The 71,587-nt window shown below is 44.0% G+C and overlaps 3 protein-coding genes and 2 pseudogenes across 6 annotated transcripts; all 5 read right to left on the bottom strand.

Annotated features, from left to right (window-relative positions):
* Nucleotides 1-2,276, bottom strand: part of LOC123167731 (disease resistance protein RGA2-like) — a 6,337-nt pseudogene extending 4,061 nt beyond the window's left edge.
* Nucleotides 2,277-14,307: 12,031 nt separating this feature from the next.
* Nucleotides 14,308-18,740, bottom strand: LOC123166366 (putative disease resistance protein RGA3; annotated as a pseudogene).
* Nucleotides 18,741-22,640: 3,900 nt separating this feature from the next.
* On the bottom strand, nt 22,641-26,192 carry LOC123168209 (putative disease resistance protein RGA3). Its single transcript, XM_044586083.1, has 3 exons — nt 26,028-26,192; nt 23,534-25,928; nt 22,641-23,420 (listed from the first exon to the last, which is right to left on the bottom strand). Exon 2 carries the CDS (start codon nt 25,896-25,898, stop codon nt 24,636-24,638), a length of 1,263 nt encoding a protein of 420 aa, XP_044442018.1. The 5' UTR covers nt 25,899-25,928; nt 26,028-26,192; the 3' UTR covers nt 22,641-23,420; nt 23,534-24,635.
* Nucleotides 26,193-38,504: 12,312 nt separating this feature from the next.
* On the bottom strand, nt 38,505-44,906 carry LOC123164954 (disease resistance protein RGA2). 3 transcript variants are annotated; one of them, XM_044582571.1, is made up of 8 exons: nt 44,600-44,906; nt 44,270-44,511; nt 43,559-43,768; nt 43,209-43,389; nt 39,819-43,069; nt 39,516-39,684; nt 39,107-39,175; nt 38,505-39,018 (listed from the first exon to the last, which is right to left on the bottom strand). In XM_044582571.1, exons 3-5 carry the CDS (start codon nt 43,596-43,598, stop codon nt 39,820-39,822), a joined length of 3,471 nt encoding a protein of 1,156 aa, XP_044438506.1. In that variant the 5' UTR covers nt 43,599-43,768; nt 44,270-44,511; nt 44,600-44,906; the 3' UTR covers nt 38,505-39,018; nt 39,107-39,175; nt 39,516-39,684; nt 39,819. The 3 variants fall into 3 exon arrangements, with proteins under 3 accessions (XP_044438506.1, XP_044438507.1, XP_044438508.1); XM_044582572.1 differs by having other exon boundaries at nt 39,819-43,103; nt 44,600-44,904; XM_044582573.1 differs by lacking the exons at nt 43,559-43,768; nt 44,270-44,511; nt 44,600-44,906 and having other exon boundaries at nt 39,819-43,103; nt 43,209-43,514.
* A 4,147-nt stretch (nt 44,907-49,053) lies between these two features.
* LOC123170066 (disease resistance protein RGA2) lies at nt 49,054-54,088 on the bottom strand. Of its 2 annotated transcripts, XM_044587909.1 has the most exons (5): nt 53,748-54,088; nt 50,441-53,651; nt 50,139-50,306; nt 49,734-49,812; nt 49,054-49,645 (listed from the first exon to the last, which is right to left on the bottom strand). In XM_044587909.1, the coding sequence occupies exon 2, from the start codon at nt 53,625-53,627 to the stop codon at nt 50,442-50,444; it is 3,186 nt and encodes a 1,061-aa protein (XP_044443844.1). In that variant the 5' UTR covers nt 53,628-53,651; nt 53,748-54,088; the 3' UTR covers nt 49,054-49,645; nt 49,734-49,812; nt 50,139-50,306; nt 50,441. The 2 variants fall into 2 exon arrangements, with proteins under 2 accessions (XP_044443844.1, XP_044443843.1); XM_044587908.1 differs by having other exon boundaries at nt 49,734-50,306.
* Between the last annotated feature and the right edge of the window lie 17,499 nt (nt 54,089-71,587).

The raw sequence follows: 71,587 nt of genomic DNA, 5'->3' as shown, positions 1-71,587 counted from the left end.
TGCAAAAAGCACTAATCGGGTGATTTGGCCCATTTGATCATTTTCTGACAAGTGGGGCCAGATTGTAAGGAGGTGTCTTAGCAAAAATATTACGTACACACCCCTGGATCTTAAAATAGCAAGCAATCAACCCCTCCTCCCGATATCCTGCTCCCGATCCAATCGGGAGGAGGCAACCGCCGGGCGCCCTCGCAGCCGACCATGCCGCCCCCGCCGCCGCCGGAAGCCCGCCCACCGCCCTCTGTCCATGGCGCGGACGCCCTGAGCCGCCATGCCCTGGTCCTGAGCCGCCGTGCGCAATCCAGTCCCTCCCCATCTGGGCCAGCAACTTTTGCGGCGGCGATGGACTGCATATCCAGCCCGCGGGGCTGTAGCTCGCCTCCAATGCTCCGGCGGCTTCGGCGAAGAGGCGTCGGGCGGTGAGGCAGGCCTCGCTGGCGCGGACGGCTACGAAGCGAAGGAGGCTGCCCGCGAAGAGCACGTCGACGGTGGCGGCCAGGTAGGCGATGTGGAGCGTCGAGGCGTCCGCCATGGATGGATCTTGGAGGTCCACCGGCATGGTCTCTCCGACGAGAACCAACAGGAATGGTGGCTGCCGCAGGGAGCCCGTCCCTGAGCCCACACTGCCGCCGGGAGCCCGCCCCTGCAACCCTTCGTCCCTTCTGTTTCCTTCCCGACGAATGCTGCCGCCCCATAACACAGGCGTCCATGGGAGGAGAGGAGGAGCGTGACGCAATAGACATCTCCGACGCTGACGAGGGCGTCACCGCGCGTACCGGATGGCAGGGCCAGTGCGCCGCGGTTGTGCACACCGGGGGTCTGATTGCGTTTCTTTGTAAATATCTAGGGGTGTGTGTGCTAATTTTTTGCCAATTAAGCTCCTTACAAGTTGGCCCCACTTGTCAGAAAGTGATCAAACGGGCCAAATCATCCGATCAGTGCTTTCTACAAGGAGTTTAGTGAAATCACAGTGTTTTTTGCAACGAATTACCGACTTGGTAGTTTTCTGCAAACCTTGCCGCAAATGTGGTAGTTTTCTGCAATTGACTCCTTCCTGGTCCACCAACAGAACACAATAGTGGCTTCAATTCATCATCCCACGTCCTTTTTTCTTCATTCCATACATCATCGAGAACAAGTAAAAATCTTTTCCGGCCAATGACTTCCTCAAGTTTCTTCTGCAATAATTCAATGTTGCCAGACATGCACCAACCTCCCTTTCTAGCCAATGCCTTTTCGTTTTCTGGCAAATCATCTATAGCCAATTCAATGATGGATTTCAGAATAGCAATAACATCAAAATTATCTGCCACGCAGTGCCAGATCTTCAACTGGAAATGATGCTGGACCTCTCGGTCGTTGTACACCATCTTAGCACGTGTCGTCTTGCCAAGACCGCCCATACCAAAGATGGGCAGCACCTGCACCCTCCGCTGATTTTGCTGGTCTAGCAGCAATTTCACCACTCCCTTCTTGTCATCATCTCTTCCAAACAGCTCGGTGGACTCATCCAATTTGGAGTGCGTCTGCCGCCAAGTATGTTGCTGCTCCATCCGATTCACGGAATTCTCGAGGCCAAACGTGTTCATCTCCTCCACTAACTCCTTGATCTTATTGAGAACTCCCTTGAGCTTCCTGCTCATGGCAAAACGGAAGAGCAGTGGGCTGTGGTGCGTGACGTAGCCGAGTACCTTGCGGGAGGTGGAGTCGCCGATCTGGGCTTTGCGCCGCAGCGCTTCGTACTGGAACGTCCTCGTAGGCGACGGCCTTGAGCTTCTCCATCCAGCTCTTGATGTAGCCATTCGTCTGACTCATTTCCTCCGCGTTGACTAGCTTGCACTCCACGGCTAGCAGATGGTGTTTCAGTGTTTCACGGTCGTCATCGAGGCCACACATGCGGGTCACGGTCTGGACGAGAGCGTCTGCAGCCTTGCTGGTCACACCGCGCACCAAAGGGAGAAGCAGAGATTCTGCCATGATCTTGCAGATCGATGGAAGAAGAACTGCAGCATGTGAAGAAGGGGAAAGGGATTAAGCACCGACGGACGAGGAACAACCGGAGAAGTGCAAATCACACCCAAGATTCGAGGGGAGCATGTACCTTAGCAACACCCAAAATGGAGCAGATCCAAATTGGTGAAAGGGCAGAGATATCTCCCCGTGGAGCTCTGTCGCCAAGGCTCCTATGGGGTGCTGCGGTTGGTGAAATGAGAAGGAAAGCAAGTGGTGATAAACTTAAGCAAGAGTTGGGTCAATTGCTTTGCTTTCACATGTCATATGCATACACCATACGCATACGCGGGTTCAACATATAATAACATGGCGATGCGAGTTTTCCGTGGTTCGGCATACAGTGTCCGTGAGTGCATAGCTCGGTGCTTTCGCATCTGCTCAGCCCGCATGCTATACTCTCTTTCCTGGCAACGCTGCTAAATGGGTTTCAACCTGCCAATTATTAATTAAACCCATTAAGCGTCGCGTGAAGGGTGGCCAACCAGCTATGCCATGTGGCGCAAGCTGGTTGACTGTGGTGAAAAAGCTTTTGGGATATTATTTTTAGATGGATGTGAGGAATTTTTTTAAATTTTTTAAATTTTTAGATGGAGGTGATGACCCCATAAGTTTTTAAATGAAGGGGATCACTGAAGGAAAGGTTGGTCATAAATTTGGAGAGTTTGCTTTTATGTTGATGATTTTTTTTCTTTTTTTTACTTCTTTTTCTAAATGGAGGTGAGGATTTTTTTTTAAATGTTTTTCTAGATGGAAGCGAGGACTCCGTCTATTTTTTTAAATGAAAACGTGTGCACAACTTCCTCTCAAGCGGTGCCACAGGGTGATGCCCCAACCACTAGTATCATATACTCCCTCCGTTCCATAATATAAGAACGTTTTTGACACTAGTGTAGTGTCAAAGACGTTCTTATATTATGGGACGGAGTGAGTAAGTAGTAGTGGGTGGAAGAGAAAGACACAACAGCTACCAAACAAAGTGTACACAATCTTCTAAAAGGAAATATCTTTCTCCTTGCAAATATCATACTGCACTTGCGTGTGGATCTAGAGAAGCCAAACATAATAGCTACTCGCATACTCCCAAATAAAGCGTTGAAGGAAGTTTCCACTTGCTGTAGTATCGTGCAGTACTTCGGTGTAGCCCATATCATGCAGTATTAAACAAAGTGTTGGACGGATTTTGAACATTTTGAAGGGTTCCACGTATATTGCGATTGAAGAGACGACATTAAATGGCATGTTAAGCAAGTTCATGAAAAGTTGAACTTCTAGCCATTTTTCATAATGCAACAGAGGATATTATGGCATGATTGTGAATGGCAACTGGATATTAATGCTCATAAACATGCTTAGTCAATTTTTGGACTGTACAAACCAATCTTCTAAAAGGAAATCTCTTTCTCCAGATTACTGGGATGGAAAAAGAAGTTGGCATCGTAAAGCAGAGCAGGGGAGCACTAGGTGGGAGGGGTACAGAACTGATGAACATGGCTGGTATATGGTAAGTGGGAATGCCTGGTACAGAACTGAGAGCTACCCTTTTTTTTTGAAGGCAACTGAGAGCTACCTTGACTGCTGCGGCCACCGGGAAAATGCCTGGTAAATTGGGATGCAAAAGCAAGAAGGTTAGTTTTCAGGTGAAAAGAAATAATAGGAGGCGCTCCTATCCTATATGTAGCAAATCATGTGTCAGGACTTTCTACACATTTAAAGAACATGTGGTGGAATTTAAAGATTGAACAACTGCAACAGAACCTGTTTCGTAATTCTTTCATGCAAAAATGCCTTCACTTCCCACATGTAACGCTTTACACATGGCACCTAATTTCTTGGTCTGGTCAATTGTTTTCTTTATCTGTAATGCTTTGGGTACGGTTCATGTGAACACTATTTCAAGTTTAAAAAACAAAGAATAAGTACACATTAGCACGAAAGTGTCCTTCTGCTCCCAGGTGCAAATGAACCTGGGATGAACAGTAAACTATGAAAAATTAGTAATAAAAAAATCAAAACATTCTTTTTTGGCGATTAACATCATGCCAAAACCATGAGTTGTTTTCGAGATCTTATGGTTTCAGCTCCAGCCTACTCCAACTTGTTTGAAACTAAAGGCTTTGTTGTTGTTTGTTTGTTAAACATTGTTGAATGTTTCGCCTTGGTGCAAAGTTTCATGACATTGATAGAAGTCTGGGCAACAACAAAAAAATCAGTGCTCCAAAATGCTTTCAAAAATAGCATATTTAGAGCATTGGTTTTTTTCGCAGAGCACTTTTTTCATCACAAAAATTTGCACGCAGCTGAAACATTCGACAATGTGTGTCACAAAAAAAAATTCAGAATTTGCGTTCTAATTTTTTACATTTTACTGTTCATCCATTCACCCGGGAGCAGAAATACCACGTCTCACATTAGCACGTTTGTCTTCAATTAATAAAGAATCTAAAAATGGCAATTGCATCATCTTTAACAATTTATAAAAATGCTAACAGCCGAATAAATATTGCGGATCTCTTACACATACTGACTGATTGGTAAGGACCTTTGTCACCGGTAGTACAACTCAAATTATAGAAAACATTTCTAGCCAAAATGAATATTATTCACAGAAATATTATCTGACTTACTACAAATCCTTATGTTAAGTGTGTTGCTTATTGGTAAGGACCTTTTGTTTGTGACAGCAGTAGACCGTGACATGACATTAAGGTTCGTGGTTAGACATGGAAAATATATATCTCTCTTGTACTAATTTTACCTGAGTGTCTATTTCATACTCCATCCGTTCCAGAATGTAGTGCACCCGCGCTTCCCGAGATCTAACTTTGACCATAAATTTAACCAACGAGACCGACTGTGGCGGGAGCAAAAACTATACCACTGAATTCGTATCGAAAGAGTGAATTCAGTGGTATAATTTTTGCTCCCGCCGCAGTCGGTCTCATCGGTTAAATTTACGGTCAAAGTTAGATCTCTGGAAACGCAGGCACACTATATTATGGAACGGAGGGAGTACTGAACATCAACGAATCGAGTTAATTACGTTGTGTTGTTAGTGGAATTCCTTCTAATTCTAAATTAGAGAAAGAGGGGTTTTATACCTTAGGGGAACGGACTCGTGAAGGAAATGATCTTTATATGGAAATGAAGGAATCCGGGTGAATCAACTTACTAATTAAAAAAATTAGTAGAACTTCCTCTTTGGAATAGAAATTGGCTATTTCTACATAGGGAAAGTCGTGTGCAATGAAAAGAGTTTTTCTTATTGAAGGCTGGATTATTATCCATTTTTAGTGATAAAAAATCACGACATATTAGTTATGTCACTCTCACTATACCCACATATAATATAATATGTGGGTATGTAGTATATGATTCGTCCCGAAAAGGAGTCTATTGATTCTCTCCCAATTGGTTGGAGGGTTTGTTTTGACGGTAGTGGCCAAAATGGTTATCAATAGGGGTGAGGTAGTGTTTTATGTTATCAACTATTTCGTGTTTTCAAAGTTATTAATTGTCTCATACCCTATTTTTGATTCGTGTGCAACCTTTGTGTTCTCCTCCATCATGCACTTATTTTTTTTAAACATGAGGCAAAAACTTTACCTATTTCATTGATTAAGAAGAAGATTGTTGCCCAGTTGATCATGGAAAACCGGGCAAAAACCGAAACAACAAGGACCAAAAGCCCACTCCAGAACATCAAGAACACACATGACCAAGCCCACCTCGCATATGACGTGCCGAACATCGCAACAAACGCAACCACACAAACACACACCACGTGGTGGAACCGCATCACCAAACAAACCAGCCTTCCACCGTGGCCGGAAACAAGAAGTCGTGACTGCTATGGGAGAAGCAGACACGAGACTTTCCCACGATGATGAAGAATCAAGCACTCCACAAGTCATGTGTCAATTGCAACACTCAACATGTCGATGACCAGCATCAACGACAACCACGTCGCCCACACGCCATGTGGTCCCATGTCATCAGCAAAGCTCCCACGGCCGCCACCCCTATTTCCACTGCTCACCCGCCCTACGCACTCAACCACTACTCATCCTCGAACTGCAATGCCGCACTACCCAACTCTATCCACAGTCCACATTGCTCAGGGCAATCACCTGCAAACCACGACCGTCACACCACATCCGAGGCCACCGCCCCGACATACTGTCCAACCACCCCCATTTGCTTCGACCAGACCGATAACCTTGTCACCGCCGCAGCTCATAGTCATCACCTATGTCATGCCGATCTGCAGCCCTGCCAGCACACAGCTACCAGAGGCCCACCACCTTGACGCTCAACGAAGAACCAAGACCCACTGCCCACTGCCCCGGCGTACATCTCCCTTGATGACGAAAGCACCCCACACAGCATCCATAGGCCGACCCTCGAAAGCGGCGCCTCCAAGGAGGTTACGACGTAAATGCCGCTGCTGCCCACTACGAAAAGCCGAAGTTTGGGTTTTAAACCGGAGAGCCCAAGCACCACAACAAGCGAAAGGAAGAGGAGCTTCGGGACACGCCTCCAAGGAGGTGGTGGCACCTGCAGGCGCCGCCATTGTCGAAGGCTTTCGCCAAGTCCCTCCTCTGCATCATTGTAGTGAGCTTGCAAAGTGAGCTTGCAGATCTGGAGCACCAATGGTACCAAGACCACCAGAGTCATGCATGTTGTGCAGAACACCCAATCGTCAGCCACCAGATCTTCATGTGACATAAGACCGCGTCTCCTCTTGCCACGGATAAATGACACATGACACACCTGTTGGGGCCAGATCAGAGCGCACCACTCTGAATCCACTGCCCCAGCTGCTGTAGAAACCCATGTCATCGCAGCCATCAACATAGAGCCGCCTCCCCGGCATCCTTGCCCCCTTCCCGTAGCCACCACACGAGATGCCTTACCCAGGAGCAGTCCCCCACGGCGAATTCAGGCACAAGACCACAGATCTATAGGCCGAAGATGGCACAAAATGGCGTAGCCTTGGCGAATCCCACGGAGCCGCTCCTCCAAACTGCTGCCCTCGCTTACATGCCTCCGTCGCTATCCCGGGGGGAAGCTAGCATTTGGGTATAGGGAGGCCAAAGTCAAGTTGATATAAAAAATTCTCTAGGATGTAATATGGTTAAAGTGTAATATTAGTTTAACTATGAATGCCAAAAAGATGAAAAGGTATATGAATTTGATCCGGAGAGAACTTGGCTGCTAATTCCTTTCAGTGTGTATTATCATGGGATTAGGAAGCAAATTGTCCCTCATTTTGCAAGTTTAAAAAATTAACTAATCTATAGAGTGTTTGGGGCAATTTTCCATTCACAACTGTAGAACTGCAAGTTCTAGAAATAGCATCACAAGACAACCAAAAGGACTGAAGTTGAATAATTTCAAACACGTGAAATAACTAAAATCTGATGTATAATTTCACGTGAAATAACTTAAACTGAAATTAGCTATAGCGATTCACGTAATCAATGAAATGAATGTGATCGTCTTGAAATAGACCGATCTTTTTCCGCTAAGTATTATCAGTTATTTCATGTGAATCGATAGAGCTAGATTTAGCATCACAACACAAGTATCTGATGTATAAGAACTAAAATCTCTTTCAAAATTAGCATCACAACACAAGAATTAAGAGAAATTGATACAAATCGCCAGAGCTACTGCTAACCTTCCTTGGCTGGACCAAGAAAACCTATCGCGACACAGATGATCTCGATTGCGAGGAAGGACTAGAGGCGGCAGCTGGGGCGAAGGGTTTGAGCGGCATAACGCAAATCACAAGTGCCAATGATGCGGGCAGTTAGGTTGTCTCGTACATGTCTGATGGGTTGTGTCATGGGCCTTTCCTTTTATTTTTGTTTTACGCTTCAGATAGGAGGGGCCGAATACGTGTAATTACATGGATTACCGCTAGTGACTATATACCTTCTACACATTCCTTCGACGATTGGGAGAGGGCAAGCCCCTGCTCACCCACCTTGTTTCCGTCACTGTCGCTATCCTGCCGACCCTCGTAAACCCACTATCATCACCGAGCGCACATGCAGCCTGACCCTCACGCACCCACTGTCGTCGCCGAGCACACGCGCAGCCCGATCTCATGCACCCATTGCCGCCGCCGAGCATAAGCGCAGCCCCCGCATAGCTCACGACACCGGCACCATCCAGACAGTCGTTACGCGCCGCACTAGCTCGTGCTGCCGCCCCGGCATCTAGGCTCCACCGTCAGTGGCGGAGACAAGGGGGGCGAGCAGGACCTGAGCCCCCAACCATCGAAGGAATGTGTAGTAGGTACATTGTCATTAGCAGTAATCCGTGTAATTACACGTACCCGGCCCTCCCATCTGAAGCGTAAGACAACAACAAAAGGAAAGGCCCATGACACAACCCATGAAACACGTACGAGACAACCTAACTGCTCGCGTCATTGGCGTTTCTGATTTGCGCTGCGCCGGGGAGCTCCTATTGAGCGCTTTAAGCGCCCCAGAAGAAAACCAGCACCTACAGAAAACGCGAAGTGGGCCGGCCAACCAATGCACCAGCGCAGAAACTGTTGCGCGGAAAAAGACAGGCAAAAACTTGCGAGTAGGAGGAGTCAAACTTGCATCACTACTTCGAAAGATGGCTTAGCTAACCACTACAGCCACTTGATCAATGTGACAAACAGCAACACGGACACTTAAAGAACTACTGCAGCCGCGTTATTTATTATCCACAACTTACATTATTATATTTTTATAAAACAAAGTTTATCAAATTTTTAAAAAAGATCACGAATTGGAAAAGTTCATCGTTACTGAAATTTTTCCATCAAATTTGATAAGAAAAGTTCATCTATCAGAAAAAAAATCACCAATTTTGAAAAAAAAGTTCACAAGATGTGAAAGAAGTTCATCAATTTTGGAATAAAAAGATAATGGAATTTGAAAAAAAATCATCAAATGCGAAACAAGTTCACCGATTTGAGAAAAAGTTCATCGAATTTTGGAAAAAGTTCATTGAATTAAAAAAAAGGTTCATTGAATTTAAAAAAAATCATCGGATTTGAAAAAAAGTTCTCCAAATTTGAAAAAGTTCATCGGTTTTAAAAAAAGTTCCCCGAAGATATAAATAAGTTCACCAATTTCAAAAAAGATCACCAAATTTGAAACTAAGTTCATCAATTTGAAAACAAGTTCTTCGAATTTCAGGAAAAGTCCATTGAATTTGAAAAAAGTTCATCAATGTTAAAAAAAGCTTTAAATTTTAAAAAGTTCATCAAATTTTAAAAAAGTTCATTGAATTGAAAAAAGTTCATCAAATTCGAAAAAAAATCATCAATTGTTAAAAATAGTTCACTAAAAAAATTCAATGAGGGAGGAAACATGGAAGAAGAAAAAAAAGTTCATGCATGTAAGGAAAAAACATGAAAATCGATGAGGGAGGAAATATGGAAGAAGAAAAAAAAGAAAAACAGAAAAAAGGAAAAAAGAAAACAGAGAAGGAAGGAATAAAAGGAAAAAAGAGTTGAAGCTCACCAGGTCCCGCTCTGTAGTGCAGTGGTTGTAGGTAGGAAGTTTGACGAGAGAGGACGCGGGTTAGATTCGCAGCGAGGCAATTTCTTTCTTTTGCAAATTAACGTACGCAGTAATGGGCCGGCCCAGCGCGGGGCGCTGCAGGCGCCCGTTACGCCGCTCAAACCCTACGCCTCAACTGGCACTTCTAGTCATTCCTCGTGATTAGATTGCGATCATCTGTGTCACCATAGGTTTTTTACGCTCGTCAATTCTATGGTCCAGCCGAGAAAGGGTCCAACCACTTTGGGTCTTATTCTACGCAGCCTTTCCCTACATTTCTGCAAGAGGCTGTTGACTTGAACCCGTGACCTCATGGTCACAAGGCAGCAGCTTTACCACTGCGCCAAGGCTCCCTTTCTCTAGCGATTTGTATCAATTTCTTGTAATTCTTGTGTTGTGATGCTAATTCTGAAAGAGATTTTAGTTCTTATACATGAGATTCTTGTATGATTATGCTAAATCTAGCTCTAGCGATTCATGTGAAATAACTGAAATTGAAATAATACTTAGCGGAAAAAGATCAGCCTATTTCCAGATGGTCACATTCATTTCATTTATTACGTGAATCACCATAGCTAATTTCGATTTCAGTTATTTCACGTGAAATTATACATCAGATTTAGTTATTTCATGTGAAATTATTTAATTTCAGTCCTTTTGGTTGTCTTGTGATGCTAGTTCAGAAACTTGCGGTTCTACAATTCTGAATGGAAAATCGACCCAAACACTCTATAGATTAGTTTATTTTCTAAACCTGCAAAATGAGAGACAACTTGCTTCCTAATTACATGATAATACACATTGAAATGTATTAGCTGCCAAATTCTCTCCAGATGAAATTTGTATATCTTTTCATCTTTTTGGCATCAATAGAGGTAAATTCAAACTAGTAGTACACTTTAACCATATTTCACCCTAGAAAGTTTTTTGTATCAACTTGACTTGGCTCCCTCCCCTATACCCAAATCCTGGCTCCGCCACTGTCCGCCGCGATCACGCTAACAAAGAAGCTCCACCCTCATTTCGGAATGAAGCCTGCCGCCACCACGGCAAGGGCCGTCGACGGCAGCGACAGGGGGTGGCGAAGGAGGGAGCACAGGCCGCTGGGAATTAGGGTTCCCCCGAGCCACCATGGAGAGGCCATGCGGGGGTCGGGCATGCAATCCCCTTCACGCGCTTATTCTTGACAATAAGTGTTCTTAGTCGGTGCAATTCATGTTATACCCCTGGGTTAGTCCACACATATCTCGAGCCCAGGGCTGAGACGACACCGAGGGCCCTTGTTTACAAATATTCAAAAGATTACCATATTCTAATGGCAAAGGAAATAACCAGTACATTGAATAGATCAGTGGTCTCTAGCTAGAATCTGAAAAGGAAGAAAGTAATTATTTCCATTGATAAACAGATACATCATGCTACTGAGAAAAACATTGCGGTTCCACAAAAGATTGCTTTCCACACACAAAAAATGACTTTTTACTCACTATACCATCTTTCTTCTAAAAACACTAATAAGCTTTGATAGAACTGATTGTTGCTGAAGCTTATGTACTACGTACTGTTGGATATAAAGTTAATACTCCCTCTGATTCATATTACCACTTACTAAATGAGCGACAAGTAAGGATTGGAGGACACCCACGGGAGCTGCCGGCGCCGGCGCCAAGCGCAAAGCTTTCGCTTGGGAGCTCGCCACTACCACCAGGAGGCGCCCCTACCGATCTCGCGGCGAGAGTCAGGCCAACCCCGCCAAATCCGGGCACGACCAGAGTCTGCCAAAGCCATCCACCCCTACTCCCATGCTGCCCACACGACCAAGAGGAATAGGCATCAACGTCACCATGAGGCCTGCCAGAAAGCCCACCGTGGATCCCACCATCCAGAGTTGCCGTCCCGGCATCCTCCGACAACTCAACACCGCCAAAACACGAGGCCATCACCCTATCAAGCCACGAGCCTCCACCTCGACTTGGGCAGAGAAACGACCGAGTCAACCGCAGGAGAGCAACCAGCCCACGGCAGGGGGGCCTAGTCAAACCCCAACACCGGCGACCAGCCCGCGCCGTCGGCCAACTGCTAACTAGCACTACCTAGAGAGGAGGGGTGTCACCCCATAAGATCTGGCAACTCGAGATCCAGACAGGGGGGCCGCATGGCATCCGGCACCTCCGGCCACCCGGTGGTAGCCGGTACCTCCGGCCGCCAATCACCCAACTCGGTCGGCTCCCCGTGGTTCACTCCGCCCCCTCTGCACCAAACTCGAGGGCCGCCGCTCCAACCAATAGCACCCAGCCGCCGCACGCCCGCGGTTGAAGATTGTCACAGCCACTCAGCGTCGCCGGGCAAGCGCCACCACCACCGCGCCACAACCACCACCGCCCAGAAGCATGGAGGAGGCTGCCCACCGCGCCCCAAGCCGTCCCGCAGCCCGTGCCACCCGACGGCCGCCCTGAACACCCAAGCAAGCCTCCCGAGGCAGTCTCCGTTCCGCACCGCCACCACCGCCACCATGCCGATGTTACCTCCGTCGAGTCATGCGGAGGCCCCAGCCGACCGCAGCCCAAGAAAAACATTGTAGTTCCACGAAATATTGTTTTCCGCAAAAAAAAACACTTTCTGTTCGGTACACACATACTGTGTGTCTGGGGGGGGGGGACCTGGGCCCTTGTTTATACAAATGCTAAAAAATATACACCATGCTAAAAATGGCATAGGAAGTAACCAGACATTGCATAGGTTATTGATGGTCTCTAGAATCTAAAAAGGCCTTTACAAACTACTCCCTCCGTCCCGTGATATAAGATGTTTTTTGCAAGTTAACATAGCTTGCATAAACGTAATTATTTGTATCGATAAACAAATATATATCATGATACTAATAAAAGCATTGTGTTTCCACAAAAGATTGCTTTCTACACAAAAACGACTTTCTATTCAGTATTACCACCTTTCTTCTAAAAACTCAAATAAGCTTGATAGAACTGATTGTTGCAAAAGATTGTAGTCAAGAAAGAAGTTAATGTATTACTGTCGGATATTAAGTTTTTTTTGTCGCCATCTACTGTTAGCGGATAAACATTTTGGAGAAGACATCACCACACAAGTAGCTTAAATACAGACAAGAGAAGAAATAATAAGAGCACATACATATGGTTGGATGTCGGTGGCTGGATCGCAGAAAGAACAAGAATTAAGCCTCCCGCTTTTCTCTTTATCTTGAGCAACCTCTCTAAGCAAGTGAGGACCTCTAGAATTAAGCACAAAACGAGAACAATGTGAGTAACTCAATTTGGTGCCGCTTGTGCAAGATTGAGGCGAAGAACGCAGAGCTACTTGACGCTGAATTTCTGAGAGGGCAACGGACGAACCACATACCTTACCATCTGCCCATATAAATAATTTTACTACGGGGCTGAGTAGAAGTATTCGGCTGCTTGTGGAAGGAGGGGCTGCGCCGTTGGTCTTCAATCCGCGGGTGCTTGGGAAGGAACAGGGACCGCCGCCGGCGGCGTTGTGACGCAAAACTGGGAAAGGCGAGGCGTCGAAGGAAAAGGTTTGGTTTCTGGTGCCTGATGTGGGCTGCAGCTTGGGCTTTCTATTTTTTGTGAAACCATTCTAGATTTATGGGCCGAATGAAATAATCCCCAAAGCGTTTTGTGGGCCTCGTGATTGATGGCTGGACGAACGGCTTTTCTACACTTTTCTGGGTGGTTTTTATTTTCAAGAAGGAAAACATATTTAATACCATATATTATTTGCGAAACAACTACCTAGTTTAAGTATTTTTTTTTTGAATTTTATAAAAAAATCGATGAATTTTGAGAAATGTTCATGATTTTTTAAGTGTTCACATTTAAAAAAACATCATAACTATTATAAATGTTCATAAATTTGATAAAATTCTATTTATTAAAAATGTGCACATATTATTTCAATTTTTTCGTGAATAAAAAAGTTCCAGTTTTTTAAGAAAAAATCATATCTTTTAAAATGTTCTTGTTTTTAAGTGAAACAAAAAAACACCGAAAACACGTCTTCAAACATCTCATGGGTCTCTAGAAGGGCGAGAAGCCTTTGTTTTAACCCCCTAAAAAAGAAAAGTTGTTTAGCTCATCCATAGCTACGACAATAAAGCCTACATTTTCTTCTAGTTGAGAAATGAATAACAATATACCCCTGGTTAAATAATTTTGAATGTGCTTTTCAGACTTAGAATTGCACTGTGTTATGCACAGTTCATTGAGGTCCTGGAATCTAAACATGTCAACCCGGATAAAGAACTTCAGGCGAAGAGGGAGAAAAAAAATTAGAAGCCCAAGAAAGGGTATCTGAATTCTGATGGAGCTGGATTTTTCAACGCAACGCACCAAAGAAAGTTTATGTTTCATAGTCGTAACAAGATCTGAAGACGAACTGTTATCACAACAAAGTAAACTGCAAAGCACCATTTTGTAAGTTCCCTCGGGAAATTGACGCAACATCAGTGGAAGCAAAGACAAAATCTGTTGAGGGCGAGCCAAGCTTCAGTATACTTTCTTTTACGGGCAAGCTTCAGTATACCAGAGTTTCAGAGTATCTCGGTGTAAGCTAGTTGCACTCTTCATCCTCACATAATCCCAAGTTTTGCTCCCATGGACATGTGCTTCGTTCCTGTAACACTCAACTTGCTATGCGTGAAGAGGAAGAATAATGGGGGCTGGGAACAGAGGAGGAGACAGGGCAATTCAGACTTTGCTATTTCCTTCCCCTTAACTGACGAAACAGTCGACAAGCGCCAGTGTTTATACACCTACACGGCTATACACACCAGTAGACCACACACACACACGCCTCCTATCCAGGCTCAGCCACACCACATTCCCAACAACGACACACACAAACGCTTTCACAGCCAAGGGACAATTTGCACATTTGTAGGCAAATAAAAATTCCTACTGACATCTACGTGTCGAGAAAATGGATCAAGACATATCTGCCTGCACTATCGCACACATGTAGAGAAAAATCTCTAGGAAAATACTGATCAAGACAACACTCATCATATGCCGTGCTGATGGGGTTCCCAACTTTGCTCGACGGGCACTGCTTCCTTCATCTTGTGGATGCTTTCAGAAATGCCAACCTGCAGGTACATTGAATCATCACATTAGCGTTGCATTATACCTGAATATTGCCAGCATATCATCCACCCGATTTGTAGGGAGATTTACCAGGGTAAACGTTCATGCGGATTTGCTTCGCAGCTTGGGTTTTCCTGACGCTCTATCATCCAAAAGTGGTATCTGAATTCTGGCAGGAGTTCAAAGCAAGATAATTGTAGGTAAATCGGTATCTACTAGTCTGATAACCAATTTCCTTGACGATTACGAAGAGAGATGCAAATAAAGATGATGAAAACATTTTGGCATCGCATCACATTAAGTAGTGTCATCAAAGCAATTTTGGTGATGATTTATGATGCAGAACAGATGTTTAGCTAGATGTACGATAATTAGCATTGGCAATCTGCAGTAAACCGCAACTGCAAGGAATCGACGTCTCCAGCTGGAGCAAGCGGATTAACACTAGGCACTAGTAGGAAATACTAGAGATGTCACTGGATTTGGATTGGAGGTACTACAGATGCACAGCAACAGATTAACACTGGCACTAGCAGAAGTACTAGAGATGTCAATGGATTAAAAGTTTACCTCTTTATGCTAATTGTGGTGATCATTGAGACGAGCACAGAGCAGTAAGCAACAAGATATACTTGTCCAAAAAATGTGTACAGAATGTGGCACCGAGACGGAATCACGGAAGATCAAAAGATTTCGGAATCAGCAGATTCTATGAAACAGAAAAAAAAAGTAATCAGTTGGGAGTTACTTATATTATATTATGCTGGAATATAGCATAAGGAAAGATAGTTAACTAAACCATAATAACACCAGGAAAGGAATTGTAGCATACGCACTTCAGTTATCACCAGACTTCGAGTGAGCACAGGAGGGGAGGAGCCTTCTTAGAAACTTCTTTCTGCTGGTTTCTGTTTCTGCTTCTGCTTCTGCTATAATTGTGGATTCTGCTTCTGCTTCTGCTATAATTGTGGATTCTGCTTCTGCTTCTGCTTCTGGAGCTCAAGTTCTGAATCCTGATTTATGCGCTGACCAAGGGCTGGAAATACAGCCCAGCTTCTCGGCATTGTCTTTCCAACTCGGGGCATCTCTCTATGGTTAGCTGGTCAAGGGCTGGTAAACGCTGAAGGAGACCATTCGGGAATTCCTCTATCGCTGGACAACAAGTGATTTGCAATATCCGAAGAGAAGTGAGGCCATCCATCCCGTCAGGCAACCCTTTCAGCCTCGTGCAGCTATGCACCACTAGGTTGCTCAGCTTTGCCAGATCTCTAAGGTTCGACGACAGCGCCACCAAACCTTCGAAGTATCGAATCTGCAAAATTTCAATGGATGTAGGCAACCTTGGAATATCCCATGAACACTTCGCGTGCAAGTAATAGCTCCCTAAACTCAGTTTTTTTAGAACGGGGCTCGGTGGAAAACTTGCAACCTTAGGGCAGTGGCTGATTTTTAGCTTCTCAAGCACCGCGAATATTACTGAGCTATCAATGGCCACACCCGCACTGTTTTCTGCCCATCCCTCTAGACTAGGTAGGTGTTCCAAGACCATCTCCTTCAACTTCGAGAAAATCTGTAGAGGGGTACTGCGTCCTCCACCTTCTATGCAAAGGTTATCACACAATGTCTTCAGTTTACCCATGTTGTGCAGGGATAGGTACTCCAGTGAGGTTGAGAGCCATACTACAGGTATATTCTTACACCTTGTCCAGTTGGAAATGGTGAGTTTTCTTAAGCACTGAAACATCTGAGGGTCTCTCATCCATCGTGGTATTTCTAGGCCACCATATCCGTACAACTCAAAAATTTGGATCTTGCTATGAGGTTCTAGATGCTGGAACACTTCTTCCTCATTACATGCCTCATTTTCGGGCTTTTCATATCTTTTTAGGCCCCAACAGAACAACAACTCACTCAGATTCTGCTTCTGCTAGAGATTGGCTTCTTTTGCATGCTTTACACTCTTTATTTTCCTCAAGCTGTACAGTTCCAGCCTGTTGCGAAGGTGTTGCAAGTCTTTGAGCTCCTCAATACCACAACCAGCTCTACTATCCACAACAAATGTTGTTAGTGTGCGAAGGTTGTTAAGCTGACCAATGTTTTGAGGCATCCGCTCCAACTTATGACATCCAAAAAGATAAAGATGTATGAGCTTTTTCAGGCTTCTTGTCATTTCTTCTGGTAACTGTTGTAGCTCAGTGCAATGATTGAGCCTGAATGTTTGCAAGTTATACAATAGACATATTGAATCTGGCAATGTAACACAGATGTCACATCCGGAGAGGTCAAGGTACCGTAAATGATTTGCCTTTCCGGCCTTGAAACTGGTGGCAAACAGTATTTGACTATCCAATGCTCGTAATGATGGATGTGGCAGCTGTTTCAAAGGTAGGTACAGGAATGGAGCTAACATAGTACGGAGAGATGTTTTGCCATCGCACAACCCACATATCTGTTCAAATACAATCAGTGACATTTCTGAAATTTGCAGGTGACGGACATTTTTCGCCAATGCTTTCTGTTCAATCAATTCTTCTATGGTGGCACATTCATTGCTAACATCTCTCGCTAACTCATGCATTAAGTCATGCATTTTACATACTATTGTCTCACGAGGGCCGACTACCACTTTCATATCTTGCAGGAAAGACCTCCAAATTAATTCATGGAAAACTAACTCTCCTTTCTGAGTTAAATCCATCGTCCCCTCTTCTTGAATAAAGCTGTTTGCCATCCATAGTTGGATCAACTTATCCTTCTGCATCTCATAATCCATAGGGAAGACTGCACAGAATGCAAAACATTGCTTCATTTCAGGTGACAGGTTGTTGTAGCTTAACTTCAGTATGGGCATGACCTCATATTTGCCTCCAACATTATCCCCAATGTTAGTTTCTTCAATGGTCTTCCATTCATGTATCTGTTGCTTTGAACCCAGCCCCCCGCATTTGTTGACAATACGTTTTCCGATTGTGACTAACTCTGTTTGCTCCTCTGCACCATTGCTAAATGCTTTGTTTGAAAACAATTCCCATGAATCTTCTTCACTCAGAAATGCTAGCTCAACGGGATCAACTGTTTGCATTATAGAGGCCACTTGCTTGCTTCGACATGTGACCACTATGACACTTCCTGGTCCACCAACAGAACACAACAGTGGCTTCAGTTCATCCTCCCACAACTTTTTTTCTTCATTCCATACATCATCAAGAACAAGAAAAAACCTCTTCTGGCCAATGACTTCGCCAAGTTTCATCTGCAATAGTTCAATGCTGTCATCCTGGTCACAAGTTCCATTAGACAATTTAATGATCGATTTCACAATAGCAGAAACATCAAAATTGTCTGACACGCAGCGCCACATCTTCAACTGAAAATGCTGCTGGACCTTTTGGTCGTTGTACACCATCTTAGCAAGTGTCGTCTTGCCAAGACCTCCCATACCAAAGATGGGCAGCACCTGAACCCTTGCTGCTCTTGCTGGTCTAGCAGCAGCTTCACCACCCTCTCCCAAAGATGTCGGTAGACTCATCCAGTTTGGAGTGAGTCTGCCGCCAAGGAAGTTGGGGCTCCTGCTGATGGACAGAATTCTCAAGGCCAAACTTGTTCATCTCCTTGACTAACTTATTGATCTTCTCAAGGACTCCCTTGAGCTTCCTGCTCATGGCAAAACGGAAAAGCAGCGGGCTGCGGCGCGTGATGTAGCCGAGTACCTTGCGGGAAGTGGATTTGCCGATCTGGGCTTCACGACGCAGTGCCTCGTACTGGAAGTCGTCGAGGACGTCGTCGGCCTCGTAGGCGACGGCCTTGAGCTTCTCCATCCAGCTCTTGAGGTAGGCATTTGTCTGGCTCTTTTACTCCGCGTTGGCCAGCTTGCACTCCATGGCTTGCAGATGGCGCTCCAGCGTTTCGCGGTCGTCGTCAAGGCCACACATGCGGGTCACGGTCTGGACGAGCACGTCCGTGGCCTTGCCGGCCACACCGCGCACCAAAGGGAGAAGCAGTGATTCGGCCATGATCTTGCAGATCCGAGGAAGAAGAAACTGCACCATATGAAACAAGGGGAGAGAGGTTAAGCACTGACAGATCTGTGGCATATGAAGATGAACAAAACACAGCCAATAATGGAGAAGAGCATGCACCTCAGCAACACCCAAAATCGAGCAGATCCAAATTGGTGAAAGAGCAGAGATACTGCCGCTCGTGCCGTCGCCTGCCGTGTGGAGCTCTCTCGCCAAGGTACTATTGGAATGGGGTGCTGCCGTTGGTGAAAGGAGAATGAAAAGAAGTGGAGACAAGGAACCTAAATGCTGTGTAAAAGCATCTCCGGTAACTCTGAAAACTACCTTCTCTGAACTTACTTTCCAAAAAACTGAGCGTATTGGAAGGGCAAGGGCCAGGGTACTGTAAAACAACTCCCAACGTACACTTTGTTTACTATAGCTATTGTGTTTGCAAGTACCTTCTCTAGATCCACACCCAAGTACTGTATGTTATTAGCAAGCATAAACAGCCTCCAACGTACACTTTGTTTAGTATAGCTATTGTGCTTGTCTTACCTAGATCTACACCCAAGTACAGTATGATATTAGCAAGTTGAAACCACTTTAGCAGCGTTGATAGGAGAGAGCATAGCATGTGGGCTGAGCACATGTGAAAGCACCGAGCTGTGTGTACTCACCGATAAGATTTTTCAATGAAAATGGAAGCCTGTTTGATCCTGTTAAGGGAAACATCATTCACGAGAGTCACGTTCTCTACTGAATCTGAGCTCTATCATACGTCGGGAGTAGAATTTAATGCTTTTTGGGCCGTCTAGCAAGTTGCTTACTAAATTAGTAGTAACCCATGAGGTGAAAGCCTTATTTTGCCGGCTGTTTTCAACCAACGAATAGTCTGTAGTTGCCGAAGTATGGCAACTGGAAGTTACGTGGTTGCATTTTATTTCCTTTTAACTTTGTCCAACAAAACATTGAACTTTTGGACATCCGAATAATGTAACTTACATGTGATTAGACCAATACTCTCCGTAAAGAAATATAAGAACGTTCAGAAACACTTTTATATTTCTTTACAGAGGGAGTACATCAGACACCCCCTTTTCAACAATACTACAATGTCAAAACATCAGAGAGGGAATACTACAATGCCACTGAAATTTTGGACAGCATGGTGGATCAATCGATTGATACATCAGAGCAACTGAATTTTGGACGGCATCAATCGATCAATAGTTCAATACATGAGAGCAACTGAATTTTGGACATCATCAATTCAATCGATCAATGAGAGACTGGTTTCTTGACTCCCCACTATCCCATCATTCGCGTCATTTCAGTTTCTCTTGAGATATGGACCATTGCTTGCCACTCGTTTGTGATTAGCAGAGGACACAGACAGTAAACTGAGCGGCCCTATAGAGCACTGTTCATTCCAGATTCCTCTGACTCGGCCACGTTCTAGCCACTACGCATTCCCGTGACTCCAGTGAATAAAGTGGACAACAAAGTTGACCATGACTCCGCTTATTAATAACTCCCATGAGCACAACACTGATCGTCAAAAGTGCACAGTACCACTAAGGAGAAAACCGAAAGAAAATGAACCTAAAAATCTAACACGAACAACTTTCTCTCCTCACTTCTCTTTTTTTTTCCTACGACCTCTCTCTTCTCTCATTACTCCTCTCTCTGACACATGTTCGCATGGAAGACACAAAACATCTTCTCTCTCATGTCTTTTCTCCTCTCTCTCCATTCACATCTGACTTGGTACAGTGACCTGCTTCTCACTTGTCTCTTTCGATAGGCTCACAGTGACCTGCATGCCTAGTGCTGCGACTGACGCAGCTGTGTTAAATAATCTGGATAAGCATGCTTCCCCTGCAAATTGTCTGCCATACGACAAACTAGAGCACGAATCTCAGCGGGACTCAACAGATGGGATAAGCGGGGGTCGGGACCCCCATCGGAGCCGAGTCCGACGCGTCCTGGGGCTCTGGGCGTGGCAAGGAGGGACGCGATGAGAGGGCCGACAACGGTATGGGAGACGGCGGCGACTCGCGTGAAAGGCGGCGGGATGGGGGTTGGCGGCGGCGGCAGGATGGAAGGCGTGGTGCGGCGCAAGGCAAGCAATCGCGCATCCCTCCCTTGCGCACGCTTTGAGCCGGCCCAAGTGCGGGGCGTAGCGGCCCTGTTTTGTTTTTGTTTTTTTGTTTCTTTCTGCTTTTTCCATTTCTTAACTTTGAAAACAATTCACGAATCCCAAATTCGAAACAATCTTAGGGATTTCAATTTTTTCTTGAAAATAATTTTTTCAGTATTTAAAAATTGCTACAAATTTTAGAAAATGTTTATGATTTCAAAAAATGTTCTTGAATCTTAAAATTGTTCACGAATTTGAAAAATATTCTTGTGTTTAAAGAATTTTTTTCGAACTTAAAAAAATCAAGAATTTTAAAAATTTCCTTGGATTTCAAAATATTATCATGATTTCAGAAAATATTCCCGTATTTCAAAAAATGTGCATGAATTTCAGAAAATGTTCTCGAATTTTCTTTTGTTTTTCAAAATTTCAAAAACAATTCACGTACTTTAAAAGATGTTCCTGAATTTCCAAATAAGATCACATATTTGAAAATTGTTCCTGTATTAAAAAATGTTCATGAATTCAAAATAATGTACAAGATTTGGAAAGTTATTCACAAATTAAAAGTGTGTGCACGATTTCAAAAAATGTTCACGAATTTAGAAAAGTTCACAAAATGAAAGAAAAAAAGGAATAAGGAAAAGAAAAAAATGAAAACTTAATAAAGAAAAAATAAAAAATAGAATAAAAAAAGATAAAAAGGCAGAAAAAAGTAAAGAAAACCTTTTTTTTAGAATCAATAAAGAAAAAACAGTCTGGGAAGGTTAACCTTCGCAAGACCGGAAGAGGAGCCTTGCTAATTGGGCCTGCCCAAAACGTAACTAGCTTGGAGGAGGGGTGCGAGATTGGTTGCTATTCCCCAACCTACGCGGGGAATGGGATCTGCCGGGAGGAAGAGCAAGTCACGCCCTCTCGTCTAGCCTCAGTCACGGCCTCAGGGTTTGATGAGAGATGATTTTGGGCGGGGCCTCAGTCGGTGCATCGAGGTCGGCCAGGCCAAAAGAGGCTGAGCTCTTGGTCAGATTTCGCGCTCAGATTTCCAACTCGGCTTGGTAAAAAATCCTTCATGTGTCGAGTCGAAAAGCCCAAAATTACTAGCTAAGTGTTAGCCCTTGCAAATGTTACTCCCTATCTTCTATGACACTAACAAGTGGCGCACTGCATGTACGTCATTTGTCGCAAACTGAAGTTTCCTTTCTTCATAGATTCATTTGTTCAAAACATTTTATCTCTTGAACCGTTCGTCCCAATATCAAACCGTCTTTACCGTTGGATTTCTCGCGTCGAGATATTTGAAACTAGATAATAGGTTTCGATGAATGTTTTTTCACAAAAAGAAAATTTGGAAAGCGAAAAATAGAAATAAAATTAAAAACCCAAAAAACCTGAATACACTCCTGGTCAAATATTTTGGAATGTCTGCACATACATACGGCTGGAACTAATTTTGGCGCTCCAGTCACAAAATGCACACTAGAATTGTACTCCCTCCGTCCCATAATATAAGAACGTTTAGTCAAAAACGTTCTTACATTATGGGACGAAGGGAGTACTGTGCAATGTTATGCACAGTAGGTTGAGATCCTGGAATCCAAACATGTCAACCCGAATAAAGAAAGGGTATCTGAATTATGATGGAGCTGGATTTTCAAGGCACCAGCCACCAAGTACTAGTTCAGACGTTTATGCTTCATAATATTCATAACAAGATCTGAAGACAAATTGTTTTCAGATCGAAGTAAATAGTGAAAGATCAGGCTTCCACGTTTCAGTTTTGCCACGGAGCTTCAGTGTACCAGAGTTTCAAAGTATCTCAATGTCAGCCAGTTTCACTGCTCCTCCTCAAATAAGCACAAGTTTTGCCCGCGAGGACACTCAATCTGCATGCTATGCGTGAAGAGGAATGACGAAACACTTGACAAGGTTTACACACCTCCTATCCGGGCCAATGCCCAACGACACACACACGGACAGGCTATGCCAACACAAACGCTCTCACTCACATGTCACACACACGGACATGGGTTTCAGAGCCAAGGGACATTTTGCAAAATTAGTAGGCGAATAAAAATACCTACTGACAACTACAGGTAGAGAAAATGGATCAAGACATATCTCTGCCTGCACTGACGACGCACACATGTAGGGAGAGCGAGGATGGTCACAGCATGATCTAGTTCAGGTTATTACATGTGATGATGGAGTTCCGACTTAGCTTGACGAGCATTGCTTCCTTCATTTCATGGATGCTTCCTTCATTTTGTGGAATGACAGATGCAATTAAAAGATTTTTCAGGACCGAGCTCTGCTCGCAGGTTGGGTCGATGTAACCTTGCCTCACGAACCAGGGGTCGCCTCTGGTACCATACTTCTGGTTGTCTTGCTAAGAAAACTAATCAAGCATAATAGGTCGCCTCTTTATGCTAATTTTGCTAATTGGTGGGACGAGCACAGAGCAGTAAGCAACGAGACACACTTGTCCTAAAAAAAGGCAGATACTTGTCCAAAATAGGCAGATACTTGTCCAAAAAAGGCCAGACCAAAGATGAAACGATTTCAGAGTAAGCTGCTCCTATACAAAACAAAAAACAAAAAGGTAATAAGTGGGGAGTTACTTATGATACTGAGGAAAGATGGTTAAACCATAACAGAATTATTATATGAAGGGACTTGTGGCATATGCACCTTAGTTATTGTCAGACTCAGAGTCAGGCTTCGAGTGAACACAACAGGGGAGGAGGAGCTCTTTTAGAAACCTCTTTTCGCTGGATTCTGCTTCTGGTCCTCCATTTCTGAATTCTGATTCCGAATCTGATGCCAGTTCTGATTCCGCCGGGATGTATTTAAATCGGATAGGGACCAAGTGGTGGAAATACTCCCCACCTTCTCTGCATCGTCTTTCCAACTCGGGGCAGCCCTGTAAGGGCCGGTAACCGCTGAAGGAGACCATTCGGGACTTCCTCCATCGCTGGACAATGACCGATCTCCAATTTCTGAAGAGAAGTGAGGCCATCCATCCCGTCAGGCAACCCTTTCAAGCTATTGCAGCTATTCACCAATAGTTCGCTCAGCTTTGCCAGTTCTCCAAGGTTTGACGGCAGCGCCACCAAACTTCCGAAGCATTTAATCGACAAAATTTCAAGGGAAGTAGGCAACCTTGGAATATCCCGTAAACACTCCACCTGCAGGTAATATCCCGCTAACGTCAGGTCTTTGAGAACGGGGCTCAGTGGAAAACTTGCAACCCTAGGGCAGGTGTAGATTTTTAGCTTCTCAAGCGCCGGGAATATTACTGAGCTATCAATGGCCACCCCGGCACTGTTTTCTGCCCATCCCTCTAGACTACATAGCACTTTCAAGACCATCACCTTCAACTTTGGGAAAATTTGTAGAGGGGTACTGCGTCCTCCACCTTCTATGCAAAGGTTATCACACAATGTCTTCAGTTTATCCATGTTGTTTAAGTGTAAGTACTCCAGTGAGGGTGACAGCCATACTACAGGTATATTCTTACACCTTGTCCAATTGGAAATTATGAGTTTTCGTAAGCACTGAAACATCTGAGGGTCTCTCATCCATCGTGGTATTTCTGGGCCACCATATCCATACAACTCAAAAAATTGGATCTTGTTATGAGGTTCTAGATGCCGAAACACTTCTTCCTCATTACATGCCTCATTTTTGGGTTCGTCGTATTTTGTAAGGCCCCAAGAGAACAACAACTCACTCAGATTTTGCTTCTGCTGGAGATTGGCTTCTTTTGCATGCTTTACACTCTTTATTCTTCTTAAGTTGACCTCATTATCATTTCAGATGATAAGTGTTTGTAGCTTAACTTTAGTATGGGCATGACCTCATTATCCCCAATGTTAGTTTTTGCGATGGTTTTCCATTCATGTACCTGTTGCTTTGAACTCAGCAAACCACCCATTGTCTTCAAAGCAAGAGGCAGCCCGCTGCATTCGTTGACAATATGTCTTTCGATTGTGACTAACTCTGTTAGCTCCTCTACACCATTGCTAAATGCTTTGTTTGAAAACAGTTTCCATGAATCTTCTTCACTCAGAAATGCTAGCTCATGGGGCTTAAGGGTGGACATTATAGAGGCCACTTGCTTGCTTCGACATGTGACCACTATGACACTTTCTGGTCCACCAATAGAACACAACAGTGGTTTCAGTTCATCCTCCCACAAACTCTTCTCTTCATTCCATACATCATCGAGAACAAGTACAAATCTTTTCTGGCTGATGACTTCAACAAGTTTCTGCCGCAATAGTTCGACACTGTCAGGCAGGCCACATCTTTCATTTGTGACCAATTCAATGATGGATTTCACAATAGCAATAACACCAAAATTGTCTGACACGCAATGCCACATCTTCAACTGGAAATGTTGTTGGACCCCTTGATCATTATACACCATCTTCGCAAGAGTTGTCTTGCCAAGACCTCCCATACCAAAGATGGGTAGCACCTGTACCTTCCGCTGATCTGGCTGATCTAGCAGCAACTTCACCACCCCCTCCTTGTCAACACCTCTTCGAAAGATCTCGGCAGACTCATCCAGTCCGGAGTGCGTCTGCTTCCGAGGACGTTGCCGTTCCTCCCGATTCACTGAATCCTCAAGGCGAAACATGTTCATCTCCACAACCAGCTCCTTGATCTTATCGAGGACACCCTCGAGTTTCCTGCTCATGGAAAAACGGAAGAGGAGCGGGCTGTGGCGTGTGACGTAGCCTAGTATCTTACGGGAAGTGGACTTGCCGATCTGGGCTTCACGGCGCAACGCCTCGTACTGGAAGTCGTCGAGGACGTCGTCGGCCTCGTAGGCAACGGCCTTGAGCTTCTCCATCCAGCTCTTGAGGTAGGCATTTGTCTGGCTCCTTTCCTCAGCATCGGCCAGCATGCACTCCACGGCTAGCAGATGGCGCTTGAGCGTTTCGCGGTCGTCATCGAGGCCACACATGCGGGGCATGGTCTGGACGAGCGCGTCCGTGGCCTTGCCGACCACACCGCGCACCAAAGGGAGAAGCAGTGATTCGGCCATGATCTTGCGGATCAGAGGAAGAAGAAGAAACTGCAGCATATGAAACAAGGGGAGAGAGATTAAGCACGGACAGATATGTGGCATATGAAGATGAACAAAACACACCCAATAATGGAGGAGATCATGCACCTCAGCAACACCCACAGTCGAGCAGATCAAATCGGTGAAAGGGCAGAGGTACCTCCCGTGGAGCTGTCTCGCTAAAGGCTCCTATGGGATGCTGCGGTTGGTGACATGAGAACGAAAGCAAGTGGGGGATAACCTCAAGCAAGCGTTGGGTCAACCCTACTCGACACACCCGGCTCTTGAAGAAGAGGCGGGGCAACTCGAACGGTTTTCTAGAATTTCTTCTGCACCAATGCAAAGCAATGCACATGCAATTGCACATGTCATACACATACGCCTTACGCGGCTCCACCATATAAAATTGCAGTCAGAAGTAGCACAACATGGCCACGGTGATTCTCAATGGCTTGGAGACCATGAGTACACAGCTCGGTGCTTTCACATGTGCTCAGCCCGCATGATGTGCTCTCTTTCGTAGCAACTTGGTTTCAACTTGCTAATATCATACTCTACTTAGGTGTATATCTAGGTAAGCCAAACACAATAGCTATACTAAACAGAGTGTACGTTGGATGCTGTTTCAACTTGCTAATATCATACAGTACTTGGGTGTGGATCTAGAGAAAGCAAACACAATATAGCTATTCTCTGTTTCGTAGTCGTAGCAACGCTGCTAAAGTGGTTTCAACTTGCTGCTAACATCATACAGTAGATACTACTCCTAACAGCTTGCAAAACGATATTATATTGTGGGACGGAGGGGGTAGCTACTAAACAAAGTGTAGGTTGGAGGGAGTTTCAACTTGCTAATATCATACAGTACTCCTGTGTGGATCTAGAGAAGACAAACACGATAACCATACTAAACAGCGTGTCCGGACGAGGGAGTTTCAACTTGCTAATATCATACAGTTAGAACGTTGGATGAAGACAAACGCAATAGCTACTAAAAAAGTATGCTTTCTTAAATGACATGTTAAGCAAGTTTATTAAAACGTCGAACTTTTAGCCATTTTCATAATGCAACAGATTGTGAATGGCAAAAAGGAAATCTCTTTCTCCAGATTACTGAGTCGGAAAAAGAAGTTGGCATCGCAAAGCAGAGCAGAGGAGGACTAGCTAGGTGGGAGGGTACAGAAGTAACAGAACTGATGAACATGACTGGTTACTGACAACTAATTTGACTGCTGCAGCCTGCGGCGACAGGGAAAATGCCTGGTAAATGGGGATACAAAAGAAGGATAGTTTTCAGGTGAAAAAAATAATAGGAGGCGCTCCTATCCTATATGTAGCAAATTATGTGTCAGGACTTTGTAAACTTTTAAACAACATGGTGGAATTTAAAGATTGAAAAACTGTAACAGGACCAGTTTCATGTTCACGAAATGATTCTTTCATGCAAAATGCCTTCATTCCTACCTGCAATGCTTTAGCCATGCATAGTTTTTGTTCCTAGTGGGAAATATTTAGCTTGTTCCTACTGGGAATATTTCATAGTTTTTGTTCCACTTCAGCATTTTTATATCTGTTTACCTGGTACTGCAACTCTATTTATTAAGTCTATCTATATAGTGTAATTCATGGATCTAGGATCTTCACCAAAATTGTCAGCCGATAAGATTTTCAGTGAAAATGGAAGCTTGTTTGATCCTGTTAAGGCTACAGCAGAAGGTCATCCTGTGTATGTGACTGCCTGACTGGGGAGGTATGTCCAACTCTTTAAGGGAAACATCATTCACTAGAGTCACGTTCTTTACTGAATCTGAACTCTATCATGCACCGGAAGTAGAATTTGATGCTTTTTGGGCCGTCTAGAAGGTTTGCAATTTGTAACTTCTTCATTAACTTCCTTCGTTATACAAAAAAGTGTTGCTTACTAAATTAGTAACTCATGAGGTGAGAGGCTTATTTTGCCGGCTGTTTTCAACCAACGAATAGCCTGTAGTTACTGAAGTATGGCAATTGTAAGTTATGTAGTTGCATTTTATTTCCGTGTAACTTTGTCCAACAAAACATTGAACTTTTGGACATCCAAACAATGTAAGTTACATGTGATTAGATCAATACATCAGACACCCCCTAATGGTGCGTTCAGTCAATTCAACAGTACTAAAATGTCAACACATAGGAGAGGGAATACTACAATGCCACTGAAATTTTGGACAGCATGGTGCATCAATCGGTCGATACATCAGAGCAACTGAATTTCGGACAGCATCAATCGATCAATAGTCCAATAGTACTACATCAGAGCAACTTAATTTTGGACATCATCAATCGATCAGTACATCAGAGCAACTGGATTTTGTACAGCAACCGCATTTGGAGCACTCTATACATCAGCATCATAGATCAACAGAGAGGAAAAGGAAAAAGATGGGTGATGGTCGATGGTGCGCTCACCTTGCTCGCCGCCGTCGAACGGCTTTGTGTGAGTGCGTGTGATTGACCGCGTGGGTGCCGCCATGCCCGTACCGGTGAGTGCCGCCCTGGTGGTCGATGGAGGGCCTGGAGGTGAGCCTCGGATGGGAAGAGGCCAGGGGCGGGAGACGGTAGACGGGAGACGGGAGTCTTACCCGCTTTTCCTCGGTGCGCTCGACCGGCGGCGACCCCCGTCGGAGCAGAGTCCAACGCGTCCTGGGGTTCTGGGAGTGGCAAGGAGGGACGCGATGAGAGGGCTGACTACGGGTGGAGACGGCGGCGATTGGCGGGGAAAGGACGTCGGGATGGGGGTTAGCGGCGGCGGCAGGAAGGAGTGCTCCTATTCATGGCGGGATGCGGGTTTGAGCGCCCTGTTTTTTATTTGTTTTTTCGTTTCTTTTTTTTTTTTTGCTTTTTTTTTTACTTCGAATCTTTTTCACGAATCCCAAATTCGAAAGAAATCTTCAGGATTTCAAAAAAGATTGAAATTAAAAAAATGTTCTTGAAACTTAAAATTTTCTCATAAATTTAAAAAATGTTCTTAGGATTCAAAAAATGTTTTCAGCTTTAAAAAATATTCACGAATTTGAAAAATGTCTTGGATTTCAAATTTTGTTTACGCATTAAAAAAATTCCGAATTACAAAACAACTTCAAGAATTTTAGAAAATATTCGAAATGTCAAAAAACATTCATGTATTTAAAAAACGTTCCTGAATTTCCAAAAAAACACAAATTTGAAAATTATTCCCATGAAAAACATTCATTAATTTGAAAGAAAACCATGAATTTACAAAATGACTTTGAATTTCAAAATGTTCATGAATTCAAAAAAGTGTTGATGATTGAAAAATATTCGAAAATTCAAAATGTGTTCACAATTTCAAAAAATGTTCACGGAGTGAAAGAAGAAAATGAAAAATGAAAAATAAAAACTTGAATAAGAATAGAAAATACAAAAGTAATTAAACAAGAAAAAACCGAAAGAAAAAAATAGAAAAAGAAAAGAAAACCCAGCCTGGGAAGATTAACCTTCGCGAAACGGGGAGGGAGGGGTGCGCGATTGGTCTCTATTCCCTGATCTACGTAGCGGCATGAAGAGCAGGTGGTGTCCTCTTGTCTGGCCTCACTCGGGGCCAAGGGCGGACCCAGGATTGGGCCAAGCCCCGGGCCCTAGGCCAGCTACAGTGCACTACAGTGCCGCTACAGTGTCCGAGATGCTATACTGAATGTAGTGTCAATACTTCACGCCCAGGGCCCAGGCCCCCCTGGCCTGGGTCCTGGATCTACCACTGCTCGGGGCATCGGGGGTTGACAATGGATGTTTTGGGTCTGGGCCTTAGTCAGTGCACTGAGCTCGATCGAGCCAAAAGAGGCTCAACTCTTCGTCAGATTTTGCGCCCAGTTTTCAAACTGAACAGGGTAAAAATACTTCATGTGTCGAGTCGAAAAGCCCAAAATCACTAGTTAAGGGTTACCCGTTGCAAATGTCACTCCCCATCTTCTCGACGCACTATATGTGCGTCACTTGTCGCAACCAGGGAGTTTCCCTTTTCGTAGATTCATCTATTCAAAATGTTTTATCTCTTGAACTGTGCATCTAAATATCTAACCGTTTTCATCGTTGGATTTCTCGCGTTGAGATTTTTGAAACTACATCCCCATGTTAATAGGTTTCGCCGAATGTTTTTCCAAAAAAAACACAGAAAAAAATGGAAACCGGAAATGAAAATAAAACCCAAAAAACCGGCAACAGAGAAAAAAACAAATACCAAAAAAAATGGAGGACCAAATGACGGTTGCCGTTTTAACTTTTTTGGAAGTAGAAGCTGTATTTTCCTCTTCCTTTCTCGCAGAAGCACAAGTTGTGTTTTTTTTCTTTTTTCAGGGAAGTGCTTCTCGTGGAAGATAGGTCGTGCTTGCGACGGAACCATGGACTGCGCTTCTGGAGGAAGCAAATATGTGCTTCCATGAGAAGCCCAGGTGTGCTCATGGGAGCACGGACTGTGCTTCTCACGACAGCAAATATGTACTTCCACGAGAAAAATAGTTGTGCTTCTCATGGAAGCACATGATGTGTTTTTTTTTTTCGAGAAGCACAAATGTGCTTAAATTTATTTTTACACAAAAACCTAGGGAAAGCCAGGCAAAATATGAAATACCAAAAAAAAACCCATCTAAAACCCGAAAACATGTAAATAAAATAAAAATAAATCCGAAATTGAAGGGAGTGCCCAACACGGGACACATGGCGGCAGCTGGGCGTACCACTTGGCGCGGTCTCGGGCAAAAGAATGACCCTTGTGGGAGCCCTCTAGAGGATAATCCTTAGTTAGTTGCTCCCAGAAAAGCCCGGTCAGACATCCTACCCTAGCGACGACGGCCCTCAAGCCTTTGAGCATCTCCTGGGTCTCTTGAAGGGCAAGAAGCCTCTGTTTTAGCCTTTTAGCTCATCCATAGCTATGACAATAAAGCCTTCATTTTCTCCTAGCTGAGAAATGAATTACTAGTAGAATACACTCCTGGTCAAATATTTTTGAATGTCTGCACATATAAACCGCTGGAACTAATTTTGGCGCTCCAGTCATACTTGCACGCTAGAATTGTCCTACTATGTTATGCACACTCCGTTGAGATCCTGAAATCCAAACATGTCAACCCGAATAAAAAATAAATTCAGACAAAGAAGATGGAAAAAACCCACTTAGAAGCTTCAGTACCCCTTTGGGTTGACATGTTTGGATTCCAGGACACTGAAGTGGTAATCTGAATTGTGATGGAGCTGGATTTTGAACGCACCAACCACCAAAGTACCAGTTCAGACTTTATGCTTCGTAATATTCCTAACAAAGATATGAATACGGACTGCTATCACAGCAAAGTAAATTGCGATGAATCATTTGTAATTCTTGGTTCCACGTTTCAGTTTGGCCACCAAGCTTCAGTACACTAGAGTTTCAAAGTAGTATCTCGGTGTCAGCCAGTTACACTGCTCCTTATCGATTATAAAAACAAGTTTGGCCCACGAGGACATGGGCTTCGTTGCTGTAACACTCAACCTGCATGCTATAAGGAAGTGGACTGGGAACAGAGAAGGAGACAGGGGAATTCAGACAGGGGAACACAAAAGAGAAGTTTATTTTGAAAATTAGAGATGGCACATGCAGATTTTCTTAGAACGGCAAAAGAATACCGCATATAGGTAGATATAGTGGACTCATGTGGCAAAACTGGTTTAAAGGATTTTGGATGCACAAGTAGAGGTCATACTTAGTGCAAAATGAAGGCTAGCAAAAAGATTGAGAAGCGACCAACCAAGAAACGAATAATCTCATAAGCAAGCATTAAGCATAATTAACACCGAATAATGCATCATAAGTAGGATATAATTTTCATTGCATGATTATTGACTTTCGTGCATGCATAAGGAATCACAAACCTTAACACCAATATTCTTACTAGAGCACAAATTACTCATCAACATAACTCACATATCACATCATCATATCTTAAAACTATTACTAGAATCAAGTTTATTTTGTCCAATGATCTTCATGACATATTTTCTTTCTTTCTTTATCCTTCTTGGATATCTATCATTTTGGGACTAATTTTCATGTGTTGCTTTTCATAAGCTCAAACAAATATAAGTGAAGATCATGAGCATAACATATTTATTTCTCTCACAATAATTTAAGTGAAGCAAGAGAGAATTTCTTCAAAATTACTAAGCACATCGTGCTAAAAAAGATATAAGTGAAGCACTAGAGCAAGTCCATTGCTCATAAAAATTTAAGTGAAGCATAGAGAGCAATTCTAACAAGTCATGGCATACTTTTGGCTCTCTCAAATAGGTGTATCCAACAAGGATTGATGACTTAAAACACAAAATAAAACAAGCAAAGACACATATCATACAAGACGCTCCAAGCAAAACACATATCATGTGACGAATAAAAATATAGCCTCGCGTAAAATACCAATGGTCATTAGAAGAAAGAGGGGATGCCACTCGGGGGCATCCCCAAGCTTAGTTGGTTGATCATTCTTGGATAATAGCTTGGGATGCCGGGGCATCCCCAAGCTTAGACTCTTCTTTCCTTCTTTCATCCATCCTAAGATAATCCAAAACTTGAAAACTTCAATAACACAAAACTCACAAAATCCTTGTGAGATTCGTTAGTAAAAGAAAGCAAACCACTACTATAAGTGCTGTGTAAAACCAATTCTTATTTTTTTTATATCTACTGTATTCCAACTTTTCTATGGCAAAAACTCATCAAAGAAAACCATAGAGCCATCAAAATAAGCATACAACACAAAGAAAACAGAATCTGTCAAAACAGAACAGTCTGTAGTAATATGGAACTTTCGAATACTTCTTTAACTCCAAAAATTCTACCAAATTAGGACAACAAGAATAATTTGTATATTATCTTCTGAAAAAAGAATCAGGGCAAAAAATCTTTTCTGTGATTTATAATAATTATTTTCGTGAGCGCAAAGTTTTTGTCTTTTTCAACAAGATCAAACAACTATCACCCCAGAAGATCCTAAAGACTTTACTTGGAACAAACACTAATTAAAACACAAAAAACACAATCATACCAGTAGACTAATTGTGCTAACACTCAATAATAGAAAGCAAAAAGCAAAAATAAATTTTATTCATTGGGTTGCCTCCCAACAAGCGCTATCGTTTTACGCCCCTAGCTAGGCATTGATAATTTTGATGATGCTCTCATGAAAGACAAGACTTGAAGCAGAAAGAGAGCATCATATAGCACGTGACAAACACATCTAAGTCTAACATACTTCTTATGCATATGCATTTTATAAGAAAACAAATTATCAAGGCAAGCAAAAACTAGCATATGCAAGGAAGAAGAAAGAAACATTAGCAATCTCAACATGAAGAGAGGTAATTTAGTAACATGAAAATCTCTACAACCATATTTTCCTCTCTCATAATAATTACATGTAGGATCATAAGAAAATTCAACAATATAGCTATCACATAACATATTCTCAACACGATCCACATGCATGCGAAGTTGACACTCTTCCAAAATAGTGGGATTAACATTAACTAAAGTCATGACCTCTCCAAACCCACTTTTATCAAAAATTTCATAAAGATTGAACATTCTCCAAAGTAGTGGGATTTAAAGTTGACACTCTTCCAAACCTACTTTCAATATTATTGCAAACACTATTATCAATCTCATATTCATCTCGGGGCTTAAATAAATTTTCAAGATCATAAGAAGAATCACCCCAATCATGATCATTGCAATAAGTAGTGGACATATCAAAATTAGCATCCCCAGGCTTGGGTTTTTGCATATTATTAGCATAATTGACATTAATAGAATTTATAATAACATTATTGCAATCATGCTTTTCATTCAAAGAGCTATCATGAATCACATCATAAATTTCTTCATCACAATTTTCAGATTCACTAATCTCAAGCAAAACTTCATAAAGATAATCTAGTGTACTCAAATCACTAGCAATTTGTTCATGATAATTGGATCTCTTAAAAAGATTAGAAAGTGGATGAGGATCCATATCAAGAGATATTTAGCAAGGAAAGATGCAAGCAAATAGAAGACACATGGAACACAAGCAAAGAAGAGATCTGGCGAGAAAATGACGAACAAAAAAGAGGGCGAATAAAACGGCAATTTTTTGTGACGAGAAATTCTTTACAAATGTCGCTTGAAGCTACGTCGGTATTTCCCCAAAAAGGAAGGGATGATGCAGCACAGCGGCGGTAGGCATTTCCCTTAGATATGAAACCAAGGTTATCGAACCAATAGGAGAACCAAGCAACACAACATAAACAACCCCTGCACACAAATAACAACACCTTGCAACCCGACATGTTAAAGGGGTTGTCAATCTCTTTCGGGGTACGGCGCCTCAAGATAGGCAAAAGACGTGAGGTAAATTTGTAGTAGATTGATAGATTGAACGCCAAATAAAATAAATAAGAATAAATTGCAGCGAGGTATTTTTGTATTTTTTTTTGTTTATTAGATCTGAAAATAAACGCAAGGAAAAAGTAGATCGCAAGGCAAATATATGAGAAAGAAGACCCGGGGGCCGTAGGTTTCACTAGTGGCTTCTCTCGAGAAAGATAGCAAACGGTGGGTGAACAAATTACTGTTGGGCAATTGATAGAACTTCAAATAATCATGACGATATCCAGGCAATGATCATTACATAGGCATCACGTCTAAGATTAGTAGACCGACTCCTGCCTGCATCTACTACTATTACTCCACACATCGACCGCTATCCAGCATGCATCTAGTGTATTAAGTTCATGGAAAAATGAAGTAATGCAATAAGAACGATGACATGATGTAGAAAAGATCCGTTTATCTATTGCGGCAGATATGGATCCCATCTTTTTATCCTTAGTAGCAACGATACATACGTGTCGGTTCCCTTTCTGTCACTGGGATCAAGCACTGTAAGACCGAACCCACTACCGGACACCTCTTTCCATTCAAGATAAATAGATCAAGTTGGCCAAACAAAACCCAGATATCGGAGAAGAAATACGAGGCTATAAGAGATCACGCATATAAGAGATCAAAGAACTCAAATAACTTTCATGGGTATAAAACGATATAACTGATCATAAACTCGAAGTTCATCGGATCCCAACAAACACACCGCCAAAAGACTTACATCATATGGATCTCCAAGAGACCATTGTATTGATAATCAAGAGAGAGAGAGAGAGAGAGAGAAAGCCATCTAGCTACTAACTACGGACCCGAAGGTCTACAAAGAACTACTCACGCATCATCAGAGAGGCACCAATGGAAGTGGTGAACCCCTCTGTGATGGTGTCTAGATTGGATCTCGTGGTTCTAGACTCTGTGGCGGCTGGATGAATATTTCGTCGACTCCCCTAGGGTTTCGGAAATATTGGGGTATTTATAGAGCAAAGAGGCGGTCCGGGGGGCACCCGAGGTGGGCACAACCCACCAGGGCGCGCCTGGGCCTGGCGCGCCCTGGTGGGTTGTCCCCTCCTCGGGACTCCCCCCATGTGCTACCAGGGCCCAACTTCTTCCTTCTGGTCCATAAAAATCATCGTAAATTGGCGTGGTATTTGGACTCCGTCTGGTATTGATTTTCTGTGATGTAAAAAACATGCAGAAAACAGCAACTGGCACTTGGCACTATGTCAATAGGTTAGTACAAAAAATGATATAAAATGACTATAAAATGATTATAAAACATCCAAGATTGATAATAAAACAGCATGGAATAATCGAAAATTATAGATACGTTGGAGACGTATTAATCAAAAATGCTAGCATGGGGAAGAATGGTTCAATAGTTAGGGAGATAATAACCCTGTCAAGTCATTTTCTTTGTAGATTTACTTTTGAAGGTCGTGTACGTAGCCAATATGGAAGCACATAGTTTAGCTAGATTTGCTCTTGGTAGAGGGCTGGGGCGGCACACTTGGTTAGGCCAACCCCACAACCCCAATTGTATCCCACTTTCTGTGGAGTTTGATGAATAAATCTGCTTTACCCCCTAAAAAAATTGTACTGGCCTAGGCAATCTTTGACGCCTGCCACCGGATGGAGGTCGGCCGGTTTTCCTCCGGAAACTTGTTTTTCTTATTTTTCTTGTGGGTAAAACTTGTATTACTCAACATCTCAAGTCCTTACAATCATCAACAGCTAACTGAAGGGAAACTTCTGGACTAAAATAAAAAACACTCATGAATCAGGTTTACTATGAAAAAATGACCATAAAAACTGAAAAATGTATGGAATGTTTCAAAATGTTCATGAATTTTAAGAACTATTCACAAATTCATTCCTAAAATGATCTACTCCCTCTGTTCCAAAATTCTTGTCGTGCCTTTAGTTGCAATTTGAACTAAAACCATGACAAGATTTCTGGAACAGCGGGAGTATAATTTGAAAAATAAAATTAAAAATTAAAACTAATTCATGAATTCTAAAAACTGTTCCCGTATTTGAAAGGTATTTTGGAATTGAAGATAGTTCTTCAATTTTATTAAATGCTTGTGAATTCCCAAAAATGTTTGCTAAGTGTTAGAAAATCATGAATTGAAAACATTAGATAATTTAAAACATATTCTAATTTAAAAATGTTCCTGCATTTTTTACAATTTCATGAATTTTATACAGAATACATAAAGGAAAGGAAAACATGAAAATGAAATTAAAAAACATAGAAAAAAGAAAGGGATAGAAAAAAAATCCAGAACAGAAATAGAGAAAAACTAGAAAAAAACCACCAAAGGAAAAAACAGAATGAAAAACATCAATGTACGTAGCACTTGTTGTCTACTTGGTCGGACCATGGATCGACGCTATGTCCGTCATGTCGACACTTGAACGCGAGTATAAATTAGGATTTGGCGTTTTTCTAGTGAATGATCCGAATTTATTGATAAACTAGGAAAAGAGGGACACACACAAGCACAAGAAAGGTTCTTGATAAAACTAAAAGTTATATAAAAAAATCTTCGAGTCATCCACTCTAACTTCACATTTTGCATCTTGACATTTCTCTGGAACACCAATAAAAATTCACGGAAAACCAAATCTGCACAGGCTGAACTAACCTCAAAGGGTTTGAAGAGTTGTTGAGTCGTCCACCCCAATAGGCGAGAACTTATGATTGTTGAACGTATTGTGGGCGGGGACAGACCCCTTATGAGATAAGTTGCCAAATCATTGCTTTATCGTCGTACTATCGAGGAAAAATTTCACGAGCACAAAAGAACAAAGCATGAGGATTACTGACCAAACCAAACTTGAGAACACCGAATGCTCCTATTCCTCGTATATCCAAAATGTAGGGTGGGCCGGTCCACCTAGCACTTCATGCAGGCAAATGATTTTCTATACAGTTTTCAGCCTTTTTCCCAGAAAATATGACATTCAATATAAATATATTCTGGAAAAGTTGACAAATTAATAAAAATGTTCATGATCTTCTAAAAATATTCAGTTTCCATAATTTTTCTTCAAGACAACAAGAATTTAAAACGCTCATTTTTTTTCTAAAATCATTTCATGAATTTAAAAAATTCAAATTTAAAAAAAGATGCACAAATTTTTAAAGTATTCATAAATTATTAAAAAAAGTAAAATGAAGGAAAAACAAAAAAACCCACTGAAACTAGTAGAAGAAAAATAATAGAGAAGTTCGAGGGAAAACAAACTTTTGAACGCCATGGGGCAATTCATGTCGTGCTATTTTTTCAAACAAGACCCAAATATATTATAAAAGTTCACTAGAAGTACCAAGCATCCTAAACATGATAAAAATTACATCAAGGCCCCTGGACCACCGAAGGAACACTACCGTCATCAGATTGAACCACCGACGTGTTGTTGTCACCACTCCTATACCGAAGCAGGCCTGATAGTGTCTGGAAGTCTTCATGCATTCACCCCTAAGGACCAGTGCTTTGGAGCCATTCCCCTACCCCGCTACCGGCCACCAGCCGCTAAAGCGCCAGACAAAGGGGAGGCGAATCGGGCTTGCTGGTGGAGATGGGGGAGAAGATTATATCCTCCAACAATATAATAGGAAAGAGAATAAGGACTGGCAGATGCTTCGTTTGTTTCATCGTAGGTGTTTGTTAGTGCCAGAACGCGGTACTGCGCTTTGACTGTATGCAGGTCCCGGTACCCGTGGCAGTGTACTACGAGGACATGTATGTCAACTTCCCTAAAAAAAAGGGACATGCATGTCAACTTCAACATCGCCAAGGAGACGGATTCCAAGAAATGAATCAATATAGTGGTGGTTAAATATTTTTGAACGTCTGCAGACCGCACAGATCCCTGGGGAACTAATATTGCCGTGCCAAACAAACTTTCGTTGAGATCCTGGAACCCAAACATGTCAACCCGAATAAATATCTTCAGACAAAGAGGATGAGAAAAAAAACAACAAATTACAAGCCCTTGTGGATTTGGGTATCTGAATTCTTACGGGACTAGATTTTCAACTCACCGAGAAAGTGTGCTAGTTCAGACTTTATATATGCTTTGTATTCATAACAAGATCTGAAGACGAACTGTTATCAGATCAAATTAAATTGATTTGTAATTCTTGCTTCCACGTTGCAGTTTGACAGGGTTTGCAAGAGGAATTCAGACATTGCCATTTCATTGACTGACGAAACACAAACACTCGACAAGCGCCTGCATTTATACACCACACACGCCTCCTATATATCCAGGCCTCAGCCACACCACAGCAATGCCCAACAATGACACTCACACGGACGGGCTGTGCAAACACACACAAACGCTCTCACTCACATGTCAGATTACCGGGCACACAGACATGGGCTTCGTTCCTCTGAGAGCCAAGGGACAGTTCGCAAATTTACATGTAGAGAAAATGGATCAAGACATATCTGCCTGCACTAATGCACACATGTAGAGAAAATCTCTGGGGAAAGCGACGACATTCAGAGCATGATCTAGTTCCCATTGTTGCATCTTCTTTCAGACAACGCTCATCACATGCCGCGATGGAGTTCTGACTTTGCTTGTCAGGCATGGCATTGCTTCCTCCATTTTGTGGATGCTTTCAGAAATGCCAACCTGCAGGTACATTGATTGATCGCATTAGTGTTGCATTATACCTGAATACTGTCAGCATATCATCCACGCAACTTGTACGGAGACTTACCAGGGTACACATTCATACGGATTTGCTTCACAGCTTGGATTTTCTTGCGCTGCCATCACCGAGTGGTATCTGAATCCCGACAATAATCCAAAGCAAGATAATTTTTAGTATACCAATGAAGGTATCCATCAATTAGTAAGCATGGAAAATGAGCTCGTTTGTTAATGAACTAAACGGCGTTGCAGATGACTATCATACATCACTTGATTCCTGAGAGACACGAAATCAGTATCTAGTTTGCTAACCAATTTCCGTGATGGTTATCAAGATGGTGAAAGCATTTTGTCATCATCTCAGATGAAGTACTGATTTATGATGCAGAACAGATGCTTTGCTAGTTCAAGTATTGTGCGGAATTGGTATGAGCACAATTCAGGATGAAATTAAGCAGAGATGGAGCGTACAGTACCTTCTAAATGGACCAATCACCTTGAGCGCTTGGAGGAAATATATTTGGTCAGAGAAATGAGAGATGAAATTAAAGTTTTCATGGCCGAGCTCTGCTTGCAAGTTGGGCTGATGTAACCTGATCCCAGGAGGAACCAGCGGTCGATGCTGGAACCATACTTCTGGTTATCCTGCTTAAGAAAATTAGCAGATAAGTAATCAAAATCGAAAAACAAGCAGTCAGTGGGTAGTTACTTATATTACATGTACTGAGGAACGATAATAAACCATAATAACACGAGGAAGGGACTTGTGGCATGCACACCTCAGTTATTATCAGATTCAGAGTCAGACTTCGAGTGAACACAGCAGGGGAGGAGCCTTCTTGGAAACCTCTTTTCGCTGGATTCTGCTTTTGGTGCTGATTCTGGTTCTGCTTCTGGTTCCTCTGGAATGTATTTATACGGGATAGCGACCAAGTGGTGGAAATACTCCCCACCTTCTCTGCATCGTCTTTGCAACTCGGGGCAGACCGATATGCTTAGGACTTCAAGGGCTGGCAACCGCTGAAGGAGACCACTCGGGAATTCCTCCATCGCTGGACAAGCTCTGATCCTCAATTCCCGAAGAGAAGTGAGGCCATCCATCCCATCAGGCAACGCTTTCAGGCCAATGCAGTTATGCACCCATAGATGCCTCAGCTTTGCTAGATCTCCAAGGTTACAAGACGGCGCCACCAAATGTCGGAAGCCCACAATGCGCAAACTTTCAAGGGATGTAGGCAAAATTTCAGGTAAACACTGAAGCGGAAGGGTCTCCTTCTCAGACCATGAAACCTTCCCACTAATAGTCAGGTCTTTGAGAACGGGGCTCAGTGGAATACTTGCAAGCTTAGGGCAGTCGTCGATTTTCAGCTCTTCAAGCACTGGGAATGTTACTAAGCTATCAATAGACACTCCCGCTCTGGTTACTGCCCATGCCTCTAGACTATGTAGCTCTACCAAGGCCATCTTCTTCAAGTTTGGGAAAATATGTACAGAGGTATTGTGTCCTCTACCTTCCATGCAAAGGTTATCACATAATGCCTTCAGTTTACCCATTCCGACCAAGCGTAAGTACTCCAGTGAGGGTGACAGCCATACTACAGGTATATTCTGACACCTTCTAAAGTTATAAATCTTGAGTTTTCTTAAGCACTGAAACATCTGAGGATCTCTCATCCATCGTGGTATTTCCAGACCACCATATCCATATAACTCCAAAATTTGCATCTTGCTATGAGGTTCTAGAGACTGGAGCACTTCCTCCTCGTTGCATGCTTCATTTTCGAGATTGTCAAATCTTCTAAGGCACCAAGAGAACAACAACTCACTCAAATTTTGCTTCTGATGGAGATTGGCTTCTTTTGCATGCTTTGCACACTTTATTTTTCTCAAGTTGTACAGTTCCAGCCTATTGCTAAGGTGTCGCAAGTCTTTGAGCTCCTCAATACCACAACCATCTCTAGTATCCACAATGAATGTTGTTAGTGTGTGAAGGTTGTTCAGCTGACCAATTTTTCGAGGCATCCCCTCCAAATTATCACATCCAAAAAGATAAAGATGTATGAGCTTTCCCAGGCTTATCATCATGTCTCCTGGTAACTCTTGTAACTCAAGGCAATCATTGAGCCTCAATGTTTGCAGGTTATACAATAGACATACTGAATGTAGCAATTTAGCATCGACACTACAAGTGGAGAGGTCAAGATACCGTAAATGTTTTGCATTTTCGGCCTTGAAACTGGTGCAAACACTCTTCCACTGTAATGCTCGTAATGATACATGTGGTAGCCGTTTCAAATCCTGATGTATCCTTGAAGTAGCTAACAAAGTGCGGAGAGATACTTTGTCATCGAACAACTCACATTTCTTTTCCAATTTAACCTTTGACAATTGCAGGTGACGGACATTTCTCACCATTGCTTTCTGTTCAATCAATTCTTCTATGGTGGAACATTCATTGGTGATTTCTCTGGCCAAGTCATGCATCAAGTCATGCATTTTACAAACTATTGTCTCATGTTCTGTGCCGCTATAATAGATACCATATTTGACTTTCATTTCTTGCAGGAAGGACCTCCAAAGCAATTCATGAAAAATGAATTCTCCTTTCTGTGTTAAATCCATTGTTCCCTCTTCTTGAATAAAGCCATTTGCCATCCATAGTTGGATCAACATATCCTTCTCCATCTCATAATCCTTGGGGAAAAGTGCACAGAATGCAAAGCATTGCTTCATTTCAGATGACAAGTGTTTGTAGCTTAACTTCAGTATGGGCATGACTTTATGTTTGCCTCCAACATTATCCCCAATGTTACTTTCTTCGATGGCCTTCCATTCCTCAACTTGTTGCTTTGAACTCAGCAGTCCACCCATTGTCTTCAGAGCAAGAGGCAACCCCCCGCATTTATTGACAATACGTCTTCCAATGATGACAAACTCTGCTTGCTCCTCTACACCACTGCTAAATGCTTTGTTCGAAAGCAATTCCCATGAATCTTCTTCACTTAGAAATGCTAGCTCATGGGGCTTAACAGTGCACATTATAGAGGCCACTTGCTTGCTTCGACATGTGACCACGATAACGCTTCCTGGTCCACCAACAGAACACAATAGTGGCTTCAATTCATCATCCCACATCCCTTTTTCTTCATTCCATACATCATCGAGAACAAGTAAAAATCTTTTCCCCCCAATGACTTCATCAAGTTTCTTCTGCAATAATTCAATGTTGCCAGACATGCACCAACCTCCCTTTCTAGCCAATGTCTTTTCGTTTTCTGGCAAATCATCTATAGCCAATTCAATGATGGATTTCAGAATAGCAATAACATCAAAATTATCTGACACGCAGTGCCAGATCTTCAACTTGAAATGATGTTGGACCTCTCGGTCATTGTACACCATCTTAGCAAGTGTCGTCTTGCCAATACCTCCCATACCAAAGATGGGCAGCACCTGCACCTTCTGCTGATCTTGCTGGTCTAGCAGCAACTTCACCACTCCCTCCTTGTCATCATCTCTTCCAAACATCTTGTTGGTCTCGTCCAATTTGGAGTGTGTCTGCCGCCAAGTATGCTGCCGCTCCTCCCGATTGACAGAATCCTCAAGGCCAAACATGTTCATCTCCTCGACCAGCCCCTTGATCTTCTCGAGGACTCCCTTGAGGTTCCTGCTCATGGCAAAACGGAAGAGCAGCGGGCTGCGGCGTGTGACGTAGCCAAGTACCTTTCGGGAAGTGGACTTGCCGATCCGGGCTTCACGGCGCAGCCCCTCATACTGAAAGTCATCGAGGACGTCGTCGGCCTCGTAGGCAACAGCCTTGAGCTTCTCCATCCAGCTCCTGAGATAGGCATTGCTCTGGCTCCATTCCTCGGCGTTGGCCAACTTGCACTCAACGGCTAGCAGATGGCGCTCCAGCGTTTCGCAGTCGTCGTTGAGACCACACATCCGGGTCACGGTCTGGACGAGCGCGTCTGTGGCCTTGCCGGCCACGCCGCGCACCAAAGGGAGAAGCAGTGATTCGGCCATGGTGCTGCAGATCGGGGGAAGAAGTCAAGAAACTGCAGCTGTGCAGCATACGAAAGAAGGGAAGAAATATTCAGCACTGACAGAGGAACAACCGAAGAAGATAGAAATACAGCCAAGAATCAAGAATGGAGGAGAGCATTCACCTGAGCGACACCCAAAATCGATCAGATCCAATTCGCCGGCGCCTCCCGTGTGGAGCTCTTTCGCCAAGGTTGCTGTGGGGAGAACAGGGGTTACTGCCGTTGGTGGAAATAGAAGGAAGCGGAGATAAGTGTGCCGAAGTCTTCAGTGGGCTCCCCTGCTCTCTTCTGAATAATACTCCCTCTGTAAATTAATATAAGAGTGTTTAGATCACTAGGCTCTTATATTAGTTTATGGAGGGAGTAGAGACTAATTTCCAAGAACTAGGTAGTATTCTACATTTCTTGCTAATCTTGCACTAGGTAGGAGGGTCCAGAATTGATGGAATAATGCTGATCCTGACAACACCTACCAGGCGTTTGCATCTTTGCTCCACCATCCCGACTTTTCATGTGAACAGCGTGAACCGCGTTGGGCCAGAATCAGAGATCATTGATGACTCGTCATGTCTCTCTCCAGCACCACTTTCGCTGTGCTATGCTGTGCTTGTCCTCCAAACAGGAAGATGCACATGGCTGGTAGATGAGAACTGACTTGACTGCTGCGGCCACCGCGAAGATGCCTGGTAAATGTGGACGCAAAAGCATGAATGCTGGTGTTTAGATGAGAAGTAAATAACGGGAGGCGCTCCTATGTGTCAAGACTTTTTTAACTTTCTTAAAAATAAGAAAGAAAAATAAATCTGCGTGCAATAGGTCCTGTTTTGTGTTTGCAAAATGATTCTTTCATGCAAAATGCCTTCAGTTCCTATTCCTACGTGCAATGCGTTACAGATGCCACCGATTTTTCTTCATCTGATCAAACGGTTCCCTTTGTCTGAAATATTTCATAGTTTTTGTTCCACTTCAGTATTTCTAATGGGTAACCTAACCTAACATTATATTTTTCCTGCAGTTTGACATGTGGTTAGGTTTTGATCAAAATCCTCTGTATGCTCTTCTGCATGAGTCTATCTATATACTTTTTTGAAATCTGTTTAGCTGGCACTGCATCTCTATTTGCTAAGTCTAGTGTAATTCATGGATCTAGGGATCTTCATCAAAATTGTCAGCCGGTAACTTACATGTGATTAGACCAATACATCAGACACCCCAGGACGCGTCGGACTCGGCTCTAATCACATGTAAAAGGCCAGTATGCCACTGAAATTTTGGACAGCATGGTGCATCAATCGACCGATACATCAGAGAAACTGAATTTTGGACGGCATCGGTCGATCAATAGTCCAATAGTGCATCAGAGCAACTAAATTGTGGACATCATCAATCGATCAATACATCAGAGCAACTGGATTTTGTACAGCAACTGCATTTTGGACCACTGTATGCATCAGCATCATAGATAAACAGAGAGGAAAAGGGACAAGATCGGGGATGGTCGACGGTGCGCTCACCTTGGTCGCCGCCGTCGAGTGGAACGGCGTCAAACGGCTTTGCGTGAGTGGTCCGTGGAGGGCCTTACCCGCTTGTCCTTGGTGCGCTCGACGAGGAACCACGACCGGCGGCGTCAGGTCTGGCGAGTACCGGCGGCGACCCCCGTCGGAGCCGAGTCCGACGCATCCTACTTCGGGGGTTCTGGGCGTGCTAAGGAGGGACGCGATGAGAGGGGTGACTACGGGATGAGAGACGGCGGCGACTGGGGCGGAGACGGCGGCAGGATGGGGGTCGGCGGCGGCGGCGGCGGCGGCAGCGGCAGGAAGGAGTGCTCCTATTCCCCGCGTGGTGCGGCGCGAAGCCCCTTTTTTCTTCGTTTCTTTCTGCCTTTGGCTTTTATTTTACTTTGAAACTTTTTCAAAGAATCATAAATTAATAAAAATCTTCGGGATTTTAAAAGAAGTAAAAAAATGTGAACGTATTGAAAAAATGTTCTCGAAACTTACACATTGCTCACGAATTTTAAAAATGTTTTCACATTTAAAAAATATTCATGAATTTGAAAATTGTTCTTAGATTTTTTTTTAAATCATGAATTACAAAAATGTTCCCGAATTAAAAAAACTGTCCTATTTCAAACAATGTTCATGTATTTTAAAAAGTTCCTGAATTTCCAAAAAATCACAGATTTAAAAATTGTTCCGGTATTTAAAAACCATTCGTGAATTTTTAAAAATCTTCATGAATTTAAAAAATATACCAAAATTTCAAAATGCTCCTGAATTCAAAAAAGGTACCAGATTTGAAAAAAATCACAAATTCAAAAGTGTTAACAAATTTGAAAAGGTTCACGAAATGAAAAGGAAAAAAAGAAAAAACGAAACTAACAATGAAAACTGTTAAAATAAAAGAAAAACAAGAAGAAGAAAAAAAAGGAAAGAAAGGTTTGGGAAGGCTAGAACCTTCCCAAAACTGGAAGAGGAGACATGCTAATTGGGCCAGCTCAAAATGTAATTACTGCGGAGGGTGGGGGTGCACGATTGGTCGCTTCGCCGACATACGCAGAAATAGGATCTACCGGCAGGAAGAGCGAGTCGCATCCTCCTGTCTGGCCTCGTCAGAGTGTCGGGGTTGACGAGAAATGATTTTAGGCTGGGCCTCGATCGATGCACCAAGCTCGACCGGGCCAAAAGAGGCTCAACTTGGTAAGATTTCGGTCCCGTTTTTCAAAATCGCTTGGTAAAAATACTTCATGCGCCGAGCAGAAAAAGCCCCAAATCACTAGTTAAGGGTTACCCCTTCCAAAGGTTACTCCCCATCTTCTCTGGCAACCTGTGATTTTTTTTCATAGAAATCATTTATTCAAAAGGTTTTAGCTCTTGAATCATGCGTCCAAATACTGAACTGTTTTCACCGTTCGATTTCTCATGCCGGAATCTTTGAAACAAGATCCCGTGTTAATAGGTTTGCCGAATTTTTCACAAAAAAGTGAAAAAACTTGAAAAACGAAAAAAAAATAGAAATAAAAGCAATAAAAACCGGCAACGAAAGAAAAACCAGCTAAGCCCCAAAGCATTATTGTGGTTTTCACTTTTTTTGGAAGCGCAAGTTGTGTTTTTCTCTCTCTTTTTTCAGGGAAGCATAGGTTGTGCATATGGAAGGTTGTGCTTCTTGCAGAAGCATAAGTTGCGCTTTCCTTTTTTCCAGAAAGTGCTTTTGGCAGAAGCAAATGTGTGCTTTCACGAGAAGCCCAACTGTGCTTCTCGTGGAAGCACAAGCACAACTTTCGCGAGAAACACATGATGTGCTTTCTCTTTTTTCGAGAAGCACGGCTGTGCTTCAAAGAAAAAGAAAAAATTACACCAAAACCTATGGAGAGTTGGGCAAAAGAAATGAAAAAAAACATTAAAACCCCAAAACACACAAAAAATAAAAATGAATGAAATCCAGATGGAGCACACAACATGTGACACGTGGCGGCGGCGGCTTGGTGCACTTGTTGGCGTGCTCCCAGGCAAAAAAGCGATCATATTCATGAGCATCATAGATCAACAGGGAGGAAAAGGGACAAGATTGGGAATCGATGGTCGATGGTGCGCTCACCTTGGTCGCTGCCGTCGATTGGAACGGCGTCGAACGGCTTTGCTCGAGTGCGTGTGAGTGACCACGTGGGTGGTCGGTGGAGGGCCTGCAGGTGAGCCTCCGATGGGAAGAGGTGAAGGGCGGGACCCTTGCCCGCTTGTCCTCGGTGCGCTCGACAAGGAACAAGGAGAGCCAAGATTGGCGGCGACCCCCGTCAGAGCCGAGCCCGACACGCCCTGCTTCAGGGGTTCTGGCCATGGCAAGGAGGCAGGAAGGACACGATGGGAGGGCCGACTACGGTATGGGAGACGACGGCGATTGGCAGGATGGGAGTTAGCGGCAGCGGCAGGAAGAGCGGCGCCCGGAATGGGCCGTCGCAGCGGGACCGCAGGCATTGAGCGTTTTTCTTTCACATTTTTGCTTTATTTTTTACCTTTGCTTATATTTCGAAATATTCTAAATATATATATTATAAAATAAATTTACATACATAATTGAGTTAATAGCGCATTTTAAAAATGTTAAATGTGTATAGAAAAATATTTCTAGTGTATACAAAAAAATGTACAATGTGTAAGAAAAAATGGACATAAAAGAATACATTTGAAATATTAATCATGTATTTAAAATATGTTAAAAGTACATAAAAATGTTCCTGGTGATATGAATGAAAAAAGTAGACATCAAAACATATATATGGGAAAAATGAATCAAGTATTTTAAAAATGTTTCAAATGTATATGAAAACTGTTGATAGCATGCAAAAAAAAAGCTTTGTGACATTTTTAAAATGTTCACGCATGTCAGAAAAAATGTTTGTAAAATTATAAAAAATGTTAATCATGCATTTGGAAAATTTTAAATGTATATCAAATAAATGTTTCAGATGTATATGAAAAATTTACAATGTTTATGAAGAAAGGAAACATCAAACTCGTATTTCAATGAAATGTTAATGATTGTATTTAAAAGACATTAATCATGTATTAACAAATGTTAAACATGTACAAAAGTATTCTTAGTGTATATGAAAAATGTAGACGTAAATGACATTTGTTTAAAAAAATGTTAATTGTGTATTTTAAAAATATTAACACGTATAGAAATAAATGTTTCACATGTACATTAAAAATGTACGTAAAAAACCGAGGAAAAACATACAGACAACACATAGAAAAAACCCCCATCAAAAAGGGTCTAAAAGTGAAGAAAAACAGATGAAAACTATAAAGGAACAATACATACACGGAAAGAAAGAAAGAAAGAAAGAAAGAAAGAAAGAAAGAAAGAACCCAACGAAAACCAAAGAAATCCGGTGGAAAAGAAGCGAAATGAAGAAAATTGAAGAAAGAAAGAAAGAAAACAAAAACATGAAGAAAAAAGAAGAAGAAAACCAGTAAAAACTGAGAAAAACCAAAGCAAGCCAAATAAAGAAAACTTAAGTTATAACAAAAAAACTTAAGGAAACCAATGAAAACATTAAAAGAAATGAAGAAAGGAACAAAAGAAAGCGATAAAAACTAAAGAAAACAAGAGCATAGCGAACGCGCAACGAGCGAATCCTTACTCTAATGGGCCGGCCCGCTCGCGCTTCGTATGACACGAGAGCTTCTTCCATCTCTCTATAAGCAAGAGATAGCTCTCGCGCTCAGTCGGTGCCTTGGGGTTGACAAGAGATGAATTTGGCCTGGGCCTCAGTCGGTGCACCGTACCGGACTTGGTCAAAAGAGACTCAACTCAGTCAAATTTCTGGCCCAAATTTCAAACTAGGCTCAGTAAAAATACTTCTCGTGCCGAGCCGAAAAGCCTGATCAGAAGTCCAACCGTAGCGACGGCTCGCCATTGGGCATCTCATGGGTTAAAAAAAACTCAACCATAACTTAGACAATAAATCGTTCATTTTCTCTTAGCTTTCTTTTTTTGCGTGGAAAACTTTCGATCTATTCATATTAACTGTTAAGTTAGTACAAAGAATATTAGGAGTAAAAAATACATCCAGGTCCGTAGACCACCTAACGATGACTAAAAGCACTGGAATGAGCCGAAGGCGCGCTGCCGTCATCGTCCCTCCCTCACCGAAGCGGGGCAAACGTTATTGCAGTAGACAGCCGGTAAGTCATTGTGCTAAGCCTCCGTAGGACCAGCGTGGCAGGATTGCAACCGCCATCGATGAAGAGAAGCGAATATGTGCACATATGCCGGAGAACTAATTTTGGCGCTCCGGTCGTACTTGCACGCTTAGAATTGCCCTATGTTATGTTCGTTAAGATCCCGGAATTCAAACATGTCAACATGAATAAATAACTGGAGATAAAGAAGACGGAACAAAAAACATAGAAGCCCAAGAAAGTGTATTTGAATTATGATGGAGCTGGATTTTTTAACGCACCAAAGTTCAGACTTTATGTTTCAAAAAATATTCATAACGAGATCAGAAGACTTTATGTTATTACAGCAAAATATATTGTGAAGGATCATCTGTAAGTTCTCCTTCCACGTTGCAGTTTGCCAGAGTTTGCAAGAGAACGATCATTGTGAAGGAGACAGGGGGATTAAGAGCTTGCTATTTCCTTGACTGACGAAACACTCAACAAGCGCCTGGGTTTATACACCCCACGCACCACACACACCAATGCCCAACAACGACACGCACACAAACACACACAAACGCTCTCACTCACATGTCAGGTTACCAGGCAGACAGACAGATACAAATTTACAGGGAAATACAAATTCGCACTGACATCTACTCCTACATGTAGAGAAACTGGATCAAGACATCTGTCTGCACGGACACACACACGTGGAGAAAATTTGTAGGGAACACGACGACGGCCACAGCATGATCTACCACTTCCCATTGTTGCATCTACTTTCAGACAACATTCATCACATACCGTGTTGATGGAGTTCTGACTTTGCTTGTCTGGCATGGCGTTGCTTCCTTCATTTTGTGGATGCTTTCAGAGATGGCAACCTGCAGGCTGCAGGTACATTGATTGATCACATTAGCGTTGCATTATACCTGAATATTGCCAGAATATCATCCACCTGATTTGTAGGGAGATTTACCAGGGTAAACATTCATGCGGATTTGCTTCGCAGCTTGGGTCTTCCTGACTCTCTATCATCAAAAGGTGGTATCTGAATTCTGACAGGAGTCCAAAGCAAGATAATTTTTGTATACCAAGGAATGTATCCATCAATTAGTAAGCATGGAAAATGAGCTCGTTTGTTTAACAACTAAATGGCGTTGCAGATGACTATCATACAGCACTTGATTCCTGACAGACATGAAATCAGTATCTAGTCTGCTAACCAATTTCTGTGATGGTGAAAGCATTTTGTCATCATCTCAGATTAAGTACTGATTTATGATGCAGAACAGATGTTTCGCTAGTTCAAGTATTGTGCTGAGTTGATTTGAGGACAATTCAGGATGAAATTAAGCAGAGATGGAGCGTACAGGTACAGTACCTTCTAAATGGACCAATCACCTTGAGCGCTGGAGGAAATATATTTGGTCAGAGAAATGAGAGATGAAATTAAAGTTTTCATGGCCGAGCTCTGCTTGCAAGTTGGGCTGATGTAACCTGATCCCAGGAGGAACCAGCGGTCGCTGCTGGAACCATACTTCTGGTTATCCTGCTTAAGAAAATTAGCAGATAAGTAATCAAAATCGAAAAACAAGCAGTCAGTGGGGAGTTACTTGTATTACATGTACTGAGGAACGATAATAAACCATAATAACACGAGGAAGGGACTTGTGGCATGCACACCTCAGTTATTATCAGACTCAGAGTCAGACTTTGAGTGAACACAGCAGGGGAGGAGCCTTCTTGGAAACCTCTTTTCGCTGGATTCTGATTCTGGTTCTGCTACTGATTCTGCTGGAATGCGTTTATATGGGATAGGGACCAAGTGGTGGAAATACTCCCCTCCTTCTCTACATCGTCTTTGCAACTCGGGGCAGCCCACTATGGTTAGGTAGTCAAGGGCTGGCAACCGCTCAAGGAGACCATTCGGGAATTCCTCTATCCCTCGACAATGAGTGATTACCAGCTCCCGGAGAGAAGTGACGCCATCCATCCCATCAGGCAACCCTTCCAGACTCCTGCAGCTATGCACCCGTAGCTCCCTCAGCTTTGCCAGATCTCCAAGGTTCGAAGGCAGCGCTACCAAACCTTCGAAGCATTGAATCCACAAAATTTCAAGGGATGTACGCAACCTTGGTAAATACTCCACCTCCAAGTAATATCCCACTAATCTCAGGTCTTTGAGAACGGGGCTCAGTGGAAAACTTGCAACCTTAGGGCAGCGGGTGATTACTAGCTTCTCAAACACCGGGAATATTACTGAGCTATCAGTGGCCACACCCGCACTGTTTTCTGCCCATCCCTCTAGACTAGGTAGCTGTTCCAAGACCATCTCCTTCAACTTCGGGAAAATCTGTAGAGGGGTACTGCGTCCTCCACCTTCTATGCAAAGGTTATCACACAATGTCTTCAGTTTACCCAGGTTGTTCAAGTGTAAGAACTCCAGTGAGGGTGAGAGCCATACTACAGGTATATTCTTACACCTTGTCCAGTTGGAAATGGTGAGTTTTCTTAAGCACTGAAACATCTGAGGATCTCTCATCCATCGTGGTATTTCTGGGCCACCATATCCATACAACTCAAATTTTTTGATCTTGCTATGAGGTTCTAGATGCTGGAATACTTCTTCCTCATTACATGCCTCATTTTCTTCCTGTCTAGACGAGCAGAGAACACTTCTTCCCCAACAGAACAACAACTCACTCAGATTTTGCTTCTGCTGGAGATTGGCTTCTTTTGCATGATTTACACTCTTTATTTTTCTCAAGCTATACAGTTCCAACCTGTTGCTAAGGTGTCGCAGGTCTTTGAGCTCCTCAATACCACAACCATCTCTTGTATCCACAATAAATCTTGTTAGTGTGTGAAGGTTGTTCAGCTGACCAATGTTTCGAGGCGTCCGCTCCAGACTAGAACATCCATAAAGATAAATATGTATGAGCTTTCTCAGGCTCATCACCATGTCTTCTGGAAACTGTCGTAGCCCCTCGCAATAATTGAGCCTCAAAGTTTGCATGTTATACAATAAACATAATGAATCGAGCAATGTAGAATTGACGCTACAATGTGAGAGGTCAAGGTACCGTAAATGTTTTGCATTTATGGCTTTCAAACTGGTTCTAGAACCCAGCCAATGCAATGCTCGTAATGATACATGTGGCAGTCGTTTAAAATCCTGCTGCATCCATGAAAGAGCTAACAAAGTGCGGAGAGATGTTTTGCCATCAAACAACATGGAAGTCTTTTCCAATTCAACCTCTGACATTTGAAGGTGACAGACATTTTTTACCAATGATTTCTGTTCAATCAATTCTTCTATGGTGGCACATTCATTGCTAACATCTTTGGCTAAGTCATGCATTAAGTCATGCATTTTACATACAATTGTCCCATATGCTCTATCACTAGCATAGCCAGCAGATTTGGCTGCAGCTTTCATATCTTGTAGGAAGGACCTCCAAATCAATTCATGAAATATGAATTCCCCTTTCTGAGTTAAATCCATTGTTCCCTCTGCTTGAATAAAGCCATTTGCCATCCATAGTTGGATCAACATATCCTTCTCCATCTCATAATCCTTGTGGAAAACTGCACATAATGCAAAACATTGCTTCATTTCAGATGACAGGTATTTGTAGCTTAACTTCAGTATGGGCATGACCCCATATTTGCCTCCAACATTATCCCCAATGTTAGTTTCTTCAATGGTCTTCCATTCATGTACCTGTTGCTTTGAACTCAGCAAACCACCCATTGTCTTCAGAGCAAGAGGCAGCCCCCCGCATTTGTTGACAATACGTTTTCCGATTGTGACTAACTCTGTTTGCTCCTCTGCACCATTGCTAAATGCTTTGTTTGAAAACAATTCCCATGAATCTTCTTTACTCAGAAATGCTAGCTCAACGGGATCAACTGTTTGCATTATAGAGGCCACTTGCTTGCTTCGACATGTGACCACTATGACACTTCCTGGTCCACCAACAGAACACAACAGTGGCTTCAGTTCATCCTTCCACAACTTCTTTTCTTCATTCCATACATCATCAAGAACAAGAAAAAACCTCTTCTGGCCAATGACTTCGCCAAGTTTCTTCTGCAATAGTTCGATGCTGTCAGCCTGGTCACAAGTTCCATTAGCCAATTTAATGATGGATTTCACAATAGCAGAAACATCAAAATTGTCTGACACGCAGTGCCACATCTTCAACTGGAAATGCTGCTGGACTTTTTGGTCATTGTACACCATCTTAGCAAGTGTCGTCTTGCCAAGACCTCCCATACCAAAGATGGGCAGCACCTGAACCTTCTGCTGATCTTGCTGGTCTAGCAGCAGCTTCACCACCCTCTCCTTGTCATCATCTCTTCCAAAGATGTCGGTAGACTCATCCAGTTTGGAGTAAGTCTGCCGCCAAGGAAGTTGGGGCTCCTGCTGATGGACAGAATTCTCAAGGCCAAACTTGTTCATCTCGTTGACTAGCTTATTGATCTTCTCAAGGACTCCCTTGAGCTTCCTGCTCATGGCAAAACGGAAGAGCAGCGGGCTGCGGCGCGTGATGTAGCCGAGTACCTTGAGGGAAGTGGACTTGCCGATCTGGGCTTCACGACGCAGTGCCTCGTACTGGAAGTCGTCGAGGATGTCGTCGGCCTCGTAGGCAACGGACTTGAGCTTCTCCATCCAGCTCTTGAGGTAGGCATTTTTCTGGCTCTTTTCCTCCGCGTTGGCCAGCTTGCACTCCACAGCTAGCAGATGGCGCTCCAGCGTTTCGCGGTCGTCGTCAAGGCCACACATGCGGGTCACGGTCTGGACGAGCGCGTCTGTGGCCTTGCCGACCACACCGCGCACCAAAGGGAGAAGCAGTGATTCGGCCATGATCTTGCAGATCCGAAGAAGAAACTGCAGCATATGAAACAAGGGGAGAGAGGTCAAGCACTGACAGATCTGTGGCATATGAAGAACAAAACACACGCAATAATGGAGGAGAGCATGCACCTGAGCAACACCCGAAATCGAGCAGATCCAAATTGGTGAAAGAGCAGAGATACTGCCGCCCCTGCCGTCGCCTCCCGTGTGTCGCTCTCTCGCCGTTGGTGAAAGGAGAATGAAAGGAAGTGAAGACAAGGAACCTAAAAGTTGTGTAAAAGCATCCCCAGTAAGTCCGAAAACTACCTTGTCTGAACTTACCTCCGAAAAAACTGAGCGTATTGGAAGGGCCAGGGTACTGTAAAACAACTCCCAACGTACACTGCACTTTGTTTAGTATAGCTATATTGTGTTTGCTTTCTCTAGATCCACACCCAAGTACTGTATGATATTAGCAAGTTGAAACAGCATCCAACGTACACTCTGTTTAGTATAGCTATTGTGTTTGGCTTACCTAGATATACACCTAAGTAGAGTATGATATTAGCAAGTTGAAACCAAGTTGCTACGAAAGAGAGCACATCATGCGGGCTGAGCACATGTGAAAGCACCGAGCTGTGTACTCACGGTCGCTGAGCCGCGGAGAACCCGCATGCACATGTTGCCCATATATGCTGAATGAACCAGCGTAGGTGTACGCGTATGGCAATGTAAAAGCAAGCAATTGCATGCACACTGCTGAAAAGAAGAAATGTAAAAATATCAAGCAAATTTAAGGTCTTTCTGTTGGTGGATGTTTAGAGCATCAGCCGCAGACTAGTGGTTTGTTACTACCCAAATTCAGTTTCGGCTAGTGCTAGCTACAGTGTTTTTGGCTAACCAGATTCCACTATAATGTTGATCTTCGAAATTTAGCATGCTCCTAGTGGGAATATTCTATAGTTTTTCAGTTTTCCTCTTCAGTGTATCAAATGGGTAACCAATCATTATATTTTCTGCAGCTTAACATGTGGTTGGGCTTTTACCAAAATCCTCTTTATGCTCTCCTGCGTGAGTCTATCTAATCTGAGGTAACTTCCGATAGTTTGTTTTAAATCTGTTTGCAACTCTATTTGTTAAGACTAGTGTAATTCCTGGATCTAGGGATCTTCATCAAAATGGTCAGCCGAGAAGATTTTCAATGAAAAAGGAAGCTTGTTTGATCCTGTTAAGGCTACAGCACAAGGTCGTCCTGTGTATCTGACTGGGGAGGCAAGTTCAAATCTTTAAGGAAAACATCATTCACTAGAGTCACGTTCTTTACTGAATTTGAGCTCTATCATGCGTCAGGACTAGAATTTAATGCTTTTTGGGCTGTCTAGTAAGGTTGTAATTTGAAACTTCTTCATTAGCTTCCTTCGTTTAAAAAAGTGTTCCTTACTAAATTAGTAAGCCATGAGGTGAAAGGCTTATAATGCCGGCTGTTTTCAACCAACGAATAGTCTGTAGTTACTGAAGTATGGCAACTGTAAGTTACGTAGTTGTATTTTATTTCCATGTAACTTTTTTCCAACAATAGATTGGACTTTTGGACATCCAAACAATGTAACTTACATGATTAGATCAAATACATCAGACACCCCCTAATGGTGCGTTCAGGCAATTCAACAGTACTACAATGTCAATACATCAGATAGAGAATACTACAATTCCTGAAATTTTGGATGGCATGGTGCATCAACCGATGATACATCAGAGCAACTGAATTTTGGACATCATCAATCGATCAACAGTTCAGTACATCAGAGCAACTGAATTTTGGACATCATCGATCGGACCGGCGTCGAACGGCTTTGCTTGAGTGCGTGTGAGTGACCGCGTGGGTGTCGCCATGCCCGTGCCGGTGAGTGCCGCGCTGGTGGCCGGTGGAGGGCCTGGAGGTGAGGCGAAGGGGGGGAGCCGAGAGCCTTACCCGCTCGTGTTCGGTGCGCTCGACGAGGACAAGGAGAGCCACGACCGGCGGCGTCAGGTGTGTCGAGTACCGGTGGCGACCCCCGTCGGAGTCGAGTCCGACGCGTCCTGGGGTTCTGGGAGTGGCAAGGAGGGACGCGACAAGAGGGCTGACTGCGGGATGAGAGACGACGGCGACTGGGGCGGAGACGGCGGCGATTGGCATGGAAAGGACGGCGGGATGGGGGTTGGCGGCGGCGGCAGGAAGGAGGGCTCCTATTCCCTGAGTGGTCGGAGCGCCCTGTTTTTTATTAGTTTTTTCGTTCCTTTTTGTTCTTTTGCTTTTTTTACTGTGATTTTTTTCACGAATCCCAAATTCGAGAAAAATCTTCGGGATTTCAAAAAAGTTCGAAATTAAAAAAAGTTCACGTATTGAAAAAATGTTTCGAATTTCAAAAAATGTTCTTGAAACTTAAAATTTGCTCATAAATTTGAAAAAAAATTCTTAGGTTTGAAAAAATGTTTTTGGATTTAAAAAACATTAAGGAATTTGAAAAATATTCTTGGACTTAAAAAATATTCTCGGCCTCGATCTTGACTTTTTCTTCTTCTTTTGAACAGTCAAATTGCCAGTTAGTTTAGCTGTACTGAGCGACAGAGAAAAATGTACAGGTTTCCTTTGTATCCCGTGCACATGTGATGTAATATTTTTTTTTGAAATGGAACACTACGATTCCATAGCTTAACCTGGTCCAGCCAAACTGCTGGCCAATCGGACGTTTACATCATTCGGCAGGTCCTCAGACCAAAGGTCGTGAATTACATGGCGACTAGCACCAAAGGCTGCTAATGCATGAGCAAGGTTATTACAAACCCTCGGGGCGAAAGAGAAACTAACTTTGCTGAAGTTCAGCCGGGCAAAGGCCCGTATCTCCCGAAACAGGATTCCTTCCGGAGCCAGGTCAGCTTCATTGCTTTTCAGGGCGTTGACAAGCACTTGACTATCCAGTTCCACTTCCACGTTTGTCATGCCCCAGTTGGACGCCGCCTCCAGCGCCCTAGAGCACACTTCAGCTTCGGCTTGCACCGGGGATGCCACATGATGAAGGTACCCCGCTCCAGAGCCCCGCACATCTCCAGCTTGGTCTCTAATTAATGACGAAGCCCTAGCCTCCCGTTCCCTGTGTCGCGAGGAAAGCACCATCACAGTTGATCTTGAGGCTATCCCCCTCGGGTCTGCTCCACTCCTGTATACGGTGCTGACTTGTAGCTGTGCTAGGCTGGCGTCATAGAGCGAGAGACTCCATAGCCCAGTGGTTGATCTCCGCTGCAAGGTTGTCCATTGACCCAACTTTTTCACCCGCATTGGTTTTGTTCCTCCATGTCCACCAGCGCCACAGCAGGCATACTACTAGGATCTTTTTGTCCTCCGGCAACTGGAGCAAGGTACCCGTATCTGTTCCACTTGCAGCAGTCGCCAAAGCCTCTTCACCTGTTTGCATCTCAGAAACAGGTGTGCTCACTAGTAGAAAAAGAGGCTTCCATACGTCCCCATTAGTCCCCAAAATAATCGAACCGCGACCAAAGGGGTCTTTAGTCGCGGTTCGGGAGGAGACCCGCGACCAACTATCTGGGCCCAGCGCGCTCGGTCGATAGCTGGCGGACGGGAGGGGCTTTAGTCCCGGTTGGCCTGGCCAACCGGGACTAAAGGTCCTCAGGCTGGCCCGAAGGCCTTTAGTCGCGGTTGGCCAGACCAACCGGGACTAAAGGTTAGTGCTTTAGTCGCGGTTGGCCAGACCAACCGGTACTAAAGGGCCCATCAAACTCTACCCCCCTGACCGCCTTTTCAGTTTTAGAAAAACCAAAAGAAAACGATGGAAATGTCAAAAAAAATAAAATAAAATAAGTTTCTCATGTGATATGTGGTCTAGTTGTTGGGAAAATTAACAAATATGAATTTCGACTTTATTTGCAAAATCTCTCTGGAATTTCTTAAAATGGGCATAACTTTTGCATACGAACTCGGATGAAAAAGTTTTTTATATGAAAAATCATCTACTCGAAAAGTTACATCCGAATTTAACAGGGGGGACCTAACAGAAAAAAAGATGCGGGGCTTTTAAGATCTGGAGAGGCAAAAAAATTCAAAAAATTTCAAATTGTGGTCAAACAATGGTCAAACTAATTATTCTAGAATATTAGTGTTACTAAATAATTATTTCAGTTTTTTTTAAATTTTGGTCAAATCTGGTCAAACAGTGGTCAAACAGTGGTCAAACAATGGTCAAACTAATTATTCCAGAAATATTAGTGTTACTAAATAATTATTGTTTTTTAAAACAATAGTTTCAAACTCAAACAGTGAAATGTGTCACTTCATGCTCAAGCTAAATTCCTGAGGGTTAATAGAATTGACATCCTACTATTGTCAGGAAAACAACAAGTGCAGACTTGGAAACGAGGGAGAATAGAACCCGGAAGTTAAGCGTGCTCAGGCTGGAGTAGTGAGAGGATGGGTGACCGTCCGGGAAGTTAGATGATTTGGAATGATGAGGGGTGATTAGAGATTAGAGGATAAATTGAGCAGTGATGAGGGGTGGTGATTAGAGATTAGAGGTTAAAATAATTCAGAAATTTGAAAATAAAAAAAATTCGCAAAAAAACCAGGTTTAGGGGGGCTAAAACCCTAAACCTGCGGAGGAGGCCTTTAGTCCCGGTTAGCCACGAGAACCGGGACTAAAGGCCTTTAGTCGCGGTTCGTAAGAGGCGCGACTAAAGGGGGGGGGCCTTTAGTCGCGCATATTTAGTCCCGGTTGCACAGCCGGGATTAATGGCCTTTGCGAACCGGGACTAAAGGCCTATTCTCTACCAGTGGCTCCATCTTCATCTAGGCGCTTGCACCAGACGCACAGCGTCTCACATATGATACCCCGACGCTTCATATTCAGTTTGAGCGGAAGGCTATTATGAGCTAGGCGCCATATGAATTGTTGGATCTTTGGTTGACAGGGCAGCTTCCATATGTCAGCCCACTCCCATCGGTTTGGCAAAGCATCTGATGTCTCTGGCTGTTCTGCATCCCTACCCTTAATATAAACTTGGTAAGCCGACTTAACTGAGAAAACTCCCTTGCTGTCATGGTACCAGGCATCGAAATCCTCCCAATCTTCTCTAACCGGGGTAGCCAATATAATGCTGGCTTCCTCAGGGCTGAAAATGTCATTCACCAGGTTTTCATCCCAGCTTTGTGTGTCCGGGTTAACGAGTTCACAGACTCGGGTGAGTAAACAGCCACCCCTGGGAGTAATTGGAGTCCTCAGTCCATCTCTGTTCAACCACGGGTCCGCCCAAATTCTGATTGAGGTACCATCCCCCACTCTGTAAATCAGTCCCTCCTTCAAAAGTGCCACCCCTTTCAGAATACTTCTCCATGTGTATGATATGCCTGGGTAAGCCACAGCCTCAAGAATCGATGTTCTGGGGAAATATCTTGCCTTCAAGACCCGAGCACAAAGGGACTCTGGTGCGGTTAGCATACGCCAAGCTTGCCTTGACAGCATAGCAATGTTAAAGCCGTATATGTCTCGGAATCCCATACCACCCTCCTTTTTCGGTTTAGTCAGTAACTCCCAGCTTAACCAGTGCATAGTGTTGTTCTACTCCTGCTTTGCCCACCAAAATCTGCATATAATCATGCCAATTTCCTCACACAGGGTCTTGGTCAAATCGAAGCATGACATGGCGAAGGTTGGAATGGCTTGCGCACAAGCCTTGATAAGCACATCCTTCCCCATCTTGGATAACAGCCTCTCCTGCCACCCCTGGATCCGCTGCCAAATTCTCTCCTTCAGGTACTCAAGGATTTGCTTCCTGCCTTGGCCGACATACACAGGGAGTCCAAGATATCTTTCTGTCCTTGCTTCAGCTCTAATATTTAGCAAGTTGAGCACCTCATGCCTTCTCTGACTCCCAGTATTCTTGCTGAACATGACGGACGATTTATCATAGTTTACAGTCTGTCCCGAGCAAACCTCATACAGTTGTAGCACATTCTGCAGAGCCATAGCACTCTCACGTATTGCTTTAATGAGTACTAGTGAGTCATCCGCAAATAATAGGTGATTAATGCTTGGGGCCGCATTGCAAATACGCAGCCCACTCAATGTTCCATCTGCTTCCGCCGCATTCAGCAGAGATGAGAACCCTTCTGCGCAAATAAGGAAGAGATACGGCGACAACGGGTCTCCTTGCCTTAGCCCCCGTTGTGGCACGATCACATCCGTGTAATCTCCATTGACCTTCACCCTGTAAGAGACTGAAGACACACATAGCATAATTTTGTCAATCCACCTCTCATCAAACCCTAGCTTTCTCATCATCTTCTCTAGAAAGGTCCACTCAACGCGATCATATGCTTTGCTCATATCAAGTTTGACCGCCGCATAACCCTCACTAGTAGGAAAAGGGGCTTTTACCCCGGTTTATAAGGGCCTTTAGTCCCGGTTCTGGAACCGGGACTAAAGGGTCGTTACTAATGCCCTAGACCTTTAGTCCCGGTTCTTACACGAACCGGGACTAAAGGCCGTCCACGTGGCCGGTGCGGGGAGCCCAGGCAGGAGGGCCTTTGGTCCCGGTTGGTGTCACTAACCGGGACCAATAGGCAGGGCCTTTTGTCCCGGTTGGTGTCACCAACCGGGACCAATAGGCATCCACGCGTCAGCAGCTGGCAGGAGCTGAGGTTTATGTTTTTTTTGAAAGGGGGTGGTTTAGGGGTTTTGGGGGGGTTAATTTAGGTGTTTCATATATTGTGTTAGCTAGCTAATTAATAGAGAGAAGTGTCCTCTCTTATCTCCGTGCTTGGTCGACGCTACGTACTATATACGTATGGAGAGGAGTAGACACGCTAGCTAGTAATCAAATGAAGGAAACAGAAGATCGTCATGAACATATGCATACAGAGAGAAGTGATATCGACCACCTCTCCTTCTCCGAGATATTGGTCGAACAACAAGTTCTCGTATGTCTATCCGACACTACCGGCTACATATATACAATAATTATCTCTTACAATACAATCTCCTAATTAAATTGTAGGAACACAGGGTCCACATAGTATTCTCCGTTTTCAGCGATCACGTGGTCAAGGAAGAACGCCGCCAATTCCTCGCATACGATCTTCTGCTAGGAGTTCATCCCGCTTCCGAAACATCTATATTTGAAGAAGGGGGTCAATACATATATATATATGAATAAATGAAACTCAACACAAATGATGGTAATAAAATAAAATTGTGAATATTATTGCTTACGCACTTCATATTGTTCTTCAGTGTAGCCCCGCTCACAGGTCGTGTAGCGGATGGACTCACAAACGTAGTATCCACAGTAATTATTCCCGGGTTCCTACCACAACCACTTTACAAGAAATAGAGGTCAATCTAACTGATAAGCAAGCATGCTAAATGGTATTGATGAAACTAGCGCTTGAATCACTAGGAGATGCGCGGAACATGCTACTATAGTACTTACTTTCGGGTGTTTAAATTGCAGCTTCTTCGGCAGTCCCGGAGCTTTTGAGGTGAATTTTCTCCAAACCCTGCCAGACAAAGAAAACAATTACTTGATATCAGGAAATGAACAAAGTTGCTGATATGGTGGATAATGATCGATTTAACTTACTTCTCGAGCATTTGAGTCATGTTCGCATAGTCCTGGGGATCTTTTCGTCTCGAGTTTAAGACGGTTACTACTCCCTGCTCAAGCTTAATCTCTAGGAGAATAAAGTGGAAGCTGCGCATGCATGCATAAGTCATCAATTACATTACCATAACCTGGACTAATAAGGGAAACCGAATATGCACAAGACAGTAACACTCACTTGAAGTTGTAAGGAAAGAGTATTATATCTTTGTTTTGATTTAATACCAACGATTGTAGCAAGTTGGCCTCGGCTTCTTTGCGATCAAGTTTGACCGTATATGCATCTATGAGATTTGTGTTAATGAACCCAATATCACCGATTTGTTTTTTCTTCAATTCGGCGATCTTCAATCTGCATAATATAGTGAGGATAAGTATAAATACATGCAATGAAAGAGCTGACCTATATAGAGAGACTTAATGACAGAAGTAGTACTACTTACAGACAGTAGCAAGTGATCGTTGTTTTATCGAGGGCCTTTTGATTGTAAAACTGGAAGAAATCCTCAAATGGAACATTCAGCAGATCAATTCCAACGAGGTCATGCTCCGGTTTAACTCTCAGCGTCAAAGTAGCCATCCCATCAGACTCTCTGCAGGTTTTTATGTACCAATCATGTAGTCTTCGCATCATCGTTGATAGAGATTTTTCATCTTTGACGAGAGGCTTCCTGTAATGGTATTTGTGTTCGTCCACCTCCATGATTTCATAATGTACATCGTCGGGCAGGTAATCTCCAAGATTGCTATAACCAGGCACCATCCTCGGATCATTAGCGACGATGTCTTTTGACACCTTGAGCGGGGGGCACGATTGGTTCGCTTGTTCGCCGAGCTGGGCAATTTTTTCCCAGCTCATCGTTCTTTCATCCTTTTATCACTGACAGTACTTCCCGACCGCTCCGCTTCGGCATATGTCTTTGCAAGAACGCGCTCATAGTTGCCTCTCGGCGGAGACTTTAGTGGTTTTGTCAGGGCAGCCAGAGTGCGCTTTGCTTTCACCGGATCTACCTTCTCCTCCGGAGGTGGATGTTTCTTTGCTTTCACCCCTTCAAAGAAGTTCTTCACTTCGGCTCGCACGATCTTCGCGTTCTCCTCCTCGGTCCTCTCGTATGGTAACTTCTCTGGAGTCTTCAGAGAAGGACCGAATCTGTATTGCCTCCCGCCTCTGGCAGCTGTACTGCTAGACGCCGGCAGAGCAGATGGAGCGGCTGCGGCTGTCTTCTTTCCTTGCTTACGAGGCGGAGGAGAAGGACTACGACGCGCCGGAGCAGCCGCAGCGGCGGCGGGTCTCTTCCGCCCTTGCTGACGAGGCGGAGAAGGAGGCTGGCTGCTCTGGCGCGCCGGCGCTGGCGGAGAAGGAGGCGGAGTGCCACCACGCGCCGGAGAAGGAGGCTGAGTGCCCTGATCACTCGCCGGAGGAGGAGGCGGAGGAGGAGGCGGAGTGCCCTTACTTGCCGGAGCCGTCCAGTTCGGAAGCTTGATGAGCTCCTTCCGCCATAGGCACGGAGTCTTCAGAGCTAAACCCAGCCGAGTCTCCCCTTCACCGGTAGGGTGGTCAAGCTGGAGGTCCTCAAATTCCTCCGTTATTTCATCCACCATCACCCTAGCATATCCTTCTGGAATCGTCCGGCAGTGGTAGGTTGCGCCGGGTTCAGGAGGTAAAACAGAGCCAACAGCCGCCTTGACTTTGAAGTTCTGCCATTCCGCCATAAGGTGGCAATGTTGAGACTCCGTGATAGCATCCACGGGGTAGCTAGCAGGAGCCGCATGCTCCAGCTGAAGCTGCTCGGTGGAAGCCACGCTGCTTCTCCGCTGAGATGGCGGTGTAGCTTCGGGGGTAGTTTCGGCATCTCGATTGCCGTCTCGTTCCTCTAGCGCTTGAACCCTTTCGTGCAGCTTCTGAATTTGGATCTGCTCCACTTTTTTCCTCCTCTCCTGGGTTTTGTAACCGCCCGTGTCCGGAAAACCAGCCTTCCACCGAACGGAGCCTGGCGTGCCTCGTGTCCGTCCAGGGTGCTCAGGATTCCCGAGGGCCATTGTGAGCTCGTCGTTCTCTCTGTCTGGAACGAACGTCCCTTCCTGCGCTGCATCGATATATTGCTGAATCTTCTTGAGGGTATTGCAAGTTGCTCGTCCGTCCAACGACACCTCCCTGATACAGGGTCCAAGGTTCCGCCAGCCCCGAAGAACCAAGTCTGGCAACGGTCTGGCCAGTTCATTGTCTGTGGTTCGATCCCTTTATCAAGCAGATCCCTCTCAGACTTGGCCCACTTAGGCCAGGCTTTGAGGTAGCCACCTGACCCCGTGCGATGGTGAAGCTTCTTCTTCGCAGCATTCTTCTTGTTTGTCGCTGACATCGTCTTACTCTTTTCTGATGTCTTGTGGGCCACAAATGCGGGCCAGTGATCTCTGATCTTCTCATACCGGCCGATGAATCCAGGTGTCTCTTCTTTGTCGACAAACGTTTTCAGCTCATTCTTCCACCTCCTGAATAGGCCTGCCGTCTTCTTAAGAGCATGAGACTTGATTAATTGCTCTATAACTGGCTTCTCCGGATCCTCCTCTGGCGGTAGGGTGAAATTTGCCTTCAGCTCAGTCCAAAGATCATCTTTCTGTATATCATTGACATAAGACACCTCAGGGTCTTCCTTCTTAGGCTTATACCATTGGTGGATGCTGATCGGGATCTTGTCCCTAACTAGAACCCCGCACTGAGCAGCAAATGCATCCTTTGTCCGGAGGGGTTCAATCGGTTGGCCGTCGCGCGCGATTGCTGTGATCTCAAACCTTTCATCCGAGCGCAACTTTCTCTTCGGGCCTCGTCTCTTTACCGCAGTTGTGCTCGATCCGGAGGGCTAGAAAAAAGAAGAAAGACGAGTGTTAATTAATATGTGTACATACCAAAACAATGAATGCATCAATTAGCTAGTCAGCACAGGCTTAACTAATATATTTACCTGGCCGGACTCTGTTCGGTCACCGGAGCCGTCACCACGGGCTCCTTCTTGCACCAGCATTGGGTCACCGGAGCCATCATAATCATGTCTTTCCTCCTCCACTATTCGATCACCGTAGCCTGCTTCTTCACCCTGTTCTTCCAGACCATCATTGTCGTTAAGATACGACAAGATATCACCTCCGGCTAAGATTATGTCCCCCAACACCCCTTCTGCTTGCTCATCTTGTCTGTGCTCCATTGTTTCTGCAAATATTACAACATGGCAATTATTACACAAACATGACAGTAGGTGGATATATTAGTGCAAACGTAGACCTAGCTTATTCCGGGTTTGGGGTGGCCTAGGCAACGCTTCAAGGGTAGGGGCGCGGCGGGAGGGGGTAGGAGACCGACATCGTTTTTTTCTAGGGTTTGGGTGTCCTCGAGAGTTTTGGTCGAGCGAGAGGGCCGGGGGGGGGTGCTCCCGTGGTATAAGTTATCACGGTCGAGAGGGGGTATACATATCGACCGTCCATCATGTCGAAGTTATCTGGGAGGGAGTTATATATATCGACAACGACGACATATGTACATACACGGGAAAATAATGTTATCGAGGAGGGGGTATATCGACCCCCCCACGTGTTGAAGTTATCGGGAGGGGGTTATATCGACAACGACGACATACATACACGGGAAAATAATGTTATCGAGGAGGGGGTATATCGACCCCCCTCGTGTTGAAGTTATCCCTCCTCGTGTTGAAGTTATCGGGAGGGGGTAATATCGACAACGACGACATACATACACGGGAAAATAATGTTATCGGGGAGGGGGTATATCGACCCCCCCACGTGGTGAAGTTATCAGGAGGGGGTTATATCGACAACGACGACATATATACACAGGAAAATAATGTTATCGGGGAGGGGGTATATCGACCCCCCCTCGTGTTGAAGTTATCCCCCCTCGTGTTGAAGTTATCGGGAGGGGTATATATTGACGACGACAGACCCGATAAAACATAAGAAAACGAAGAAGAAATAAAAAGAGGAGAAGAAGAAAGGAATAGAGGAGAGGATTGAAGAAAAAAAAGAAGAAAAAAAGAGGAGAAGAAGAAAGGAATACTCTATTCCTTTCTTCTTCTCCTCTTCTTTTTCTTCTTTTTTCCTCTTCTTATTTATTTCTCCTCTTCTTCCTCTCCTCTTCTTCTTTCTTTCCTCTTCTTATTTTCTTCTTCCCTATCCTTCTTTTTCTATGAACTTTCTATGAACAAAAAAACATTTTTGACATATATATTCATACATTTTGAACATCTACATACATACAAATTTTTTTGTTCACATATACATTATAGCCACATACACATATACATCACATATGAACAAAAAAATTAAACTAATAAAAATAAAAAACATATAGCCACATATGAACAAAAACATATAGCCACATACATACACATATACATTATATATATATGATCAAAAACAATTAAACTAATAAAAAAACAGAGCCGGGGCGGCGGCTCTCACAGCGGGGGCGGCTAGGACGATGGCGACGGCGGGGGCGGCGAGGGCGCCGGCGCGCGGGGGCGGGACGGGGCGGGGGCGGCGAGGGCGCCGGCGAGCACGCGCGGGCCAGACAGTGGGCTCGGGGCGCCGAGGCGGCGCGCGCGAGCAGGGGAGCACGAGGCGGGGCGGTGCGTGGGGGCAGGGCGACGGCGACGAGCACCGGGCGGCGACCCGTCGAGGCAAGGGCGCGGGGCGACGGCGACGAGGAGCGGGCGGCGACGGCGAGCACGGGCAGCCTGGCGGCGTCGGGGGCAACTGGCGATGAAAACTGAAAATTTTCACAAGTGTTTGATATATAGTCCAAGCATTAGTCTCGGTTCGTGGCACCAACCGGGACCAAAGGGCGGGAAGCGGCGGCCTTTGGTCCCGGTTGGTGGCACCAACCGGGACTAAAGGGGGGCATTAGTCCCGGTTGGTGCCACGAACCGGTACCAATGCACCCCTTTAGTCCTGGTTGGTGGCACCAACCGGGACCAAAGGCCTCTTGCTGCCCGCGTCGCGGCCAAAAGTTTAGTCCCACCTCGCTAGTTGAGAGGGGATCGGTGTGGTTTATAAGCCCCGCTGCGGCAGCTGTGTCGAACTCCTCTCTATAGCAGGCTTCTGGGCCTAACTTTGGCGCGCTGCCCGTTTAGCCTCCTAGCCCTTCTGGGCCTGTATTTGCAAACCTGAGGGTTGGAAGGCCAAGCGGGCAGCGCCCCAACAATTTTTTTGCTGTATTTAGTTTTTTTGTTTTCAGCAGCGCAAAGTTTAGTCCCACCTCGCTAGTTGAGAGGGGCTCGGTGTGGTTTATAAGCCCCGCTGCGGCTGCTGTCTCGAACTCCTCTCTATAGCAGGCTTCTGGGCCTAACTTTGGCGCGCTGCCCGTTGAGCCCTCTAGCCCTTCTGGGCCTGTATTTGCAAACCCGAGGGTTGGAGGTCCCAGCGGGCAGCGCCCCAACTATTTTTTTTGCTGTATTTAGTTTTTTTGTTTTCTTTTTTGCTTTATTTATTTTGTTTTGTTTCTACTTACAACAAAAAACTTATTTATTTTGTTTCTAATTACTTATTTATTTTACTTTACGATAATTCTTTTTGCTATTAAAGTTTCTATCAACAAAAGTTCTTTATGAAAATTCTTTTTGCTGTATTTAGTTTTTTTGTTCTCTTTTTTGCTATATTTATTTTGTTTTGTTTCTACTTACAACAAAAAACTTATTTATTTTATTTTATTTTGTTTCTAATTACTTATTTATTTTACTTTATGATAATTCTTTTTGCTATTAAAGTTTCTATCAAAAAAAGTTCTTTATGAAAATTCTTTTTGCTTTTAATGATTTTGAACAGAAAATACTTCGATAATTTTAGTTGCATCAATTTTATATGATTTTAGTTTCAATAATAATAGAGGTTTCTTATAATGTTTTGAACAGAAAATACTTTGTTAATTTTAGTTTGATAAATTTTATTAAAGTTTATTTTATTTTGTCGGAACACAAGAAGTCCGGAGTTGTAATAAGTTATTAAAAATAAAAAAGAGGCGCAATGCTCGTTGATTTGCTTCAAGCCTTTCGGAATAGTGTAGACTGCACTGCACATAGCTCGATGCAGTCTACCTTATTCCTCAAGGCTTGAAGCTAAGCAACGTGAGCATTGCGCCTCTTCTTCATCGTCTCTGCACTCAGGGCTTATAAACCGCTCCTAGTGCCTCTCAGCTAGCGAGGTGGGACTAAAAAACTGCTTAGTAAGAAACTCTAGTACCGGTTCGTGCCACGAACAGGTACTAAAGGTGCTCGTGGGGCCACGGCCTCATTAGTACCGGTTCGTGGCACCAACAGGGACCAAAGGGTGGAATTGGTCCCGGTTCGTGCCACCAACCGGGACCAATGGCCTTGCACAGCGGCGTGGTGGTGAGTTTAGTCCCACCTCGCTAGCTAAGAGAGAGCCGCACCTGTTTATAAGGTGCGGTGCGCCTGAGCTGTCGAGCTCCTCTCTAAACCAGGCTTACGGGCCTAACCTCTCTGTACATGCCTGTGGGCCTACTGGGCCTTCTGCGGGCCTGAATCCTGGCCCATGGATGGGTTTCTAATCGTATTCAGGCCGTGGTGGCCCAGTAGGTGGCATAATTTTTAATTTTTGGCCTATTATTTTTTATGCATTTACTAATTATTTTGAGCTATAAGACCCTAATTGAAAAGCATTTCAAATGAACTCTGAAAAGGTTGAAAGTTGGCATGGTATCATCATTTCATCCACATAGCATGTGCAAGAAAGTTGAGAGGGTTACGACAAAAACTAGATGCACTTCTTGTACAAAACGGACAATGGTATCATACTCGTCTATTACAAAGTTGGCATGGTATCATGATAATAGTTGCGGGAGAAAGTCTTCACTTTTTCTTCGCTTGTGTCATTTGCTTATTGCGCCGTAACCATGGATAATCTTCATCGTTTATCAGGATGCTTGGGTCAGCCTTGACTTTGAAGGGAGGAATTTCATGAAACTTTTCATAATCTTCAGACATGTCTGTCTTGCCCTCCACTCCCACAATGTCCCTTTTTCCTGAAAGAACTATGTGGCGCTTTGGCTCATCGTATGATGTATTCGCTTCCTTATCTTTTCTTTTCCTCGGTCTGGTAGACATGTCCTTCACATAGATGACCTGTGCCACATCATTGGCTAGGACGAACGGTTTGTCAGTGTACCCAAGATTGTTCAGATCCACTGTTGTCATTCCGTACTGTGGGTCTACCTGTACCCCGCCTCCTGACAGATTGACCCATTTGCACTTAAACAAAGGGACCTTAAAATCATGTCCGTAGTCAAGTTCCCATATGTCCATTATGTAACCATAATATGTGTCCTTTCCCCTCTCGGTTGCTGCATCAAAGCGGACACCGCTGTTTTGGTTGGTGCTCTTTTGATCTTGGGCGATCGTGTAAAATGTATTCCCATTTATCTCGTATCCTTTGTAAGTCAATACAGTCGAAGATGGTCCCCTGGACAATGAGTACAACTCATCACAAACAGTGGTGTCACCTCTGAGACGTGTTTCCAACCAACTGCTGAAAGTCCTGATGTGTTCACATGTAATCCAGTCGTCACACTGCTCCGGGTGTTTGGAGCGCAGACTGTTCTTGTGTTCATGGACATACGGGGTCACCAAGGTAGAGTTCTGTAGAACTGTGTAGTGTGCTTGAGACCAAGAATATCCGTCCCTGCATATTATTGAGTCCCCCCCTCCAAGCGTGCCTTTTCCAGTCAGTCTCCCCTCATACCGCGATTTAGGGAGACCTATCTTCTTAAGGCCAAGAATGAAGTCAACACAAAACCCAATGACATCCTCTGTTTGATGGCCCATGGAGATGCTTCCTTCTGGCCTAGCGCGGTTACGGACATATTTCTTTAGGACTCCCATGAACCTCTCAAAGGGGAACATATTGTGTAGAAATACGGGCCCCAGAATGACAATCTTGTCGACTAGATGAACTAGGACGTGCGTCATGATATTGAAGAAGGATGGTGGGAACACCAGCTTGAAACTGACAAGACATTGCGCCACATCACTCCTTAGCCTTGGTATGATTTCTGGATCGATCACCTTCTGAGAGATTGCATTGAGGAATGCACATAGCTTCACAATGGCTAATCGGACGTTTTCCGGTAGAAGCCCCCTCAATGCAACCGGAAGCAGTTGCGTCATAATCACGTGGCAGTCATGAGACTTTAGGTTCTGGAACTTTTTCTCTGGCATATTTATTATTCCCTTTATATTCGACGAGAAGCCAGTCGGGACCTTCATACTGAGCAGGCATTCAAAGAAGATTTCTTTCTCTTCTTTCGTAAGAGCGTAGCTGGCAGGACCTTCATACTGCTTCGGAGGCATGCCGTCTTTTTCGTGCAAACATTGCAGGTCCTCCCGTGCCTCAGGTGTATCTTTTGTCTTCCCATACACGCCCAAGAAGCCTAGCAGGTTCACGCAAAGGTTCTTCGTCACGTGCATCACATCGATTGAAGAGCGGACCTCTAGCTCTTTCTAGTAGGGTAGGTCCCAAAATATAGATTTCTTCTTCCACATGGGTGCGTGTCCCTCAGCGTCATTCGGAACAGCTTGTCCGCCGGGACCCTTTCCAAAGATTACGTGTAAATCATTGACCATAGCAAGTACGTGATCACCGGTACGCATGGCGGGCTTCTTCCGGTGATCTGCCTCGCCTTTGAAATGCTTGCCTTTCTTTCGACATTGATGGTTGGTCGGAAGAAATCGACAATGGCCCAGGTACACATTCTTCCTGCTTTTGTCCAGGTATATACTTTCAGTGTCATCTAAACAGTGCGTGCATGCATGGTATCCCTTGTTTGTCTGTCCTGAAAGGTTACTGAGAGCGGGCCAATCGTTGATGGTTACAAACAGCAACACGTGCAGGTTAAATTCCTCCTGTTTGTGCTCATCCCACGTACGTACACCGTTTCCATTCCACAGCTGTAAAAGTTCTTCAACTAATGGCCTTAGGTACACATCAATGTCGTTGCCGGGTTGCTTAGGGCCTTGGATGAGAACTGGCATCATAATGAACTTCCGCTTCATGCACATCCAAGGAGGAAGGTTATACATACATAGAGTCACGGGCCAGGTGCTGTGATTGCTGCTCTGCTCCCCGAAAGGATTAATGCCATCCGCGCTTAAACCAAACCATACGTTCCTTGGGTCAGCTGCAAACTCAGCCCAGTACTTTCTCTCGATTTTTCTCCACTGCGACCCGTCAGCGGGTGCTCTCAACTTCCCGTCTTTCTTACGGTCCTCACTGTGCCATCGCATCAACTTGGCATGCTCTTCGTTTCTGAACAGACGTTTCAACCGTGGTATTATAGGAGCATACCACATCACCTTCGCAGGAACCCTCTTCCTGGGGGGCTCGCCGTCAACATCACCAGGGTCATCTCGTCTGATCTTATACCGCAATGCACCGCATACCGGGCATGCGTTCAGATCCTTGTACGCACCGCGGTAGAGGATGCAGTCATTAGGGCATGCATGTATCTTCTGCACCTCCAATCCTAGAGGGCATACGACCTTCTTGGCTGCGTATGTACTATCGGGCAATTCGTTATCCTTTGGAAGCTTCTTCTTCAATATTTTCAATAGCTTCTCAAATCCTTTGTCAGGCACAGCATTCTCTGCCTTCCACTGCAGCAATTCCAGTACGGTACTGAGCTTTGTGTTGCCATCTTCGCAATTGGGGTACAACCCTTTTTTGTGATCCTCTAACATGCGATCGAACTTCAGCTTCTCCTTTTGACTTTCGCATTGCGTCCTTGCATCGACTATGACCCGGCGGAGATCATCATCATCGGGCACTGGTTCCTCTTGATCTTCAGCAGCTTCCCCCCTTGCAGCATCATTGGGCACATCGTCTGGTTCCTCTTGATCTTCAGCAGCTTCCCCCGTTGCAGCATCACCATATTCAGGGGGCACATAGTTGTCATCGTCCTCTTCTTCTTTGCCGTCTTCCATCATAACCCCTATTTCTCCGTGCCTCGTCCAAACATTATAGTGTGGCATGAAACCCTTGTAAAGCAGGTGGGTGTGATGGATTTTCTGGTCAGAGTAAGACTTCGTATTCCCACATATATGGCATGGACAACACATAAAACCATTCTGCTTGTTTGCCTCAGCCACTTCGAGAAAATCATGCACGCCCTTAATGTACTCGGAGGTGTGTCTATCACCGTACATCCATTGCCGGTTCATCTGCATGCATTATATATAATTAAGTGTGTCAAAAACCATTACAGAACATCATGAATAGATAATTAAGTGACCAAATTAATAGAAGTTCATCATCACATT

The sequence above is a fragment of the Triticum aestivum genome, chromosome 7D, assembly GCF_018294505.1.
Source record: "Triticum aestivum cultivar Chinese Spring chromosome 7D, IWGSC CS RefSeq v2.1, whole genome shotgun sequence".
Classification (NCBI taxonomy): domain Eukaryota; kingdom Viridiplantae; phylum Streptophyta; class Magnoliopsida; order Poales; family Poaceae; genus Triticum; species Triticum aestivum.
This window is presented reverse-complemented; position numbering and strand designations above follow the sequence as displayed.

Bases quoted from the DNA above. Each gene is read 5' to 3' on its own strand.
- LOC123168209 (XM_044586083.1), bottom strand. From the start codon at position 25,898: ATGGCCGAATCACTGCTTCTCCCTTTGGTGCGCGGTGTGGTCGGCAAG.
- LOC123164954 (XM_044582571.1), bottom strand. From the start codon at position 43,598: ATGAAAAGTCGGGATGGTGGAGCAAAGATGCAAACGCCTG. The intron at 43,390-43,558 runs GTAGGTGTTGTC...ATTAATTTACAG, and splicing joins AGCAAAGATGCAAACGCCTG to AGGGAGTATTATTCAGAAGA. The intron at 43,070-43,208 runs GTGAATGCTCTC...CCCGATCTGCAG, and splicing joins CGATTTTGGGTGTCGCTCAG to CACCATGGCCGAATCACTGC.
- LOC123170066 (XM_044587908.1), bottom strand. From the start codon at position 53,627: ATGGCCGAATCACTGCTTCTCCCTTTGGTGCGCGGTGTGGTCGGCAAG.